Raw genomic sequence first — 72,089 nt, 5'->3', positions numbered from 1 at the left:
TGCTGTCATTCACTTTACTTGTACCTAGGTGTGCACGTACACAGGCACACATTTAAAAATTTAGTGGTATAGACATATATACTTAATTTATCAGCTCACATAATTGAATACAATGTTCCTATTATTTGAACAAACTTTTCTGTATGTCAATTAAGAATAAGACACATGAAAATTTTTATTTTACTTTCACTATCTTTCTCATATATATGTAAATCAAATTTTGAATCTACATAATTGTTTTTCTCTTTAAAGAACTTCTTTTACATTTCTTGCTAGGCAGGTCTATTGGCAACAACTTTCCTTAGTATTTGTCTGAAAAAATCTTGATTTCTGCTTCACTCTTAAAGGAAAATTTTGCACAGTGCAGAATTGGTGAGGTTTTTATTTTCTCTCAACATTTTAAATATTGTACTCCATCTTGCTTACACGACTTTTGAAAAGACAGATATAATTCTCATCTTTTTTATCTAGAGGTAAGTAATTTTCTTCTGACTTCTGTAAGTTTTTTTCTTTATCTTTACTTTTACATATTTTAAACATATTATCTGTAGGTGTATTTTTTGGCATTTATTCATCTTTTTATTCTCCGGGCTTCTTGGATATGTGGTTTTGTATCTGACATTAACTTGAAGCACTTTTTAATCATTGTTTTAAATATTACTTTTATATCTTCCTTCCTTCTTTTGTATTCCAATTATACATGTATTTTATCTTTTGTAATTGTCCTGCAGTCTTGGATATTTAATTCTGTCTTTTCATTCTTTGTTCTTATTGCTCTTCATTTTTAGAGATATTCTTAGTCTCAAAGATTCTTTCTTCAAATGTGCTCAGACTACTTATCGGCTACTGTTTTTTCAAAATCTTTAGCATTTCTTTTTTGATTAAAAAAATTTATTGTATTTTTTCCATTACCATTTAGTCTCTTTTTACTCCCCTCCCCCAACATCGCTACACTGTTGTCCATGAGTCCTTTTCCCTTTTTGTTCAATCACTCCACCCCCTCACCTCTGCTGCCCCACTAGCTGCCCTTCTGCTTTCCATCTATGAGTCTGCCCCTGTTTTCCTTGTTAGTTCAGTGGGTTCATTAGATTCCACATAGGAGTGAAATTATATGGTATTTGTCTTTCTCTCACTGGCTTATTTCACTTAGCATAGTGTTCTCCAGGTTCATCCATACTATTGCAAAGGGTAAACTTTTCTTCTTCTTTACAGCCAAGTAGTATTCCACTGTGTAGATGTCCCACAGTTGTTTTTACCTGCTCATCTACTGCAGACAATAGGGCTGCTTCCATATCTTAGGGATTGTAAATAACACTGCAGTGAAAATAGGGTGCTTATGTTTTTTCAAACTAGTGTTTTGGGTTCCTTCAGGTATATTCCCAGAGTGGAATTGCTAGGTCAAAAGGCAGATCCATTTTTAAATTTTTGTGGTATCTCTATACTGCTTTCCACAGTGGCTGCACCAATCTGCATTCACACCAACAGTCTGAAGGGTTCCTCTTTCTCCACATCCTCACTAGCACTTGTTTATTGATTTACTGATGGTCACCATTCTGACAGGTGTGAGATGGTATCTCATTATGGTTTTGACTTGCATTTCTCTGATGATTATTGACAATAAGCATCTTTTCATATTTCTGTTGGCCAGTAGTTTCCTCCTTGGGAAAGTAGCTATTTAGGTCATTTGTCTACTTTTTAATTGGGTTTTTTGGTGTTGAGTTTTGTAACTATTATATAAATTTTGGATATTAACCCCTTATCAGATATATCAGTAAATATGTTCTCTCATTCTGTGAGTTGTCTTTTTATTTTGTTGATGGTTTCTTTGTTTTGCAAAAATTTTTAGTTTGATGTGGTCTCTTGTTTATTTTTTCTTGTTCTTTCTTAGGATGTTCATGCCTCCACTTACTGTTCTTAGATATTGTCTGATTTACCCATTGAGCCTTTAGTATATTAATCATGGTTGTTTTAAATTTCTGGTCTGATAATTCCAGCATCTTGGCTGTGTATGGTTCTGATGCTTTCTTTGTCTTCAGATTGTGCTTTTTGTTTTTTGACATGCCTCTTTACTTTTTTTCTGATAGCTGCATATAATGTATCAGGTAAAAGGAACTGCTGTGGAGAGAAGAGAAGCATTCTGTAGTCCCATGACTGTGGCTTTTGGTGATCCTATGCCTCTAAACTATTAGCTTCATAAGTGTTTCTCAGTTTTGTTTGCTTGTTTTATCTCCCTCTAGCTGGGACAGAATAGCTTTTGTGGGCTAGATTTGGGTATTTCCCTTTTCCCACACTGGAGGCTAGAGATGACTAGCCTTCTAGCCTGGGAGTTGAATATTCCCCCATTTTCTGGTCAATTAGGCTGTAATAACACCTCACACACCTTGTTAAGCTCCAGTTAACTGGTTTCTCATGTGGACAGGCCTTGTTAAGAATGGAGTGCTCTAGTATGTTTCAAAATATTTTCTTTTCCTTTCCCTCTGCTAGAAGCAAGGGGGACCTTTCTCTGATATTTATGGTGAAGATCTGCTCAAGCATCCAAAATTGTAGGGACTCCACTACAACTGTTTCCCCTTGGAGTTTCAACTCTCAGAATTGTTCATGCTGAGGCTTCAGCAATTTATCAATTACAGTTTAGGTGTTGCTGCTCTGACACTGGTTCCTGATGTTCCTTCCATTTGTGAATCTGCTCCGTTAAGCCGTGACCCCTTTCATTCACCTGTCTGTCCAGTGTTGGGAGTGGCGGTCTTCCTCATGCCCTTACTTCTCTTAAGTATTCTAGAAGCTGTTCATTTTTCAGTCTGGTTAGCTATTAACTTCTTTAGGGTGGAATGTCCACCTCCAACCCCTTACATGTAGAACTAGAAGTGAGGAGTTCACTTCTTTAGTTTTTAGTCTATCTTTTAAAAATTTTCCTCAAATCTTCTTTTATTTTTTACCTTTTTAATTGAATTTATTATGGTGACATTGGTTAATAAAATTATATGTTTCAAGTGTACAATTCTATAATATATCATCTGTGTATTGTATTGTGTGTTCATCACCCAAAGTGAAGTCTTCTTCCATCCCTTCCTAGTTTACTAATTTTATTAGCCTATCATGAGGTTAACCTAATAAGTAAAACTTGTAAGTCAATATATTCCTTATTTTTAATTTCTATATTTTGTATTCCAAATTTACTTATTTCAAATTCTTTTGCTTCAAAATTTGTCTATTTTTTCATGTGTGCTTATTATAGTTGTTTTTTTTATTTGATTACATAAACATATATATTTATATTTTCCATAAAATGTCCTATTTTCTGAAATTTTTGTTTCATACTTCATATTTTGCTTTGTCTGCTGGTTCTAATAGTGAATTAGTACTCATATACTTCATGGTTGAGAGATTTGTGAGCTCATCAGATAAAGTTGCATCTGCTTAGCTTTGCACAAACTTCCTATTCTCAGGAGTATTATCTGGCAGACACCCATGTTCGTCATAGACTGTGATCAATTTTATGCACATTTTCAATTCCTGAGTTTGGAAACTACATGAATAATATGGATTCTTACCTAGGAACAACTGGAGAAATGTTTTTTTCCTTCCACATCCCAGGCATATATAGCAAAGCAAAGCATTCTTTTCCTTTTTCTTTATTCCTTTTCCTTTTTCAAGAGCCAGGGGAATTCTTGTTTCTAGAACTCTGTTGATATAGCTTTTAAAGTTTCTTCCTTCATAAGGGGTTGTCTCACTTAGTCATGATGCTGGATGGAATCAAGAATATTTATGCTGTGTTTGGATGGGCATGAAATCTAACTTACAATCTCCCAAGCAGGACATATACCTATGTACACATATCAATAGACATACCCTAGGGCAGTTGGAATTTCACTATCTATATTTATGATTCTTTGTTTCTGACATTTAAGGATACATTATATCTTGTAAGTAATGTTTGATATTTTATCCAGTATTTGAGGTGTTTGAACATACAATTTTCCAGGTAATTTAGTCCTCCTGTTTTTTATATTTACAAAATACATAAAAGCAAAGTAAGCTTTAATAACTGACACATCATTTCAGGTTTAAAATTAGTCATATGAATATTAAGTATAAAAATATAAAATTTAATGCTTAATGATTTATCACATTTTTATGGTTCTTGCCAAAATTCTTTCTTCCTCTTTTTCATCAGGAATAGAGATCTGCTCTCAATATGGAAGGCGACATTATTTTCCTCTTACCTCTTAAGAAGAGAGAAGACTCTAACTTTATTTTAATATTATTGTTGATTAATGATAGACTAAAGCCCATATAATGAATTGTGTGTAATTTGAATTTGTGAAATATTTGTTATTCCAAATTATGAAATGGTGCCTTTTCATTTGTTAAATTAATTTCAAGTTCCTGCAAGAGTGGATGAATTTTGGATTGGTAAATTAAAGGGAACAATAAAATTAAGCTAGGACTACTTGATGGCTGTGTGAGTAATCTGATGCTTCTTTTAGAGTTACTTGAGATGTTGATATCATACTCCATTCAATATCTTTTCTTCATAAACTCAATCTAGACTTTTTCTCCCTTTGTTCAACTATTCCCAATAGGAATATTTTGCCTATATTTAGTGATTTTTTCTCATATTTATGATTTACATATTGTATATGTGTTCTTTGGTTGACATCCTGGACTACATTTCCATGGCTTTCGTAAATGCTCCTTCTTATATTTAAAAATTTCTTTTAAAAATGGTATTTTGCAGCATATCTCCTTTTGCAATTATACTACAAAATTATATTTATAAAATGCCCTTAGGCATCATGGTGCAATAAAGCAGATTATTAGTTAATGACATCTCAGATTGACTAATGAGACTAATAGAAACTTAACTGCTAGGTTTTGCTCAATGTTATTTCAAGGATGAAACATTCAGAGAGATAAATAGCAGAGACAGAATTTTGTTATTTAACAGATACATTCATTCATAGTATGCCTAGTCAATTTTATTGAGAATAAATAACATTTATTTATCTATACACCTCATGTATTATTTGTATGCATACACAAATACATTTACAAACACACTACTTACTGTTTATGCACTACAGTCCATAGTTACTCAAATCTCATGAAATTTTTGCTAGCATTTTTCTAGAGAAGGAAAAGAAAAAATTTCCCCAGAGATTCTATTAGTTCTTTTCCAAAAGAGTTTTTATCTACATGGACACTTTTTGCTAGTTTGCATGACTCTCATCAATGCTAGTTTTTCTCTGATATTTGCTAGTTTCAGTGATAGTTTATGTTCTGGTGGGCACACCTATACGTTATCACCTGGTAATCCTTCTAGTGAGCTTTTGAAAAATTATAAATAAATCAGTCTTCCAAGAAGTATTCTGAGTGAAATGTTTTTTCTTTAACTGGTCTTAATACTATCAACATCTCAACTGTATATATATGCCCCTATAATTTTTCTTTCTTTTTCTTTTTAATATGTTTTATTGATTATGCCATTACAGTTGTCCCATTCCCCCCCTCCTTCATTCCTCTCCACTCTGCACACACCCTCCCCCACCTTTAGTTTATGTCCATGTGTCACAAGTTCTTTAGATTCTATATTTCCCATACTATTCTTGCTCTCCCCCTGTCTATTTTCTATCTACCGTCTATGCTACTTATTTTCTGTACCTTCTTCCCACTTCTCCTCCTCCCACTCTCCTGTTGCTAACCCTCCATGTGTTCTTCATTTCTATGGTTCCACTCCTGATCTAGCTGTACTCTTAGTTTGATTTTGTTTTAGGTGTGGTTGTTAATAACTGTGAGTCTGCTGTCCTTTCACTGTTCATATTTTTCATCTTCATTTTCTTAGATAAGTTCCTTTAACATTTCATATAATAAGGGCTTGGTGATGATGAACTCCTTTAATTTGATCTTACCTGAGAAGCACTTTATCTGCCCTTACATTCTAAATCAAAGCTTTGCTGGATAGAGCAATCTTGGCTGTAGGTCTTTGGATTTCATGACTTGGAATACTTCTTTCCAGACCCTTCTTGCCTTGTAAGGTCTCTTTTGAGAAATCAGCTGACAGTCTGATGGGAACTCCTTTATAGGTGACTGTCCCTTTATCTCTTAGTGCTTCTAGGATTCTCTCCTTCATTTTAATTTTGGCTAATGTAATTATGATGTGCCTTGGTGTGTTCCTTCTTGGGTCCAACTTCTTTGGGACTCTCTGAGCTTCCTGGACTTCCTGGAAGTCTATTTCCTTTGCCAGACTGGGGAAGTTCTCCTTTACTATTTGTTCCAATAAGTTTTCCATTCGTGGCTGTTTCTTTTCCCCTTCTGGTACCCCTATAAATCAGATGTTGGAATGTTTAAAGATGTCCTGAAGGTTCCTAAGCCTCTCCTCATTTTTTAAAATTCTTGTTTCTTTATTCTTTTCTGTTTGGTCATTTTTTTTCTTTCTTCTGGTCCACTCCCTTGATTTGAGTCCCAGTTTCCTTTCCATCACTATTGGTTTTCTATATATTTCCCTTCATTTCAATTAGTTTAGCCTTCATTTGTTCCTGTAATTTGTGACTAAAATCAAGCAGTTCTGTGAGCATCCTGATCACCAGTATTTTGAACTGTGCATCTGTTAGGTTGACTATCTCTTGGTTGCTTAGCAGTATTGGCTCTGGGGCTTTGAGCTGTTCTTCTTCTTGAGCCATAATGTTTTGGTCTGTTCACGCCTGTTATTATGTTTGAGGGGTGAAGCCTTAGGTGTTCACCAGGGCCGGGTGACCCAGTTGCTGGGTTGTGACGATGTTTGTGGAGGCAGAGGCAGAGTCAGAGAGGGGCAATGGTGTTTGTTCTGCTCTCTCTTGGATTTTGGTCCTCTCTGCTGCTTCCCACAAGCAAACTGGGCCCCCTGGTGCTGGCTCCTGGGTGTGTAGGCCTGTGCAACCTCCAGGACCCTGTGGGTCTCTCTAATGTACCCTCTGTGAGCCTAGGAGCTTCTCCCGGCACCTCAACCCCAAAAGTTTCTCCAATTGGTGCTTTTAGGCTTTAATTCCCATCACTGGGGTCTGGTTTGCTTGGTCTGTCTCACTGCTCGCTCCTTCACTTGGTTTATCTGCATGCGAAAATGTGACCACAGTCAGTCAGCTGCCTTGAGCCCTCACTGGGTCTGCCCATTGCCACCCCATGCCCAGGATCTGCCAACCACCACCTGTACTCCTGGGTTGGTCCAGCAGCTTTTTTCTGCTCGACCCCTGCCCGACCCCTCTCCACCAACCGCTGACCCTGCCCCTCTTACCGGTCTGGATGAATGGTTCATTGTTGTCAGACTTCCATATAGTTCAATTTTCTGTGTTTTGGTTGCATTTTTGTTACTAAAACTTTGTTGTCTTTAGACTTGGTTGTGTGAGGAGGCACAGTGTTTCCACCTACCCCTCCATCTTGGCTGGATAGAATTTTTCTTTATATATATATTTTTCAGCTTTTATTACATTACTATTTACCACAGATCCTCAGCACTCTTGTGTAACCCTTGGCCAGGTGCTCAAAAATTTGTCTCAGTTTCTTTATTTCTAACATTGTAATATAACCTTTTTCATAGGATTGTGGTAAGAATAGTTTTAGTACATATGAGCACTTACAATGGTTTATGGTGTGTAGTAGTCACTCAGTAACTTATTATTGTTATTATTTATATCTGTTGCAAAAGCTAATATCAAATATATTGTCATAAATTATTGTTAACCTCACAGCATCCCCAGTATTAATTGCATTATATTGTTTCTTTCTACCTAAAGACTTTGGCTTCTGTCCTAGACATTTCTATCTCCAGAATCACTAATTTAACCTAGTCTCTCAGCTTTTACATAGAATACTATAATATTTTTAAAGGTGTTTATTGGTCTTTAGCCTTTCCTGAAAACCAGTATCCATGTTACCACTATAATCTATTTTTGAAACACCTATTCACATTATCACTCTTAAAAATTTCAATATACTTCTCTAATAATGAACTTCAACATTTTGATCAAGGCACACCAAAATTTTGGTTGTGTTGTTTTAAGGAAATGATTAAAATAAAATCTTCTACCACTCCTGAAATTCTTTCTACAAATATAAAAATGAAATAAAATCATTCTATTATTTCATAAGCATTAAACCAGACTTCAGTGAGCAAAAAATATCTGCAGAAAGTGTTACTACAACAGAAAGAAATCTCACATTTTTATGTAGACAGGCAGATATAATGCATTACAAATAGGTTAGTTGTTTACTTCAACAGAAAAATAATCCCATATTTGTAAAACAAGGAAAATGTTGTACCCAGCTGTTTAGAAACACAGAAACAAGCAGACAAAGGTACAGTCCATCCTGATGTTCACATTTCAAAGATTGCTCCAGGGACCCCAAGAAAGATTCCTAGTATGCAAAACCAGCAAGAGTTTTAATTAGCTCCTAAATGATTTGCATACATTTTGAAGACAGAGAAAGGATTTATAATTACAACTTTATTATTTTTTTTATTTTTACCTTTCTTCCCATCTTTTAAAAAGACATTTTATTTTATTTTTAGACAGAAGGAAAGGGAGGGAGAGAGAGAGGGAGAATAATATAAATGTGTGGTTGCCTCTCAGGTACCCCCTACCTGGGACCTGGCTTGCATCGCAGGCTTGTGCCCTGACTGGGAATCCAAATGGTGACCCTTTGGTTCTCAGGCCAGCATTCAATCCACTGAGCCACACCAGCCAGGGCTACAATTACAACTTTAAATTGCAGGGAAATGTTATAGAGAAAAAGAGAGGGAAACTGTTTTCTCTCATATTTGGCACTAGGAAAAAATATATTTAAAGATTTGTTATTATCCTTAGCTTAACTTTCACATTAGCTTAACTTTTTTCACATTAGCTTAACTTTCTGGCAATTCTTTATACCTCCTTAAAACACATTGTGATTATACTAATTCAACCATTACTTGATACTTCCATGCCTTACTAATATAATCTATTTTCTCATCCTGAGATGTTATTCCTTTCTTTGTTTTCCTGGAAAACATCTAGGCATTTTCTAACAGTCAAGCCAAATACTGTTTAATCTGTGCATTTGCAAAACTTAAATTGCTGTACTTATTAGAAAGTACTTTTTAAAATAAATAAAACACTGTTTGCCAAGCAAAGATATATCACAACATACCAATAAAATACTCTAAAAGAGCTGAGTGTGACAGATTTCTATAGAATAATATTGGATATATTATGATCAAATAAGGTGATCTAACTAAGCAGAAAGTGAGTATGTAGAACAGGCAAATAATGTATAAGTAGTTTGTTTGCCAATATATTATAAAGTCTCCATAATTTGGTGGAGGAGAGTTATGAGTCCATAACTGTGAGCACAAGACCACAAACAGGTGCTTTTGACCCACTGATGCCCTTCAATTTTCTTACTTCAAGGGCTTCATAAATGTGGTAAGATGAATAGGGCAAGGACTTAGTTTTTCAATTTCTTGTGAATTATTATAAAAATTGTCTCTACAGTATATTCATAAATCATGGCAAATGTGCTGGCAATTCACTTTGCTGTATAATCATCCACATTTTTGCTGAGAGTTGTACGTGAGCCTTATGTCCTTCACTTTTGGGGTCCATATTTGAAAGTGATTAGTTGTTCTATTGTTTAACTTTAACTAACATGACTAAAGCAGAAAATTGTGAGAAGAAGCCCTATATTTAATTTCCTAAGAATACGATTTTGTTGCTTTGCTAATATTTTTGAGTTTGCAACAATCTAGGAGAACCCTAAATGATTCATTTTTATCTCTAAGGATATTTTTAAGCATTAGTCGTCAAATATCCAATACCATATATACTGCTGTGTATTTTTTCCTGACAGGTACTTTGCCTTAAAATGCTTTTGTAGAACATTGAAACAATTGAAAATATGATAGTGGAATTTTATATTTCAATGATATTGTAATGGGGAAGGATGCATTATGCTACCTATTTTTAATCTTTGTAGATGCTGAATCCAGTTTGTTATCCTAATCTCATTATTATCCTCTCTTAAAATTAAAGCTTGTATATTAGAAGTTTTTTTGGTATACTGTTACAGGGGTCTGCAGTTTTGGTTCCCATGTGAACCTAAGAAGCAGCCTGGCCTCAAGACCTCAGGAAGTCTGAAAAAAGTCAGGCAACCAACTCAGGGATGACCATAAAACTCCTTATCAAGGCCTATGGCAAAAAGCCCTGCATGTTGTCCCTGAATTAGGGAGCAGAACGTATGCCTCAGCACAGAGGCCCGGTTAGTCATATCCACCATAAATCACTAACAACACTTCGAGCACATTGCAGGATTCTGCCATTCCAAATCCTACCTGGACCTGGGAATTCCCTAAAATAGAGATAGTTATTGAAGCTGACCAGAATGCTGACTGCACGAGACTACCCCCTTTCCTTGCAGGACAACAACTCTGCCCCCTGATTTCTTTGTACTACTTTCCCTCTCCCTCGTGCTAAAAATCCTCATCTGCACTGAAATATTAAGATGGGTTTTGAGGATAGGAATCCACCATTGTCTCAGGTCACCAGCACTTGAATAAACCACTTTCCTTCTCATCGACACTATGAGTTTGGGTTTCATTGCAGCAGGAAGCCAGACCTGCGTTCGTTACAATATCTAAGAGACTGCCCACATTGGAAGGGATTACAGAAATACATGAACAATTTTTAGTGGTTTGAGACTGGGACCCAATAGGGACACAAAATAAAGAAATACATATTGTGAAACATAGACACCAAGACCTGGGTAATCTGAAGAGGTGTTATGGGACCATGGGAAGGTTATTTAGTCCTGAGTCCAAAACAGCCCCAGCACTGACTGTCTCCAGTACTCACTGTGTTAAATTTTGCTCTTGGTGTGTACACACTTCCCACTTGGGAAAACATGTCTGCAGCAGTTGTAGGGGACTGTGAGGAGACCAGGTACACTAAAAAGGATCTCGATGCTCGGCCTGTCTTCAGATCCCAAACTAACTTACTTTAATTTTCCCCTTTTCCTGAATCTTCTGCTAGAAACCTACCTAATGTTTTGTGTGCCAAGCAACAGGGCAAGACGACTATATTCAAAACAAAAACAAAAACTGTAATGTGGATGATTCATTTATTATTAATTAACAAAGCTTTAGCTTATTTATATATGATGAATCTTTTTTCAATATATAGCTGTGACATTGGCAAAGTTATATGAAATCTTCTTCAATCAGAGTAAAATATGAAAAAGAAAATACTACCTGCTTCATAGAATTATTGTGAATATCAAATGAGCTTATATATGTTTCCTTAAAAAAAAGAACAAAAGCCTAGAGCATAGTAAGTGCCCATAAGTGGTACTTTTGTTAGTCGGCTCATCTTGATTATAATAATATTGATGATGTCATGATGGTAAAGTTATTTCTCACTGTATTTTAACATTGGATATAGCATATTTTAATTTTATTTTTAATGCATTTACCTTTGTAGAGGAGAAAAACATTCAATGTTATATAAACATCTATACACTTATTAAGGTGTTTTAATATTTTCTCACTAGGTTCTGTCTTCCTTTTATATTTTCATGTGCCAATGCACAACCACTCTCTCACCTAGGAGACCAGTTTATAGTTGGTAGAGATAGTCTGAATATGGAAACTGAGGAACAAACATCTTCATTTTAATGTTAAAAGGAGAAAAAGTATGTATATCAGCACCAGTTTTATGCTGCTGACAACATCGCTAATGTTTAATCGACTGTTGGGAGAGAACAGTTACTTTTGCAATTACACTATAGTGATTCCACTGGAACTGAATGAATTCTCGTGTCAGTAACCCTTATAAATGAAACCCTGCACAGCTTAATTCCTCTCCTCTCATGTATTCTACTTTCATCATATTACAGAAAACATGTCTCCATGGGAACAAAGGCATTTCCCTTAGAAGATAAGAGGTGAATGATCTCTTCCTAATTATCATTATTCTTCAGAGACCACTTTATTTTATTACAGGTATAAAAGCTTCAACAACAGTCTATACCCTACAATTAAGAACAGGGCAGTTTAATCCTTGCAATAAGGATGAATCAAACAGCAGCTAACAACTACTTTATTAACTTCCTAGAGGATTTGTGCTGTACGATATTAAAGCATGCCTCACAATAAATGAAATTCCAGGAGGCAAACATAATATATTTCAAATATAAATGAAAGGTCAGAGAAGCCCCTGAGGAGTATATAAAAAATATGTGCTTGTTAAGTACCTATCAGCAAAATGACGCCTGTCATATCCATGTTTACCACACAGTGGCTGACTCTACACCAGTTCTTATTTGTTTAAGATTGATCTTTAAGGTTAATAAAACAGCCAATCATGATTACTGCTTCTGGCTACTTTGTGTAGAAATTTTATGTTTAGAGCCACATTCTTTTCTGAAATGTATGAAGTTTTTGTGTATTTCCATTTTCATTATTGTTCTCATGTATAGCTTTCATAAGCTTTTATAGTTTATAAGCATAATATAAAATGCTACATTGTCTCATCTGGATCCTTTCAAAAACGTCATACAAAAATCACCAATGGTCTTTTTCACACCCACTACCTAAATATTTAGGGCTTTCATTTCTTAAAATAATCATTTATATGTTTTCTGTTCTCCTTTATTGTCTCCTTAAAAATGTTTTGATAGGTGTACAGCATTTATCTTTTGCAGCACATGAGAAGTTTAAAATACTCTTTAGAAACAAATCCACAAAAATAATAAATAGAAGCACTTCAAGCAGGCAGCTATCAAAACTTTACAAATTGTTACATTAGAACTTTGAGAAGATGCTAATGCCTTTGAGGAGGAAAGTAATGTGAGTGAATGGGTATGTGTGTGTCCATGTGTATGTATATAGTATGCATATATATGTATACAGGTATATATATGTATGTATACAGATACATATATATGGTGTGTACATGTATTTGTTATAGCTGATTAAAATTTTTTCTGGAATTATTGAACATGATTAATTACAATCAAAATTAGAAGAAAATATAAAAGAAAAGCCTTTAGTTTCCTCTAATATAATTGTTAACAATTATATCATTAACCTCTTATATAAAATGTAACAATCTGTTAACAATTGTTCATCTTTTATATTTTCTTATTCGGTAAAATATGTTGATTGTGTTGCACTTTATTTTTGTAAGAGTCTTTATAGTGTGGGTAATTTGGTTTTTGAATCAAAGGCTTAAAATAAAAAATATATAAAAAATAATAAATGGCAAGACAGAAGCTGCTACAACCTCCCCTTCTAACTTTAGTAATGAATTGTTAAATTTTTATTTTATTTTTAAACATATTTTATTGATTATGCTAGTACAGTTCTTATTATATGCAATGTTAGAGGGACTTATCTATGAACCCTTAATTTTTAATAGGACACTGGCTGACCTAGAATAAAGATTAGATAGACTTTCTTGCAGCAGGTCCAGGACATGTGTCTAAATATACCTAATGCAGTGCTAATCAGAATAATGAACGTGTAACCTTGGAATGAAAGAGTGTGCCCTCCCAAAGACCTCTCTTGTCCCTGGCTTGAACACAGCGGTGGTTGTGATACCCTACAGACCATGTCGGTCTGAGCATTGCCGTAAAGTATCAGAGCAGTGAGTTAGAAGGGACTTGAATTCCTGATGAATTCATGTTCACTGTATCTCAGGTCACTGTTACTCTTATTCTTTGCTGCAGCAGCTGAATTGTATTCTCATTAATGCAGAGCATAGTCTTATATGTGACTGCAAATATGAATTCATTCACTCAATTAACCAATACCTATTGAGAGTCAGCTATATGCCAACAACAGATTCTTTCATGGTAATTACATCCTTGCATGATATGTAGATTATAAACACAATATAAATAAGTAGTGAATTAAAATTAGGTTCTTCTTTATGCAAACAGCTTCACAAATTGAAAAAAAACAGAACACTGAAGTTTTAAGAAGGGGTAAATGCCTTTAAGAGTAGAAAATTATAATGGTAAATAAGAACATGTAAGATACATAATAAGAAATACCATTTGAAGGAAATAAAGTATTGAAAATATGATACTGTCAGAAAAGAATAGTCAAAGTGCCTGAAGAACATTCAAAAGCCACAAATTGGTGATAATAACTTTCTTGTGGTATGGGTGATATTTAGAAATTGGCATGCATATGTGTAAATGTATATGAATAATAAAAAGTTGCATTAGGAGGCAACTAATACATATTGAGACAATATAAATAGATTATATTAAAACATAATATAATAATTAAAATTACAAAACCATTAGAAAACAAAATACACTCTTTAATGAGAAATGGGAAATATAAGCTAAGTAGACAAAAGTGAACACATATAACTGTTATGTTTTTCAATCAAATGTGAAATTTAATACCTAAAGAAAAAGTAGAGTCATACACACATTTTTTGATATGCTATTCCAGGAAAATATTTCTATGTGTTACTTCTAAAGTAATATGCATTTATTTAATATTGAATTTTAACTCAGGTCAATATTTCTGTTATTTTTATGAAAATTGTTCTTTGATGATATAGCTTAAAATTTATTTTCTACCTGTACATATCTCTTTTAATCCTTTCCAAACATAAATTTTGAAAAGATGCCTAAATATTTAATGAATTAATTTATAGCATGCATTGTACAAAATTAAAATGAAGTATTGATCTTAGTTCAAGAAACAAAACTTACCTTGAAGAATAATCCTGACTCATTAAAAAAGCACATTAAAAATCATGTCATGATTGTCTCCAAGGCAAGTGCCTTAAAACCCAAATCTTTTAAATTCATGCTTTGAAAGTTTTAATTTAGAGACACTTTTTTTTCAAATTCTGCTTATTCTTGATATTACAAATTAAATTGTTTATTTCTTTGGTATAGTCTAGTCAAAAATTTAAAGCATTTATAAACATGTGTGGAATCCAGTGACCCCTAGTTAGTCCTATTTTAGTCCCTGGTCTTGAAAAGGAGCAACACCTACTCAGGAATGAATTAAAAAATGCAGCAAATACTCATTTAACGTTTGTTGAATGGGTCACTGTAATGCACGTGTCCCAAACACTGAACACGGTTTAATTACATTCAGCCAAATGCTACATTGTGGTGATGGATCTTGTTTCTATCTTTATAGGGATTATGACAATGTTATAAATAGTTATTAATTTGTATTTGATTATAAATATATTTGAACATATAGAAACTAAATTTAAGAATTCTATGTGCATCTTTAAATATAGAATATTTAATTAAACACATATTAATTTGATATTATTTAAAGCCAGTCCCTACACTTGTTCACTACATCCCATCCTCTCTTCCCTACTCACGAATTTTGGTTCTAGAATTATCCTCTCTCTTATGTCAAAAATTTCCCCTTCTCTACTAGATCACACCCAATGATATATAAATACGATTATTTATTTCATCTTTTAACAATAAGCAAATATAAGCTTTTGTTGTATTTTGTTTCTTCTTGTGTCAAAGCTCCTCAAAATAATTCTCTACATATTCAGTGTCTAATAGCTCTTCTCCCGTGTCCCTCTTCAACTATCTCAGATTATGTTCTTCTCTTTCACTCCCAATGAAACTCCTCTTGCCAGTGGTGGTTCGTCTGCACTCACTTAGTTTACGGGGTGCTCTATCTTGTAATTTCTTCACTTGGCTACTAGAAAACCACATTTCATTGCTTTTCCTTCTACTTCTCTAGGAGTTGCTTTTCTTTTTTTTTCAATTCTGTTTTACTGACTCATATGGGAAAACTCCTATGAGTCACATGTGGGAAAACTCTATGATCTCTAGAAAAGCACTTTAGAGTGCACATCTGTCACTTTCTAAGTAGAGAAAATACTTGCCCTGCAATAGGATGGCTGGAAATATCAGATGTTATGTGAAAGAAAAAAATTACCAATGAAATAAGTATTCTATGGTACAATAAATTATTCTAATTGCATAAATTACATAGACATTTCAATGTTTACATTACATTATGATATATCTATTAATGGGCTTCTCTAGATTCAGATGTGTCCTATAGTATAAAACAGCCATAATTATGTAAAATTTAATGATTATAAAATCATTAAAGACATTTTCAATTATAATATATATATATTTGAATAAATTATTTTAGTTCAATTACAATTGTCTGGGAGAAAATGCAGATAATATATATTGTTTAATTCCACTGTAATTTTCTTAATAACAATTTAATTAGAAAATTCTACTGTCAACGAAGTACTCAAAACTGCAAAAGAGATGAAGTAAATGTATCTTGAAATTCATTCCAAATTTGTTTATAACATGAACTAATACAAGTTTCTTTTACTGATATCAGAGTAATGAAAAAAACAAACTTCAATGCAAACCAGTTCCTAGTAGATTATTAAATATTCATATTTTCAAGTTAAAATGTCAAGGTTTCTAATATACTGTTATATGTGATAGATTTATAGTAATAGTAATTTGTAGTTCTATAATTTAGAGTATATATATTTACATTTGTTTAATTATTTTATAAGCATAAATAATTCACCCTCTATTCAAATTAAAGATTTAATTCTAATATAATTTTCTTTAACATATATAGATGATCTTACAGTTTATAGAACATTTTCATATATGTTATCTTCTTACCATCTCACAGTAGTTCATTTTAAAATGTATGTTAATCCAGTTTTATGGAAGAATATTTTAGTGACATCTCCAGTAGTCATGTTTACTAACTCTCTATTTTTATGTTTTATATCTACACTATGGTTCCCTATTCTCTGCATCCTTTCTTATTGTATACAATTTAGATATGTGTTTTTGCATGTATATCTCCAACCTATATAGTTTAGAAAACTGATGTATGCATAGAGAACACACTAAGAAAATTGATATTTACCATGAGTAAAATTATTAACCTAACATAATAAATTACCAAAAGTTTGTAGTACTTATTTTTAAAGATTATAATGAGTAAGCCACTAGTGGAATATTATAATAAAATCAGAAAAATCATTCAATGAAAAGAGATGACATTTTAAAAAGTCAAAGCAACATAATATAGTGGAAAGAGTACATATTTCCAACCAGATCAGTTTGAAATTTAATGATGACTGTGACATGAGCAAAGTACATTACTCCTCTAAGCCCTGATTCCCTCATGTGCAAAATGGAAAAAATAGTATTTCACATCAAATGCCCTTATATTTTTTGAAAGGATACCTGGAAACTTTAATTAAATAAATATGTGTAAATTGTATGCAAAAATGTTGTACCAAAATATTATTGTAGTAATATATTGATAACAAATAAGCTAGTTATATATGTATATAAAGATATATGAAGTCTGTCTGGAAAAATTCCACCCATTATTAATATAATGAGAATGGTTTGCATGACACCTGCAAAGCCTGGCAGCCAAAAAGAGTGGACTGGAATGCACATTGTGAACAATGACAGCTTCGCTGTACCAGTCAGTGGGGTGGTACACATTGAGTGAGCGTGTGTATGTTCTATGGAGCCATGGCATTCAAAATGACTGAGCAACTACAGCAGTGAACCTGCATCAAATTTTGCATTAAGCTTGAACATTCCTCCTTGGAAGCTATTCAGATGATTCATAAATTCACAGCTACGGGCGACTGGTGATTGGCAGCTTCATCACAACAGCATGCCTGCTCAGGCATTATGTCTTATGCAGAGTCACCCAATCAAATAACCCAGGTGACTCAGTCCCCTACAACCCAGATTTTGCTCCCTGCAACTTCTGATGTTTTCCAAAACTAAAATCACCTTTGGAAGAGAAGAGATTCAGACCATCAATGAGATTTAGGAAAATACAACCAGGCAGCTAAAGGTGATTGGGAGGATTGTATGAGGTCCCAACACGCTTACTTTGAAGGGGACTGAGGCGTCATTATCCTATGTACAATGTTTCTTGTATCTTCTTCAATAAATGTCTCTATTTTTTATATTACATGGCTGGATACCTTCCGGACAGACTTCATATATACTACATATTATAGATGATATATCTGCATGAATGCATAGAAGCATATGCACATTTCTAAATACTATGTGTCCATGCTGTTTGAATAATGATTAAATTATTCAAATTCTGAAATGTATGTATATCATCAAAAATAGATTTAGTGTATTATACCAAATACACTTATTTCTTCAAATATTAAAGTTTTACATGTATAACTTTAAACAAACTCATTTACCATAGCAATTCCCAAAAGTTTTAAATAATAGATAATGTATATTTTACTTTTAGAATAAAAGAAGTACATTCACATCTGCACTTTCATTTTATCCCCAGGAAAATTCTGTGAGCAACGTATTACAAGTATCACTGTTACATGTCACCCAACAGGTTGAAAATACAGGGGCATTGGGGATAGAGAGTTTTTAAAATAAACACTGTGTTTTACATACCACGTTAGAATAAAAAGAGTTTGAAAAAGCAAATGAAAAATGAACACAGCATAACATAGCATAGTGATTTCTCTTCTCATCATTTGATAAATCTAAAACTTCAGTTAATCACTATTCCCTTTTGGAAATAGTAATTTTCTTTACTCTTATTAGTAAGAGTAAAAATCATCAGTATTGGCATAAAAATCAGAATTTTATGTCAAGGGGCTTGACACCAGACATTCATCTTTCATTCACTTAACACTATTCTATTGGTCTTTACAGGCTGTGCTGAGAAAGTTAATATGGAAGTACTGTGAGATTTTTAGTCATTAAAAATCCTCCTGGTATGTAGTGCAGCTTATCCAGTAAAGAACAGAAGTGGGTTGAGATGTTTAAAAAGATTATCTTCCTTTGAAATAAACATGTTTTTAAAGAAATTAAAGCATTTCAATCATTTTTAGCATCCATTTAAAGTGCAATTAGGTTCCATTGTAAAAGGAAGATTCTGGAATACTATAATAATTTAAATAGCAATATCTTATCAGTAAATTTTGGTGCATGTGCCTAATGATTTTAAAATAAAATTTTTAGATGTTGAATTTATTCTATAGCTATAGACTGAGATGTTAGCAGTTGATCTCTGCAAATAAAAATCTACATACATGATGTAGAACTAACTAAATGTGGATTTATAGGGCAAGGATTTATTAGTAGAATCTAATAAAAGTTTAAGAGGCTATTCCATGTCTTATTTGTTAACTTCTCTCACTCTCATTGAGAAATAATTGGCATACATCACCATTTAAGTTTAAGGTATACAGCATGGTGGCATGATTTACATATATTGTGAAATGATTACAATAGATTAGCATCCATCATCTTATATAGATACAATAAAAAGAAAATAAAAAAGAACTCTCCTATTGTAAATTATGTTGCTATGAACATTGGGGTGCACATGTTCTTTGGGATTGGTGTTTTAGAGTTCTTAGGATACAATCCTAGCAGTGGAATTGCTGGGTCAAAAGGCAGGTCCAATTTTAGTTTTCTGAGAAAATTCCATACTGTTTTCCATAATGGATGAATAGCCAAGAGTTGGAAGCAACCTAGGTGCCCGTCAGTAAATGAGTGGATCAAAAAACTATGGTACATATACACAATGGAATTCTATGCAGCAGAAAGAAAGAAGGAGCTCCTACCTTTTGCAACAGCATGGATGGAACTGGAAAGCATTATGCTGAGTGAAATAAGCCAGGTGTTGAAGGACAAATACCATATGATCTCACCTTTAACAGGAAGCTAAACAACAAAACAAACAAGCAAGCACAATATAGCCAAAGACACTGAAATACAGAACAGGCCGACAGTGACCAGAGAGAAGAGGGGAGGGAATTTCAGGGGAAATAGGGGAGGGATTTAGAGGAACATATATAAAGGATACATGGACAACAAATGAGAAGGGTGGAAATGGGAGGGAGGGGGAGGAGCACGGGGATGGGATGGGATGGGAGTAATAGACAGAAAACTGTACTTGAAAAATAATTAAATAAAAAATTAATTAATTAATTAAAAAAAACTCTCCTTGTGATGAAAACTCCTAGGATAACTTTCTTAATAACTACTAATAGTTTTTAAAGATTGTCCCAGAAATTACCAAAAGAGACTGATCCACCCATGGGGTGGCATTACCCTGCAGCTACCTCATCTTCAACGTATTTCTAAACACCATTATGACACTATGACATTTCTTGTATGCATTGTCTATGCTATTCTCTATTCATAAAAGAATGAGGCAATTATTGTACATTTATTATATATTTGAAAAAGAGGGAAAAGGCAAAAAGTTAGTGCTTTGATTTTTATAAAATTTAGCAAAGTCAGAAGAAATATTAGGATCTCTTTCTCTAACCTATGATATCTAAAATTATTTCTAAAATAAAAATATATGTGAAATTGTTTTTAAGTGACTTCATTATAATTCAGATATTTTGTTTGCTTGGAAAATTTGCTGCATGTGATGTATTGTTAGACCATAATAAAAATTGTACTCATTTCAAGCACTATTATTCTCTGCTTTCATTAATGTGAAGGACACATTTTAATCTTTTTGTAAAACCAATGAGGAATTAATAGATATAGCCTAGATGATCTTTGTACACATTTAAAAATAATATACCGTGAGGAAATAGTTAAAATGCAGAGTATGAAGGTTTTATTCTTTTTTCTCCATTTATTAGTTGTTTTTGAGCAAATTTCTTATTCCCTCTACTATATGGTTTTATCACATGTAAAATCATCTCAATAATACTACCTGCCTCATATGAAAAATCTATTCCTGATATTTGACAAAGAACAGCCTTTTAATTCACCCTTCTTACCCTGCTTATTCCTTCCTTCCTTCCCTCATTTGTAAAATGAGAATTTTGATACCTACACACAAAGTTATTCTCCAGGAGAAAAGTATACAGTAACGTGACAATACTTATAAGCTGTAAAATAGTACATGCTTTCTATGAATTATTATTATTTGGAATATTGAAAGCTTAAAATGTTTAATTTGTGAAAACTAGCATTTATTGATTATTTAGGATGGCCAAGCACTTTTGAATACTTTGCAAGTATTATCTTTTTTAAATGTTACAAGAACCTACTGGAATAGGTACTATTATTAGCTGACTTTTACAGAGACAGAATCTATGGTCTAAAATGCTATTTAACTTTCCCAAAGTCACGTACCTAATAAGTGGTAGGGTGGGCATTAACATTGGAGCACTATGGCCGTAGCACTTGTCCTTCTAATAAGTGTACCATGCTACCTAAGTAACCATTTCATTTGTCCTCATGTCTTTTTTGGTAAGATTTAATTTAATTGTTTTTAGATAGGGGAAAGGAGGGAGAAAGAGAGGAAGAGAAACATCAATGTGTGGTTGCCCCTCGCGTGGCCCCCCACTGAGGACCCGGCCAGCAACCCAGGCCTGTGTCCTGACTGGAAATCGAGCTGGCGACCCTAGTTCACAGCCCATACTCAGTCTGCTGAGCTACACCAGCCAGGAATGTCCTCATGTTTTTTAACGACTACTATGGTGATGCCACCGTGGTAGCACATAGACATGTGTATACACAGTAGCACATAGACAAGGTAATATTTAATAAAATTTTTGATGAAATTATTATCTAAAAAACCAAAATGACAATATATTTAATTTCATATATTGAAAATACCTACATAATTAGAATTGATGGATTATAATCTTAAGGAAGATTCTCATTTCATTTTTAAAGTAATTTGACATAGAATGAGTAAAATACATATGGTTAGCCGAGGCTAAAAAAGCATGTGAATGAACTTAATTTTACTCTAGATAATGTTGGTTAAGATATATTTTTGTAAATTGTATTTTGCTACTGGAAATTTCACATTTTACTGAATTAGAAACATTTATTACTCTTAAAACACCACTTCAACAAATATTCAGTGATTAATAATAGACATGCTTTGCACGGAAGTATCAAGCTTTGTATTTTGAAATGCAATTAAATCAAATTGCTAAAGAAACATGAACTACAAAGGAAAAAAAGATACACCAATTAATTTTCACAATCATCAAAAATCTAAATGAACAGCTTCCAAAATATATTTAATTTTAATATAATGTGTTTTGAAAGTCCTTTATTTCTTCATTCCACACAACTTTTCTGCTTCAATAAATCTCTATTTCTCTTTTATTTTTGGAAAGGTACATTCTGTACACTTCCATATTTTATTCCTGTTCACTTTATTTCATTTTAAAAAACCAAATTTACATTCTTTCCAAAACCTTAATTATGCTGCTTCAGTAAGGGCCCTTAACAGTCATTTCCACCGAGTCAGAATCAGGAAAATAGGAAGAAAGCAGGTTTGATATAGATTAGTATACATTTGAAGACATGCATAACTTATATACCTGTATGGAGTAAACATATTTGGAAATGTCAGCAAGCATTTTTTGTGTTTTTCAGATGGTTATGTTGTTATTATTTTCCTGATTACTACCCATTGGGTAAGTGACTTTAAACAAATGATTCTCTTCCTTGGAATTTTGGGGCTTGTGACCATAAGTGATTATAGCCATCTGTCTCTAATGCCTGAAAGTTTTAAGCTCAAGGGCTTTTTGGGGGGACCATGTTTACTGCCATTTCATCTAGAACAGAGGTGGCAAACACAAGGCCCAGAGGGCCGAATCCAGCCCTCCACCTTGTTTTATCCATCCTGGCCTTGTTTCTACCCTGTGGCAGCGTGGAGCTCCATGCCCCTAGTTAAGGAGTAGTTACACTTATGCAGTCCAAAAATCACATTTGGCCCTCTGAAGGCAACCACGAGCCTGATGTAGCCCCCAGTGAAAATGAGTTTGACACCCCTGACTAGAAAGTCAGAAAAAAGCTGTGTTTCTGAGTAAGAGAAAAGCAGGAATCAGTTGCACACAACCGGATACTGGTGAAAGAAAAGGGTCCTGGAGACCAGGCTGTACTTGTCTCTAAAGCCTAGCAACATTCATTTTGAATTTGTGAAGATTCCCAGTGTTTTAGTAATTCTTCTTCATGCTTAATTGGTTTACATTATGATGCTGGCAAGCACATCTCAAAAAGAGCACAAATATATTGTGGGCCGCCATGTTTGTGTGGGTTAGGTGGTTTAAATATTCAAGAAATACATGTCATCAGGTTACTTCAGTTGATGGGGAGTTATTTGAAGGAGATACCAGCTAATAAGAAAAATAAGAAACATTCTCTGCCATCCAAAGCCAGACACGGAGAAGTGGTGCCCCGCTCCTTCATATTCAGGTTATGATTCAGATAATGGTGTTGGGGATCCATCCATAGCACCAGTACCAAGTTCAGGTCTACGACTTCTGCTTCTCTAAACGTCTTTTCTTCTTCTGATTTCTCCCAATAATAAGAAAGTAAAAACTAGCAATATATTTATAGAACTTCAGTGGCTTGTGGTTATAATGTACAACTAAGTGGAATATTGTTTTTTAGTGTTAATAAGAAACTACGTATTAACTACAGAAAGAAACTACTATGGTACATATACACAATGGAATTTTATGCTGCAGAAAGAAAGGAGGAGCTCCTACCTTTTGCAACATCATGGATGGAACTGGAAAGCATCATGCTGAGTGAAATAAGCCAGGTATTGAAGGACAAATACCATATTATCTCACCTTTAACAGGAAGCTAAACAACAAAACAAACAAGCAAGCAAAATATAACCAAAGACACTGAAATAGAGAACAGGCTGACAGTGACCAGAGGGGAGAGGGGAGGGAATTTCAGGGGAAGTAGGGGAGGGATTTAGAGGAACATATATAAAGGATACATGGACAACAACTGAGAAGGGTAGAAATGGGAGGGAGGGGGAGCACGGGGGTGGGGTGGGTTGGGAGTAATAGACAGAAAACTGTACTTGAAAAATAATTAAATAAAAAAAAGTGAAAAAAAAAAGTAAAAAAAAAAAAGGAAACTACTGATGCTGGGATGTGAGTAGGCCAGGCATTTTGAGTCCTGCTATAAAGAGATGTGGAAGGTGAGGAAGAGATGGCATAATTAGTAGATTCTTAGAGGATCTGTATAATGCTCTCGTTCTATAACTACTCCTTATATCCTGACGTTCTCTTGGCTTCTACCCTTGATCTGATCAGTTTATTCACTTTATCTGGATGATCACAAGCAGTGACAGATCTTATATTACCACCTCTGGCAATTCTGGCAATTCTGATATATGTATGCAAAGATCAGACTTAGAGCTATTGAACTAGATAGTGAATATGGCAAAAATAGGTTTACAGTTTTTCATATGGAAAACAATACAATAGCCAATAAATAATACAAGAATAAACTCTTTCACATACTACTGTAAACCTACTTTTGCTCCACCCTGCATGCATATACATTAATTACAAAATATTCTATTGCTAAAAAAAAATGCTAACCCTCATCGGAGCCTTCAGCAAGTCAAATCATTTTCCTGGTCTGATATCAATACTGATGATCAGAGTGGTGGTTGCTGAAGGTTGAGGTGGTTGTGGCAATTAAAAATCAGACAACAGTGAAGTTTAATGCATTGATTAATCCTTTGTTTGATGAACAATTTCTCTGTAGCATGTAATGCTGTTTGCTACCTTATTACCCACAATAGAACTTCTTTCAAAACTGGAGTCAATAATCCTCCCAAACTCTGCTGCTGTTTGCCAACTAAGTTTCTGAGTCATATTCTAAATCCTATGTTGCCATTTCAACAGTCTTCACAATATTTTCAGCAGGAGTAAATTCTAACTGAAAAGCCTTTTTCTTTGCTCATCCCAAAGAAGTAACTCCCCATCAGTTAAAATTTATCATGAAATTACAGGGATTCACTCACATCTTTAGGCTTCACTTCTAGTTGTCTTGCTATCTCCACCACATCTGCAGTCATTCAAAGTTTTGAACCTCTCAACATTATCCATGAGGGTTGGAGTCAACCTTTTCCAAACCCCTGTTAAGGCTGATGTTTTTATCTCTTCCTATGCATCACAGGTGTTCTTAATGGCACTTAGAAAGGCGAATCCTTCCCGCAATGTTTTTTTTTATTTTAATTTTTTATTTTTCCACAATGTTTTTAATTTACTTTCTTTAGATCCATTAGAGGAATCCTTATTTATGACAGCTATTGCCTTACGAAAGATGTTTCTTAAATAATAAGACTTGAAAGTTGAAATGACTCTCTGATTCATTGGTTACAGAGTGAATGTTGTGTTGGCAGGCAGAAAGGCAACAGTAATCTCATTGTACATCTCCATCAAAACTCTTGTGTAACTACATGGAAGGTTATCAGTGGGGGAGTGGGTGGAGAGAGAGGGGGAAAAGGTATAGAAAATAAGTAGCATAAATGGATAAATGGTAGGTGGAGGATAGACAGGGGAAGGTAAAGAATAGTATAGGAAATGTAGAAGCCAAAGAACTTATATGTATGACCAATGGATATGAACTAAAGGGGGGGAATGGGGTGGGAGGGGGTGCACAGGGCAGAGAAGAATAAAAGAGAGGAATGGAATAGCTGTAATAGCATAATCAATAAAATATATTTTAAAAAAACCTTTGTGTAACTAGGTGCATTGTCAATAAGCAGTGATATTTTAAAAGGAATCTTATTTTCTGAGTAACAGGTTTCAACAAGAAGCTTAAAATAATTGTAAACCATATTGTAAACAGATGTGCTATGGTTCAGTTTTTGTTGTTCCATTTATAGAGCACAGGCAGAGAATGTATAGCATAATTCTTAAGGGCCCTAGGATCTTTTTATAATGGTAAGTGAACATTGGTTTCAATTTAAAATCACCAACCTCTACTATTAGCCTCAAATCATTAGGCTCTACCAAGAGAGTCAGACTGTGAAACCAGGCATTGACTTCTGTCTAGCTTTGAAAGTCGTAGATGGCATCTCTCACAACATAAGGCTGATTTGTCTTGAAATCTGCTGTTTGCTGTAGCTACCTTCGTTAATTACATTAACTGGATTTTCTGGACCACTTGCTGAAGCTTCTGTGTCAGCGCTCGGTGCTCCTGTTACAGAGATGGCTTCTTTCCTTAGGCCTCATTAACCTACCTCTGCTACCTTCGAACTTTTCTTCTGCAGCTTTCTTTCCTCTCTCAGCCTTCACAGCATTGAAGAAAATCAGGGCCTTCCTCTGGATTAGGCGTTGGCTTAAACGAATGCTGTGGCTGGTTTGATCTATCCAGACCTCTATATCAGCAATAAGCCTGTTGCACTTTCACGTGTTCACTGGAGTAGCACTTTTAATTTCCCTCAAGCACTTTCCCTTTGCATTCACAATTTGATGAACTGTTTGCCACAAGCACCTAGCTTTTGGCTTGTCTCAACTTTTGCCATGCAACTTTTCCTCATTAAACCTAATCATTTCTACCTTTTGATTTAAAGCAAGAGGCACGGGATTTTTCCTTTCATTCAAATGCATAAAGGCCATTGTAGGTTTATTAAAATTTAATATTGTTGTGTCTCAGAGAATAGGGAGGTCCAAGGAGATGGAGAAAGATGGGGAAATGGCTGGTTGGTGGAGCAGTCAGAACACACTCTTATTTGTTGTTCACTGTCTTTATATGAGCATTTTCATGGTGCACCAAAACCATTAGAACGGTAATATCAGTGATCAGTGATCACAGATCACCATAACAAATGTAATAGTAACAAAAAAGCTTGAAATATTTCCAGAATTACCAAAATGTGAAACAGGGACCCGAAGTGAGCAAATGCTCTTGGAAAATGATGCCAGTATTCTTGCTTGACACAGGGTTGCCACAAATCTTCAGTTTGTACAAAACACAGTATCTAAGAAGCACAATAAACCAAAGTGCAATAAATGAGTATGCCTATAGTGGTACCATCGAAGAGGGAGGTTATGAGGACTTCATGAGCTATTGTGTAAGAGGTACTCAACACATTGTTTCAAACAATGGCCAGGAGTCATAATGTAAGGAAAAGTCAATCCAACATGTACACACTTTGTGAAAACAAATGAAAAGAGCAAAATTATAGTTTCTAAATTATAAATCTTTCAACTTTACATTTTAGGCTAGTTTTCTGTTGTCCATGATTACAAGAAAGAAATCCCACTTATTTAAGAACATAATCACATAGTTTTTCTGCACTTAATTTATTTCTGTATCATTTAAATCTTCAATATATAATGGAGTGTGACAATTAAAAAGTACACCATGTTAAGTTTGGAAAATTGTGGCACAAAAGCAGTTGGTTTGCTTTATATCTATCTATCTATCTATTTATGAAAAATACCAGGAACTTTTTGCTTACTATCTTACTTTGTTTGCATACTTTGAATGCAATTTAAGAATTGATATTGTGTTCATAGCAAATAAATAACACATATTGAAATTCAAAGTGAATGCATTATAGGCAATAAATGCTACTTATTTTATATAAAATGCATTACATTACTTTATGTATAATTAGAACATTTTAAAAAAACTGCCCACCTCATCAAGAAGAATAAAATAGTTAGTACCACCTAATAGGTATTGAAATACTACTCAATGTTTTCATTAAAAAATTGTCTAATGAGAATATTGTTGTGGGGTTAAAATGATTTAGCACAAAGCATAAATTAGAAAAACATTTTTTCTGACATACTTTAATTTTGTGAACACCCACCTCAATATTTCAGGCCCTCTAGTTCTTTTTAAAACAAAAAACGAAGTCCTTTGCCCATTTATTTATTGGGTTGCTTGTCTTCTTAGAGTGGAGTTGAGTAAGTTCTTTATGTATTTTGGAGATTACACCCTTGTCTGAGGTATCATTGGCAAATATGTTTTTCCATACAGTTGGTTCTCTTTTTATTTTAATACTGTTTTCTTTAGCCATGCAGAAGCTTTTTATTTTGATGAGATCCAATTTGTTTACTCTTTCCTTTATGACCTTTGCTCTAGGGGACATATCAGTAAAAATGTTGCTGCATGAAATATCTGAGATTTTCCTGCCTATGTTCTCCTCTAGGACTTTAATGGTGTCACGGCTTATATTTAAGTCTTTAATCCACTTGGAATTTTTTTGTGTGTATGGTTTAAGTTGGTGCTTGAGTTTCATTTTTTTGCACGTAGCTGTTGTGACAGCATGGATGGAACTGGAAAGCATTATGCTAAGAGAAATAAGCCAGGCCGTGAAAGACAAATACCATATGATCTCACCTTTAATAGGAACCTAAAAAACAAAACAAACAAATAAGCAAAATATAACCAAAGACACTGAGATGGGCTGACAGTGTCCAGAGGAGAGAGGAGAGGTAATTTCAGGGGAAAAGGAAAAGGGTTTACAGAAACAAGTATAAAAGACACATGGACAAAAACTAGGGAGGCTGAAAATGGGAGGGAGTTGGGGAGGGCTGGGTGGGTGAGCTGGGATGGGAGTAGAAGACAGAAAACTTTACTTGTCAACAATTAAAATAAAAGCATTAAAAATAAATGAAACAAAAGTGAAAATGTACTTGATTGTCTTTCCTTCTCTAATATTTTTCTTTCTTTTGGTTACCAGGTAAAATTTGCATTTGTTACATCTGGAAATAAAAAATATTGTTTCCAAACTACCTTAATTTCAGATTCGATGACAGCAAACCATGTAAAGAGATCCTCTTAAAAATGTGCTGACACTGAATAAGAAGGTGATTTCATCTCAGTAGGTGAAATTAGACCCATTACCTTCAACTGGAATTGAACAACCACCCTGGGAAATCTTGTCCAGGTGAAAATGAGTGCAGTCAAATCTAAGGCAAGGTGCATGAGGACATCTAAAAGTATAATGTGATGCAAAGTATTTCAGCATGGCCTATTAGTCACACCTAGAAGACTGTTTTAAAAGTCTAGACAGACAATAAAAATAGCTACTAGAGAAAATAAAGATTCTAGATGCCCATGGGATTTTCCTTTGCTGGGAAAGTGATTTAAACTATAAACCACTATCAAATAACTTTAAAATGAGTTCATCTTACTAGAGAAGTCACATTTAAACATTTTCTCAAAATGTGCCCAGATTAGTCCTCAGAACCCTATGGCTTTATCCAGCTCTAGACTGAAACATTAAAAAACGAAAGCAAAAAGAAAACAAACCCCTCCATGACCTTCTACTGTAAATACTCTAGGAGGGACTTGCTATTTAGTTTAGGAAACCGATTATCTCTCCTTGTAACTTATGCAGATCTAGAACTTCATGTGTGTACTTTATGGTTTCTTTTACTTCGGGGAAAGGTGTTACATCCAGGTTATATATCTACTTATCTCTGTATCTGTTAATCTGCCCATCTATCTACATATACATCTGGAAGCCAATCCTTGGAAAAGATTATATTAGAAAGTAAACTGAGCCCCTTAAAACTTTCAGCTTATTTGAGCACATGTTCATTGGACTCTGGCTGTGCCAAACCACAGGTGGTTAGGAACCTGCACTGACAAGAGGTATGGGAGAGGGAGAGTTTATGCAGATGATGGGGCGGCAAATCATTGGCTATAACTTAAGCAGGTGCCCTAACTGGGAAAGCTGGCCATTTGTGATTGATTGTTTCTGTTGATTTTTCTCAGATCACATTGACTCTGACTTAGGTTTTGATTTGCTTACATAGGATACCAAGGCATTAGAGTAACCTGAGGCTAATGGAGTCCTTGTTTATCACTTCTTGGCCTTTTGGCTAAGATCAAGTCTAATGAAGTCAATGTTTAAATACTTTAAGAATTAAAAAATGGGAGCAATTCTTTGGTGCCTTTACACTCTCCATTTCCTGGGGATTAAGGCACACTTGGTTCCCTACCCTTTGCACTGTTTATTTAGTTTCCTAATTTCTACTAAACATGGTCACCCCCAAGATCGATGGAACAGTTAATTCAAACATTAGCAAAGCATGAAATCAAGCTGCATATGCTGTAATGCTGGGGAGTGGAGCAAATCAGAATATATAGAGATAACCTAGTCAAATCTAGCCTCAGCATCACTACTTAACTTGTTATGTTCTGTACTTGTGTTTGAAAAAAATTATCATTTCATGAAGATGAAACTCCAGGGAAAACTGAAAGAGATTAATTTGTGAGGGCAGAATAGGAACATAATGCCTGTGAAACTTGATAGAAAAATGACTCAAGAAAAATGCAAGAAATTGTTTCTAGCTAAGAACTTGAGATTTAGAAAGTGTATAACAATTCAACTACAAAAGTCAAGAGTATAATTTAGAATCAGGGGCTCAGTCTGAAGAATCAAAGAAAGGCTTGCTTATGGCAATATTTATAGTAGAATCAGAGTTCGACCAGAGAGGCTCCCTGTGATTTGAAGAACATTCCATGAGGAAAACATCCATCACTTTATGTCAGCACTTGACAAGACCTCTCAGTAAATTTTTGAACTGTTGGGTGACTTTGGAACCTAGTAAGAATATATAAAAATATAATATGTATTAGTTCATGCACTGACATTCACCAATATCTCTAAAATTTTATATTAATAATACAAACAGAGGAAAGAAAACAATTCATCTCAAAGGTGTTTATATCTATATTTGGAGGAGGGAGTGAAAGCAAAATAATTACTTAAGGAAATTATTTTTATGACATACCTGTTTTTTCCCTACCATATCTAGCCATAGAGAACTCAACTAAAAGGACAGTTTATTTTATAAAAGCTGGATATGTTAATCATAAAGTGAATTTGTATCAAGATTAAATGTTTCTTTTTAGAACACTTTTAAATTATTAAATTAATAAATAAACATATTTTTAAATTACAATTACATAGTCTAGGTGACTAATGGTAAAAAATCATTTGTCATTCCTATCGCTCCTTATCTGGTCTCCTGAGTCAACTGCATTGGCCATCGAACTCTTCCACTCACCTTCACACTTTTAAATAATACCTTTATACTGACATTCTGTGATTTTATTCAAAATTAGATTTATCCATGATCTCCTACTACAAAAGATGAGGGTTCTGTCCCTTGTCTTTATTCTCCATAAATGCTTCTCATATGCATCTACTCCAAATATGGCTATTTCACATGTTCTGGGAAAGCTATATTAGTGTTAAAATGATTTGTAATGAAGGTGTCACATTGCATTTGATGATCACATTTCTTCTTTTGTGTAATGTATTTTTCCTTGAGTTATTATTTATTTTCCTCTTTGGCTTAATTTGTACTAATGAATTTCAAATATTTTTCATAAAACTCCTGTAAATATAGTAAAACATGGTAAGCTATAATTTTTGTTTTTTATAAATTTTATTACTTCTCATACAATAATCTCCCATAACATTTTCTACTATTTTATTATTTTGCCCCAATGTAGACAATCTCTCTCTCTCAGACCTGTTGTATACCTAGGGCTTTATTTCTTTTAAATCTTCTTGCCTCATTTAGTAATAACCATCTGCTTCAGGTTCCATTAGAACCTGTGAGGCTTCACAGAGACTACTGTTTTGTGGGCTCCCTTTTATAAAACAATTCCAGTAAAAATATATGACAGAATTCATGCATGCCTTTGATTTAAAGTTGCTTATTAATGAAAATTTTAAACCATTAATAGATAAATTATGACTCATTACTAATGATGTGACATCATCCATTTTGTTGCTTATGAATATTGGTTTTCAAAGTCTCTCTCCTAGGTTGTTATTGTGCTTCATTGTTGATGACAACAAAAGTACATCTCATTTGGGGAATCTATGAAAACAGGAATGATGGTTTGTTGTCTTATCATGTTGAATTTATCATTCAACATATCGAGAGTAGTAAACACAAAATAATACATTATCCAACTGTATCTCTTCTTGAAGTCTGTGGGCCAGAGCTATTTCATCTCTGGAATGTCAGCTCCTTCAGTGTTGACCATACCCTTATTTTTCATTACAACTAGTGAGATGCCTATGGGAGATAAGATGAGGAAAATCCATCGTTCTTTCAGTATGATTTAAAATCCAACTGGAAGAGTACATCATGAACACATTGGTTGAGGCAAGTGCAGACAACAGTTAGCAGGACCTGTCAACACTTCAGAGCAATGGCTTTGCACCCTTAGAGGAAACAGCATTCAAACACTCATGCCGAACACTTGACGAATCACAAAGCATGCGGGGAGGGTGAGGTTAGTGAGCTACATGTTAGTAGCAGAAGATCTACAGGTAAAGGACACCTGATCCCACCTCTGCTGCATGTAGGTGCCTTGACAAGGTGGCATGACAATCAGCACACAGAAAGAACAGATGAGAGCCATCATACTGACACAATTTTAGTCCAAAGGCCAACAGTGGATAACTTGTAGTAAGGAGTCCTGTACTTATCTTGTACCTGGTGTGAGAGTCCTGCAAAGTCAGCCTGTCTGCAAGAAGCCAACAACCCAGTGTAATGTGGTTTTATGAAATTTGAGTAGGGAATGTACTATCCCTCCAAATAGAAGGGTCATACTTGTTAAACAACCCTCCTAGAACTTGATTCTGAAAGCACATTCTCATGGTAATCTCAATGGCATGGGTCTCAGAACTACTCACAGTGTTTGGCAAAACCCATCCACAGGAAAAAATGGTTACTGGGGTCCATGTGGACCTGTATTCAAGCTCAAGGTAGCCTACCCAGGTAGTAATGAAGCCAGTGGCAGACAAGTCTGTTTATCTGTCATTTTCAGGCTTAGCAACCTTGCCTTTAAACTCAACATGTTCAAAACTGAACTCATGAATAAACTTTGCCTCATCATAAAGACAGCATTCCTCATCTCAGCAAGTGACATGTATGGAATGTGTTAAACAATTTAGAAACTTAGGCATTATTCCTAATACCTCCATCCATCTACATTTCAATGGCAAATTCTTCAATATTTTAATCTATTTCAACTCCTCAAGAGATCTAATCATCTTCACCACCATATGTTAAGAAAATAAAGCTACCATTATATTGCATAAACTATTGTAATGGGTCCCTAACTAGTTTGCCTCTAACTATCCATCCAAGTAAAAGTGATCTTTTTAAAATGGAAATTTCATCAAGTCATTCATATCCTTTTCATACTCTTAAGCCTCATTGACTAACCAATGGTATAAGATAAAAATAGAGGTGTTAAGTTTACTGGTGCATTGATTGATTTTTCTACATTCATTAAAGCACATAAATATGCTAATAAGAATGAGTTATTACTAGAGAGAAATGAAAATGCTGAAGAAACATGGTAGATAATGGCTGTATGAAATCATGTAGTAAATTAGTGGATGTGATCAAGGTCAAAAGTGGTGGGTTAGACTTTGGTACAAGCAGAACTTCTCTCACTGGAACACAAAGGGAAGCAAAGAATGGAGGAATAAATTCTTGAATATATTAGGACCATGAGGTTTCTAATTTTGGTAACAATAAACTGTGTCCCAGCAGATTTCAAAGATAAATCTTCCATTACAAGAGTAAGTGGCTTACAAGTAAAGTCATAGAAAAGGAAGGATGAAACTTTTAGAGGAAGGTGAATGAACCAATAGTTAATAAGAGGTTTACCATCAGCAAACTCATAGTTCCAAGGCATGGTAAATTTATAATAAACCTTTTATTAGTCTTATAATTATTTGGCATAATGGCATAGAGTTAAAGCTAAAAATCTTTAAAATGATCCCTTCTTTGCAATAATTTTTTGGTGTGACACTGTGAACAGTGGCTAAAATACGAACATCTTAGGTATAGGGCTGTGAACATATCTTGCACTCAAGATATGTATAGTTCTCTTAATCTTTGAATGCTGAAATCAAGAATATACCTGGTATAATACAAATTTAAATAACCACAAGACTTGTTGGCCCTCTCTCTCTGTAAGAATATTTCAAATCACAGTAATGTTCATTCATATGACATTTATCTATACAACCCCACAACTTTGCAAACTTTAAAATTAGTGCATATTTGCATAGGTCTCTTGTTTGCCTAGAGTCAGACTTTTCAGATTTTTTCTTTCCAGAAAACATGGAGCCGTAATATATCCAGCATTCAGCCCAAGAAGCGGTACCCAATGTCCCATTGTGGTAGAATGTATCTTTTTTAAAAACAAAGATAAATTTATTTTATTAAGAAAATTACTCACTTGTCCCAAGTCCTCTGTAATATAAGTGAAAAATATAAATAACATAAGTATATATCAAGCTTCATAGAACAAGTAATATTTATAGCACAATAAATTAATAAAATATCATTTTACTATTAGCAACTGAAATGTTAATATAGTGGCTAATACTGTAATAGTTTTATATTCTTTTTCATCTATAATAAAATATTATCTGCCAGATGTATTACTTTAATGTTGTTTAACATGTTATTTCACATTAGTCTCATATGAAATTATTTTTGGTATTGGATGACATAAACTTATGCATACAACCTCTTATATGCAGATATATTTCAAATACAGTGCATATTTTACATATTTTATAAGTAAAGAAAAGGGCAGAAACGTTATTTATTTTTAGAATTCATATGCTTGGAACTTGCAAGAAATATTGCTTGAGAAAGACATGGGTGATGATGTAGTAGTTAATTTTGATAGCATTGTACCATGCACTGATTCATACATGTGTAGAAACTAGTATAGGATTTTAAATGGGAATTTTAAATTCCTGACTATAGAAGACTGATGCACTTCAGGACAGATAATGTCCTAACAGGAAATACTATGTTCTTATTTAGGAAACAGTATCAGGGAAACAGCCAAAGCAGCCAGCTGTGAAAGCCTTCTTCAGAAAAGCAAATGTGAAATTTTCCTTTCAAATTTATTTAAAAAGAAGTTACATTCTGAATATTTATACAGCAAAGAGACAAAAACTCTAGAAATGTCTAAAATATGCATGTTTTATAAAAATATCCTCAAATATTATATGTGAAAAACCAAAAGCACATGTAGAGATTTTTTCAGTTTATCTTCTATACATCTCTTTTTTGTATATAAGCTGATTTGAAAAAAAAATATGGAGGTGTTCCTTAATATAAGCCCTGTAATTTGCCTTGGAATATATCTGAATTTTTAAATACGAATACTTTCTTAAAGGCAATGACTATATTAAATATATTTAGGCATTATCTAGCTTTCAAATTTGTTTTTCTCTCATAAAGTATAAGACATAAATTTGAGAGTATTTATCATAACAGCTGAATAATTTCACCACAGATAAATTTTTACTTTTCCCTCTTATTTAAAATAGAAGATAATGTTTCTTTAAGATAATGTTTCTTTCTAAACTAAGAGTAAAATTATTTTATAAAGTTATTTTTACCAGATTATAAATATATTTATACATATATATGCAAATAGAAAAACACACAATATTCCACTTTATAACATTGACAATATCTCAATTTTTAATATTAAAACTCCTTTATTGAATTGTAACTTACATATATGAGAGGTTCATATCTGGAATATGAAATCAATTTTTAGAAATTTGTTTCAAATGTACACTTTTATGTAACCTACACTCTATCTACATGCATAAATTTTCATCTACCCAGGAAGTTCTCTTGTGCTTCTGTCAATCCCTCTCCAGTATGCTTATTTGAATAATGTCAAGGCTAAAATGGAATTCAGTTCCATCTTACATCGTATTGCCATAGGATGGTATTACTAATAGTGATCTACAGGATGAAACTAAGTAACTGATCCTTTAAAACAAGTATAATACAAGCAATGATAACAGCATGAGACAAACTACAAAATTTGCCGAATGAATTATCTTGTTCAAACTCATAATTAACTGTTGTATGGAAATAAATTATTCTTGTTAAACTTAGAACTACGTTAGTTGAGATGATCGTACTGGGTCAAAGTCTTTTTTCACATATTTTTAATTTGTCTTGAGCTGTGTTTTTTTCTGCTGAATGAATAATGGTGAGTTCCTAAACAACAGATGGATTAAATCAGATAATTTTCCAGTCCAATCAAAGCCAGACTCAATGCATTAACAGGTGGAGATCCATTAAACTGATCAATTTGTGTTGATCTACTTTGCCATTGAGTCCCCTAAAAAACCCAAGAGCACTTTTTGTCTTGTTAATTTGTGAAAAATGGTCATTACAGTCTCATGAATGATGGCCTCTTTTCTTTGTTTAACAAGGGTCTTTCGATGTCAAATCCTCAAATTCATCCTGGAAGAATCCCCACTTCCTATAAAAGCCATATATTATAGGTACACCTTGCACTTTCTTTCTAAATAACAATATTTTTGACTTTGTTTAACAATGAACATTTTAGGAAACCTCTGACATGACAAAATTGAACAAGTATGTAAGTGTAAAAAGGACTCAAAAACAATAGAAAAAAGTAACAAATACCCCAAAGGGAGCTTGTTTTAATTCATGTGGTGTGCATTCAAAACAGATTTTAACCCAATGATGTTCTCTCTCAGAACTCTAAATCCTCCTTGGAAACTGTATCTGTGTGTACTCAGCTTTAATTGTTCAACCTACTTATAGTCTGATCCTTCCATTAGTTTCTTGTCTCTTTTTTGATTTTTTTAATTTAAATTATCTTATTGTTGTTCAATTATAGTTGTCTGTATTTTCTCCCCACCCCTCCCCCCAGCCCCTCCGAACCCACCTCCCTCCCTTGCTTCCACCTTCCCCCTTGATTTTGTTCATGTGTCCTTTATAGTAGTTCCTGAAAACCATTTCCTGCACTGTGCCCTCCCCACTCCCTTCTGGTTATTCTTGGATTATTCTTAATTTTATTTTATTTTTTATTTTTTCCCAATTTTTTTATTTAATTATTTTTCACGTAGTTTTCTGTCTATTACTCCCATCCCATCCCACCCCCGTATTCCCCCCTCCCTCCCATTTCCACCCTTCTCAGTTGTTGTCCATGTATCCTTTACATGTGTTCCTCTAAATCCCTCCTATTCTTAATTTTAATGAGTCGAGTTATATTTTGTTTGCTTTTTTCTTTTGTTGATTATGTTCCAGTTAAAGGTGAGGTCATACAGTATTTGTCCTTCACTGCCTGGCTTATTTCACTTAGCATAATGCTCTCAAACATTCCACACAGCAACATCTTCATGGATATGTCCCCTAAAGCAAGGGACATAAAGGAAAGAATAAACAAATGGGACCTCACCAAATTAAAAAGCTACTCATGGCTCAAGAAAACAGCATTAAAATGAAAAGAGAGCCAACTATATGGGAAAACATATTAGCCAATGGTACCTCAGACAAGGACTTGATCTCCAAAACATATAAAAAAAACCACACAATTCAATTACAGGAAGACAAAAAAATTAAAAAATGGGCAAAAGACTTGAACAGACACTTCTCCAAGGAGCTTCTTCTCTTGACTTTGGAAATATGATGCCATTTCTTTGGGGTCCATTTGTGGAAAATAATCACACTGAAAAATGGTTAGATCAAAAGTAGAACTACAGAAGCTAAATTTGTAACTTGATTTGAAGCAGAGTTAGACATTTTTAATCAAGGATTATTTCCTAAACCATAGGTAGGATAACAGAAATTTCTAAGAGAACTCTCAGTTTTGCTGATTTATATTGATTTTGACAGAAGTGAAGAAAACTAAGAAGTAAACTGCATAAAAAGTTGATTTGTTAATGATAGATACACAGACGAGCTTAAAATTATAACAAAATAAAGATAAATGAACAGGAGACTAAATTAGAATTTAGAAAATTTTCAAACACTATTTTGAAATAGAGGCAACAATTGAAATAAAAAAGAGTCTCATCTACTTGTTAAGTAAATAGATTGAAACTAGGATTAGAGGATTTGTATAGAAAAATCCTCTAGATTAGAATTAGAGGATTTTGGACAGTAAAATACACACACACACACACACACACACACACACATATATGTTTCCTATTTCCTATTTTCCTATATACACCACCATGATTTCCCAGCAATCTTTCTGTCATTCATTTCTAGTTTAATTTCACTGTTGTCTGAGAATGTATTTTTTATTATTTCTATCTTTTTAAATTTGTTAAAGTCCAGAATGTGGCCTATTTGGTGAAGGCCAGTTACATAAAATTGACTTCTTTATATAGCACGCCTGAATTTAATTTACAATATAAAATGATTTACTCAACAAAATCAAAATAATATACCTTTTTTCTGAAGCTCATATAGAAATTTCATTGACTAGACCACTTTCTCCCATCCAAGTACTAACCAGGCCTGACCCTGCTTAGCTTCCCAGATCAGACAAGATCAGGCGCATTCAGGGTGGTGTGGCCGTAGACTAGACCACTTTCTTAATAGCTGGAAAATCCTCACATGTTGAAAATTTTAAAATATACTTCTGAATGACTCATATGTCAAAGAAGAAATCTCAAGATAAATTGAGATATTTGAACTAAATAAATATGAAAATATAGCTTATTAGAATCTGTGGGATAAAGTGAAAACAAAGTTTAGATAGGATTTTGTAGCACTAAATGCATATATTAGCAAAGAAACCTCTAAAATTTAAATCTCAAGCTTATACTTTAGGAAAACAGAGAAGAAGAGCAAGTTAAACATAAAAAAAATTAGAAGAAAAAGTCAATTAGTGCAGAAGTTAATAAAATAGAAAGCAGGAAAATAATAGAAAAAATAGAATCATAATCAATATTCATGAAAAGATTGATAAAATTAATAAACCCCAAATCATGCTAAGAAAAAGAGAGAAAACACAAATTACTTATAAGAAATGAGAGAGACCACCCTATAGAAATTCCAAGGATAATAAAGGAATGCTATGCCCACTTATTTGATAACTTTGGTGAAGTGAACTCACAGGAAAGAAATGTATAATTTTGATTAGTCAATAATAAAAATGTTCCCAAAATGACACCACCAAGCTTAGATGGTTTCCCTAGTAATTCAAACAAAACAGTAAAGGAAGAAAGCAAACAGGTTTTTCATAATCTATTCCAGAGCAATGTAAACATTAAGTAATGTCCCCAGATGCACTTGTTGTTATGTAAGCTTTGTCTCAAATTAAAGTTATTTGAGCTTTCTTTTTTAATTTTTATTGAATTTATTGGAGTGGCATTGGTTAAGAAAATTATATAGGTTTCAGGTGTATATTTCTGTAATACATCATCTGTATATTGTATTGTGCATTCACCACCTGAAGTCTTCTATCCCCATTTGTGGGGGTGGCTTCACGCGAGTCCCCCCGTGTGCCACGGACGAAAGAGAATGTGGCCGAGACATGACGTGATCTGCTTGGGGAGGAGAAGTGAGCTGTGGCCACTTTCTCAGGGGAGACAAAGGCCAGCAGCGGCCAGTTACTCCAAGGAGAAAAAGGCCCTGAGACCCCTGCTCCATAGCCTTTTATTGAGTTGCAATACACAGGAATACAGGGCAGCAAGGATCAAATAGTAGATAACATTTCAAAGAAATCTGAGGGCTTACTATGAGTCAGTCTGTCAAGAAGAGAGTTTTAGGATTTCCTGCTCGAACCCTTAACATATGAATGAAAGCACTCTTAGCAGAGCACATTTCACAGGTTTATCATTAAGTCTTTGTGATGCTAGGTTTTTTCCCAGGACACCCTCTAGCAAGGCAAAGAGCTGCATCTCTCTCCAACAGGTATTCGGGCTTAAGGGGATTAGAGCCAGGAAGCACTTCTCCCAGAACACAGGGCTTCAGGCTTTGACAAAGGGGGGGGAGGGGGCAAGAGTCTATTACTATTTGTTGTAAACCGCCCCCCCTCCCCGCCACTCCTTCCATGAAGGCCTCCCAAGTGATACAGTCTGGCTTAGGTTACACCGCCGCCGCCGCCCCCCCTTTGTGAGAGATGAGGGGTGTCTTACCCAACACTGACTTTGGACCAAGCTTTGGGGGCAGGGAGAGGAAACTGAGAAACTGAGGCAGCATTTGCTACAAGAGACAAACTTTGTCTCCTGCGGCTCATATTTCAGAGGTAGTTGCTGGACCTTAGCCACAAGGGATCGAGATACAATTCCTAAATCCAGGCAGAGCAGTTTACAACAACCATTTATTGCCCCTTTATCTTCCTCTACTTCCTCCCCAACGCCCTTTTCCTCTAGAAATCCCCATACTTTTCTCCACCAGTAGATGAGTGGTACATTTACACAATGGAATACTACTCAACTATAAAAAAGAAAGAAATCTTAGTTTTTGTGACAGCAAGGATAGAGGATAGACCTAAGTGAAACAAGCCACTCAGAGAAAGACAAGCACCATATGATTCCACTTACAGGTGAAATCTAATGAAAAAAAAAGCAAATGAATAAATAAAAACAGACTCATAGATAGAGAGCCTACTGGTAACTGTCAGAGGGGAGGGGTGTTGTGGGACTGGGTAATAAAGGCTAGGGGATTAAACAAAAATAAAAACAAACAAAAAAATCTCCAGCCTTATTTATTAGTTTCACATTGCATATCTTTCTTCATCCTTGAATCAATCTGTTCTTTATATTTAAAGAAATCTTCTTGTATACAGCATATAGTGGGTCTTATGTTTATTTACTCTAACACTCTGTCTTTTTATCGGTGTACTTAGACCATGAACATCTAACTTGTTATTTACATATTTTGATTTAACACCTACTGTTACCGAACAAAGGGTCCGAGGGGGCAATACTTGGCCCACCGAGGGGTGCCAAAAACTGCTGCAGAAAACAGGGGCCCCTCCCAAGGACGATACACTAATATCTATAGGGCTCTTCTGTCCGCCGCCAATTGGAAAGACATCTCTCAATGCCAGAGATTTGTGAAAAGGAAACAAAATGTTTATTTAATGCTATTCAGGCCTAATGCCTTCCTTAAAATATTAAAGTCTTTAAGGGTATACACCTACACACACACACACAGCGCTCCCTTCTCCCACTGTCCCAACTCCGGGTACCGTAAATCAGGAAAAGAGCACACGTCCGTTTTTCTCCCAGGCCGCTGGCACGTGAGCTGTGTCGCCTGCCTGTCCAGGCAGGATCTCCAATTAATCCAAAGTCATGCGGCACCTTCCACTGGCAAGAGTTCTTTGTACCAAGTCCTAGTCAAAGTCTCTCCTGCTTTCCAGGCCACTCGGCCAAAGGGCGCACGCCAAAGCTGCATGGGCCTCTTCTACCAAAGCCGCACTCCACCGAAAGCGCGTCTTTCTTCTTCACCTGGCCGCAGGGATCTCCACTCTGGCAAAGCTGCGTGGTTTTCCCTTTCACCTGGCCAAGAGGGGGTCTGCACTCTGCTGAAACCGCATGGCTCTCCCTCCTGAAATGGCTACAGGGGTCTACATCTTTCCAAAACAGCGTGGCTCTCCCCCTCCCCTGGCCAAGGGGGGGGGGGTCCTCACTGTGCTAAAGCCACATGCCTCTCTCGCAGGCACTCTCTCCGAGAAGCAGCTTTCAATTCCAGCCTGGTTAGCCCCCACTCTGCTAAAGCCACATGGCTCTCAAGCAGGCCCTCTCTCAGAGAAGCAGCTCCCAATTCTAGCCTGGGTAGCAGCCACTCACTTCTCCCTGGCCCAAAACTTGGCCACAGCTATTTAACATATCTATGAAACCAGTTAAAGGTTATAGATATGTTAAATACCATTCCAGAGGTTAGCTGCAAAACTGTTGCTATGCAAAACAGCTCTCAATGGCCCCGCTCCATTCGTCCCTCCCCCCAACTGACCCCGGGGGGGGGGGGTGAGGACATCCTAATATTTCCTCCAATATTTCTGTACACTTTGAGTTCTGGACACCATTCCAAATCTTTTCTGGGCCCCCCCTTGGCTGCACCCTGTATCACTACTATGGTTAGATTTGTCTTCCATGCATTGTATCTATTTTTGTTTCTTTTTTCCACTTTTTCTCCCTTCTTTTGTATATGATTTCATTTTCTTTCTTCTTTTATCATAATAATTATACTCCTCCTTTTAAAAAATATGGATCCCTTAAACTTACAAAATATAATTTTAGCTAATCTAAACCCACTTTAAATAACACTACACCAATTCTTGTGTATTGAGGTAGCTCCAATTCCACTCTCTCATCACATGATGGCGCTGTCATTCACTTACCTTACCCCTGTGCTGTAGTTGCCAAATAGATTGTTACTATTACTACTTTAAACAGTTACCTTTTAGAGCAATTAAATAAGTAAAATAGAACATGTTATTTTAATTTTTTTCTCCAGCTTTGTTTTCTTTCTCTATGTAGATCTCAGTGTCTGCTCTATATCAGAAAGCCAAAAAATTATTTTAACATCTTTTTCAGAATGCTCCTTATTTTGCTTTGTTTGCTATTTTCTCCAGAGATAAGAGGCCAAGAGGCAAGAGGCCAACAGCATGGGCTATTTCCAAGTAGCCCAAATGTCAATTTAATTTTTTTGAAATGTAAACTAGATGTTTTGCTTGAACTGCCTCAAAACAGAACATTTTCTCTTTTACCAATACAGTTTTTATTAGAATTTTGTTACCTAAACAAAATATATCTTGACCAATACAACTGTATACTAAGGAGATGTTGACTTATCGAAACAGTCTTTTTCTGCAATGGGGATTAATCTACTGTTTAAGACTATCAAATGTTCTTTGCAGAAATTTATTCAGTAACTCTAGGAAATGAAGAAAGACTATATAAAAGGACTATATTCATCCTACAAATTACTGCCGAAGAATCTTGTCTTCATTGTCATGTAGCATTTTTAAGTCTAAATTTAAATGATTTATATAGACCGTTTTGATCTGCTGTGTTAATGACACTGAAAACAATTTTTTCAAACATTGAACGTAATTGAATTTCTCTAATCATCAATGTACAGATTCCAAATACCCTACTTTAATTATAAAAGTAATTTAAAATGTAATAAACATATAAAATATTTCTAATAATAAAAATCAGATAAAATAATTATTTTTTAATTTTAAATTGCTTTAATAATCTCTCAAACTCTTAGATACCCATAACCTTTTTACAAACTGTATATTCTTATAGACTATAATTATTTTCTTATTAATAATTATAATAAGACTACTGTTTTAATAGACTTCTGGTATACATGGTTACATGAGCTTGTCACATTTTACTACCTGCAAGAAAAGATGGCTCTATGATCTCTTTTCTGATAAACCTGTATTTTTCTCCTTTATTTTTCATATCTGCTCTTGGTCAGGAAATGCAAATCTTCCAGTTAATGGAGACATGGAGGTGAGCGGGAGGGAGGGATGTCAAAACAAACCCTTAAATTCAATAATTCTTGAAAGCTCCAGGGCTTAAAATATATATATATTACAGTATTGTAAGGTCATATTTTTCTCATCATTTACAAAGTTCACTCACATATTTCTCAGTGAAAGCAGCTTCAGAAAATAAACCCACTGTTGATTTTCCCTATTGACCCTGGCAGACTCTCTACTGTAAATCGATATATTCAAGCATGTCTCTTATAGATGATCCTAAAAGTCAAAGATTAATGGAAGACTGAACTATTATAAAAATTTTTTAAGACAGTTTCAAATTATAAAAATTGAAAGAAGGATGGATACATAGGAGAAAAGAAAATAATAATCAGTTTATCAGCAAATCTTTAAAACTGGTTTTGCATAGCTTAATTTTCATATCAGTATAAATATAAATTTCATATAAGTATAAATGTAACCAAAGAGAAAAGGCCTCAAAATTCTACATATAAAATAGACATTGTGAATTAGGTTCATTTCCCTAAGTTAAGAAATCCAATTAGCTATAGTTTTGTTATGCTTATGATTTAGTGGTAAAATATACATTACTTATTAACTTCATTCATTCCTCTTCTTTTTCTTCTCCATAAACAGTTGTGTATTGAACTTCTACAACATCTCAGATAAAACTTGGCAATTTAAAAAAGAATAAGCCAAAATACTTGAAGTGTATTGATAAAGGCAATTAAATAAATGCATATTTAAATTTTTTAAATTACATGAAAATGGCCATGCTAGAGTGCTAAAGTTAACAGATAACAGTAGTTCTCTCAAGTCCATATTATACCTTTAAATTCTCATAATTATCCTCTTTATTTGAATGACTGCTTGCCTGCCAGTAAAGGCCCCAACCCCACTTTGATACTTTTGAAGCAAAATTACTGAGATACACAATACTAAACTGCCTTTGCATTGTGACAACAGAAGACACAGACTTGATCTGTGCAAACCTTAGCCCTTATGATATGCTCACTATAATATAAAATATAATAAAGATGAAAGAAATTCTGATGGGGTACTCAAGAGCTGGAAAATTTTAGTTTAAGGTGATAGTTAATAAGCTAGGTGGATAATGCATGTGACAAGCTATTGTTTCACGAACTGCAGGTACAGCCCACCCTGAGTCCAGGAGACCACAGTGATTGACATTTGTGCTCCACAACAGGCCAGCAGCAATCAAGGCAGTATCTGAACCACAGTGTTCCAGGGAGAGACAGATGACCACCTGGGGCACAGCTAATGGCTCAGGGTGAGAATGCTGCAGGTTTTTTAAGGTCTGAATTCCAAACCCCTCACCACACTTTGTTCTCTGTTATAAAAAGGCGGGCTTGAAAAGAAAAGCAAGAAGGTCTGTTAGGGAACAAACCCGCCATTTTCTCAGATCACTGGCCATCTGAATAAAATGCCCGTAAAGATTCAATTCCCGTCTCTGCTTATTGGATCTGGTAGGTGAAAGGCATCATGGATGCTGGCTTTTCTGGTTTCAATTCAAGACGGAGATCATTTACTAAACAGCTCAAAAAAGCATTTTAGCTTCAGCATTAACAAAATTCATTTACTAAAAGCCATTTCTTATTCCAAGTAAGGTAGATACCTTTGTTACATCACTTTGAACATCATTTTACATGCAGGGAAGAGGAGAACAGTCCTATGTCACTGTACTCCTTGGCATCTCCCCCCTTAAAGACTGGGATGTATAATGAACATTTCTGGTCTGTGGACGATTGTTTTGTTTTTTATAATTGTTGACATATTTTCATTAGAATTTTGACACATTCAGGGTTGATGGCTTGAAATAATTCTATCAGCAGCCCATCTACCCCCCATGATTTGTGTCTTCACAGTATTGCTAGGACCACCTTTACTTGGCTTCCTAGAATTACATGGGCTAATTTTAGTTAATTTTCTTTAAAAGTGTGTCATCCTTTTGTCTCTTCTGTGCAGAATTTTCAGTATATTGTTTCCACATTCCTCTTATTTTCTCTAGGCAAATGATATACTATTAGGTAGTCACAAATCCATTAGCATATTAAAGATTTCAAGAATTTCAGTAGTATAAAAGCCTACTTGACTTGACTTGATTAATATTGATTTAGCCCAATATTAATCATCTTTTCAATAATTTGATAGAGTTAGCAGTATTAGTTTGCTGGAAAACATGCATTGAGAAATGTTGGTTCATGGACACATGAGTATGTTTATGAATAAAGAACAAATACAAAATTCTAATTCTCTTTTACATGAAGATTTTAATTCATTTGTACCTTCTAAATAAATATAAGTTTAAGAAAAGTGTGTCTGAATTTTCCATATTTTCCTCATATACACATTTGATCTCAAGAGGCCAAGAGTTCTAGTAAGAATGAGTCAGTTTTGGAATAAACAAGGGGTTAATTGGTAAATGTGCTGTGTTTTCTCCCTTGCTGAGGACAGAAGTCTGGTTTTAACAACAACTTACACACACATTGATTTATAGCCCCACACACTACCATGCCATTTTATAATAAAGTATGGTGAGTTTTATAACACATAAACTCATTCTAAAATATATATTAGTCCCTTACAAAAATTCAGAAATTCTTGATATGAATTTTGCACAGTAGACACCTTCATTTTTAGGGTTATTATTTTTATTATGAGCTCTTGTGGAAAGTTAAAAAGACATTCTTAAGAGGCACTTCAGAAAAAGTTTTATTTTCTTCTCATAGCAACTCACAAGTGAAATAATAACTCTATGTTTTAAAGTAAGTCAGTGAAAAAACCAAGACACATAAAATCATTATTCTTAGTAGTTTAAATTAAAATATGGATGACTTTAAACTGAGTATGCCTGGGTAATATGTACTTATTTTTCTCCAACTAATTAACATGCATCATAAAATTAAAGTAGAGAAGGGTGTGTTTTTCAAAACATTGATTATATAAAATCTTAGATAATTATTATTTTTTATTTCTTTTTTTTCTGTCTTTAGATATGGGAAACCCCCAATGGTTTTCCTTTTACTAGGAAAATGACTTGGCAGGATTTTCTGTGCCAAATAGTTATTCAAATGTTGCTTTGTACTATGTGAAAATTCAAATGACAGGGGCATCATTTCCTTCAAATTTTAAATATGGGGCACACAGAAAGTATTTTAGAATACAAACAAGAAGTGCTGGAGAGGTTGTGGGGAAAAAGGGACCCTAGTTCACTGTTGGTGGGATTGCAGACTGGTATAACCACTATGGAAAGCAGTATGGAATTTTCTAAGAAAACTAAAAATGAATGTGCCTTTTGACCCAGCAATTCCACTGCTAAGAGTATATCCTAAGAACCCTGAAGCACCAGTCCAAAAGAACCTATGCACCCCGATGTTCATAGCAGCACAATTCACAATAGCCAAGAGTTGGAAGCAACCTAGATGCCCATCGGTCAATGACTGGATCAAAAAGCAATGGTACATTTACACAATAGAATTCTATGCGGCAGAAAGGAAGAAGGAACTACTTCTTCCTTGCAACATCATGGATGGAACTGGAAAACATTATGCTGAGTGAAATAAGCCAGGTGGTGAAAGACAAATACCATATGATCTCACCATTAACAGGAATCTAAACAACAAAACAAACAAAGAAGCAAAATATGTCCAATGACACTCAAATACAGAACAGGCTGACAGGGTCCAGAGGGGAGAGGGGAGAGAATCATAGGGGAAAAGGGGAGTGACTCACATGAACAAGTATAAAGGACATATGGACAATAATTAAGGTGGGGGGGAAATGGGAGGGAGGTGGGGAGCACTGGGTGGGGGCCAGGGCTGGGAATATAAAACAGAAAACTGTACTTGAATAAGAATTAAATAAAAATAACAATAAAAATAAAAATAAAGAAAAGAATGTAACTATTTTTAATTACTTAATTGTGACTTAGTTACTTAAAGGGTACACATATACAGAAACAGGGGTGGCAAAAGTAGGTTTATAGTTGTGAGGACATGAAACACGGTGCATTGTTATGTTACTATAACCATAACTTGCATGTCCCTTTTTCCACATGAATAACTGTAACCTTATTGTTGCCCACCCCTGTGTATATTGAAACTTATTTTTCATTTATTCTAGAGCACCTGTTCTCAATATAGATTTTCTTAGGAACAGATTTTTCTTGGTGTTATTCAGAGCATTTCAAATTAATTTTAAGTAGATTTTTTAATTTTATATATCTGAGATTCTTGTGTTTTGAGCTACACAGGCATCCTCTGATCTTTCTGTGATCTTTTTTACAGTAGTCAAACTGAAGATAAAATTTTTTTCTTCTTTTATTACATTCTTCTGGGAAGTACAAGTTACCTTGGGAAGAAATTCCTATTATCTTTACATTTTCTGGTTTGTACAACTCTGTCTTTTCCTTTCACCTGCAGTATCTAACATAGCTTCTGATCCATCCTGGGTCTCTTGGGTACAGGTGGTGTGGTGCCACCCATTCACATCCGTAGCTTTATGGAGACACCTTATGGCTTGGATTGATTAAAGTATGTATGCGTGCACGTGTGCAGTGTGTGTGTATTTGACTATGATAGTGCTTTTTCTGATGAGGAGCCTTCAAAAACAAGTGACACCACTGCCATTTTGCTGCAACAGGCAAGATGAAGCCACCCATGCATTTTTAAACTTTCTTTTCTTAAAATACAGAGATATTTATGAAAATCAAACCCAAAGCAATAACTGTATGTATCAGTTTTTAAGACCTTCAATAGAGCAAATGTCACATAAACACTTCTAAATACCTCAACTATTGTTTGGAAAAATAAGTTAGTGGTCAATTTATATATTCAGAGACTGGTGTTTGGAGATAGGTGAACATTATTTTTACTTAAATCTTTGAGGAGTAGTTTTCACTGTGCCTATACACTGGGGTTTACTGCTAAGCATGTTCTAAAACTCAGTTAAAGAGTTTCTGCAGTGACCTTTCAGGGTGATACAAAGTAGGTAAAATAACTGATCTCACACCAAATGTTCTCCAGTAAAATGTTATTTAAAAGCAATTAAATGGCTATGAGTCACGGTATTTGATAACTTATTTTCCTTTTTATGGGTCGAGTTTTTAAGGTTGACTGACTCATGTGGTAAGATCTCAGAAATAAGACTATAACGATTACTAACAAACAAGCTAATGGTAATGAATATGGCCCTGATTTCTTTCTCAATAATGAAGGTCAGTACGGCCATATACCTATATTGTGGGTGAAATTCTGGCAAATTATTTGTCTGGGATTAAAAAGATTACCAGTGGCATGTAATATGTTATAGCTGCAGATGGATTAAGGTAAAAAACAAAGGCAAACAAATAGGGTAGTTATATGAAGCACAGAGATTAAATTGGAAATTTTACTTCCACAGTGTCTCTTAATACTGAACAAAATAGAAGCCACATCTTTCTGAAACTACGATGAATATATTTATAATTATATTTCTTTAAAGATTCCCACAGCAAACATAACTTTAAAGTATTGTAGTTACTAAGGGCCAATATACTTAAGTTTTTTAACTAAATACTTTTAATTTTTATTGTTGTTTAAGCACAGTGTTCTGCCTTTTCCCCCCACCCCTTTCCATCACCTCAGCCTTCCCAACCTCCATCCCCTGTTTCCATGCCCCCTTGTTATTGTCCATGCATCCTTTACAGTTAGAACAAATATACTCTAAATATATTTTAAAAGATTAGGTATAGATATGTTTCTCTTTCAATCTTTGAGCTTTTTGAAGTAAGATTAGGTAGGTTAGCCTCAAGTGGCATTTCTCTGTCCCTCATTTTAATAAGTAACTGTTTTCCATTTTGTTTTTCAAGTGATTGAATTAATTTTACTGTAGATGATAATAGCAGAAGGAAGATGAGAAAAATGTGAAAAATAGTAGAGACAAATTAAAGGGTTCCAGGATCAAGTGAAACAGTAAAATGAAGTAATTACAGATCACAGTGTTGTAAAATAAAAAAAGAAGCATTTACAAATGATGACCATAAAAGATTTGGAAAATTATTTCAAGAAAATGATATAAATGTCCTCTTTTATTTATTTAATTATTTCTCAAATTTTTATAGCCACCATTTATAAGTGCTTTCTAATTATTTTATTTTATAGCATTGTGATATGTAATTACTTCCTTTTACTGCTTCATTCAATCCATATACCCTTTAGGATGAATAATTACAAGAATATAAACAAATACTGAACTCTAGGTAAGTAGGCAATTCTGAAACTATGAGCATTCTGTGATTGAGAAAACAGGAAGTGATATCATGTATAGTAAGAAGCACGCTTCTCACTTCAGAGAAGAACATCACAAATGCAAAATGGGGGAAGGATAAAATGGACTCTTTATACTTGTGTATGTACCTATGGGTACCAGTATTTTCTGGCTCATTACTCTTAGAGAGTTTCAAATCAGTGACAGCACAGCAGCAAACAACAAATTTAGCACCCAGAAATCATATTTGATTTTTAAACTGACTAGAAGGCAGATTTCTTGGCCAAGTTGTTTGTTTCAGGGCTGGTGTGGGAACATACCAAAAGAGTTTGAAACATCTTACTGCTCCAGAATTAATGAAATGCTCAAAAAAAGATAAGGCATGTTAAAAGGACACAAGAACCAGCTTTAAGGGCCTTTCAATGGTCAAATTATGAGTTCATCAAACATCAAAATGTATAATGATAGTAACAGATTATAGCACCTAAAATAATTTAAGACTTCTTGAATAAATAAATGCAAAGAAGGGAAAGCTCTTTCAACAAACTGAGAATAAGTGTGTAAATAGCGAGGAAATGAGAACATCTTTTTATATTTTAATAAATCCACAAATACTGTTGGTAAATTGAGAAATTTAATAATTTGTGTTCATTTCATCTGGGGTCTAGTTAAGGCCTGGCAAAACTGGCAGCAGGTATTGTGCGATTCTCGGCTTGCTGGATTTCCTCTTACGATTATTAGTATCTATGGACATGAATAAAACGGATATGATTAGAGGAATAAACTTTAGTCACTGTAGATTATTCTGTTGTACAAAACTCTCAAGCCCAAGTATACACTACTGTTAACAACACATTGCTTGGCAAACACCGTACACTAATGCCGTCATACTGTATACGAAGTTCCATCTAGTAAGAGCTATAGTCCTCTTTCCACTTAAAATAGAAGATCTGATCAATGCTGCCATTTCTTTGCTGACAATTTTATCTCTGAAGAGTAAACAGGAGTTAAAGGAACTGCTCCTATGAACAACGATCAGAAAAAGGGAAGTGCTGGTTGGTGACATGAAAGTAATGGCAACAGAGATCCTAATCATACCACTAAACTGTCTGAAATAGCTGTGAAAGGAATATTTATCATGTCAAGCCTCACAATAAACTTGAGAAAGGAACATTGTAAGAGTATGAAAAAATTTTAAAGTTTATCTCATCATAAAAATCTGTATTCCTAAAAATATGAGTGTATGATGTTTTGCCTCAATATTTGTCAGACTTCCCCTTACTTATATAATAGTCTGAAGCTCTTAGCCAAATTCTTCAGGTGTTTAATGGTGTGGCCTTGCCTAATATTTCACTTGAATCTCGCAATTTCCCCAGTGCCCCACTCAGCCCCTGCAAACATACACATACACATCACCACCACCACCCACTATGCATTTACATACAAAAAATTCATGCAACTGTTTGTTCTGGTATGTTGTAGTGCAGTTTTCTAAACACACCCTTTTTGGTGACATCTTTGTTCCTTTAGAAATGTTCTCTGCCCGGAATGTCTTCCCACTCCAAATTATCTGTTTGGCAGTTTTTTCCTTCAAGACGTCTGATATTTTTATCTCTAGTCTTCCTTGTTTTCTAAGGTCCAATTAGCCTCCGCATCTTCCCTGTTCTGACTACACTTTCTATATGTCTTTCTCAATAATGTCTAAGAATTACAACGTAGTTTATGTCAGATACATTGTGAATTTCTTAAAATTACGAGCTGTGAGACTTGGTTCTCCTTTCACCTCTCAGTGACATTCATACTGAATGAATGAGACTCAATAAATGATTGCTGCTTGTGAGAATCAAACTCATACTCTGATCTTATATTAGTAAAATGTAAACTGCATTAAGGCATAGAAGAGTACCTGGCACTTAGTAGTTCATTGGCCAACATTATTAGAATCAATGTGGAGTATTCACAATGTCAAGAATGGAAGTAGAAATGAACCTTAGTACATACTGTCCGACTTCTACATGGTATGTTCTGATGAGCTCAGAATTTAAAAGGTCAAATTCAGGAGATGTATGATAGGAGCAGGTAACTGGAATGGAAGAAAGGTTTGGTTACATCAAATTGTACAAATTCTTTTGACAGGAATTGAAGTACTAAAGAACTAAAATATATTACAAATGTTAACAAGAGGTTGCCAGGTAAAGAACTAATGTGTTTGTTTTTTATTTGGTGTCAGAACAGACACTGAGATGGAAATATCAGTTAAATTAAACTTGAGGGCCAGAAAAGAGATGTACAGAATTAGAGACAGCCCTATGTAAACATAAAATAGTTCATATTTTTAAAAAACTGATAATAAATATTAACAAATGATATGAAGTCAAACCAAGAAGTCTAACTTCATCAATAAATGCACTTATACACTTAAGTACACCTAGAAACTTTATAGTAAAGTGGCTGAAAGCCAAAGACAGCAACTATCTTAAAAGCAGTATGACGAATGAGAGCATACGAGCTTCAAAAGAGCATTATTAATGCTGACATATTACTTCTCAAAATAAGCTATAGAAACCAAAAAATGGAATGATTACTCTAGATGGGAAAAGAAAATAACCTCCAACATGGACTTCTATATAGAGCAAAAAATCATCCTTCATAAAATAAGGCAAAATAGAAACTATTTTAGGCAAAAACTTTTTAAAAATTTTACCAGTAAGTCCAAAGATGCAGAGATACTAAAGCTCACTTACGGAAACAGTGATTACAGATGAAATCATATTCAGAGAGGAATAAAGAGAATGGAACTAAAAAGTAAAAATGTAGATAAATGCAAATAACGTAATGTCATATGCACCTTTAAATACATAAAGTGCTAAGATTTATAAAAATAGGACAAATATGGAAAAATATTAAATGAAGTTGAAGAGTTTTAATATTCTTTGTGTGTGATGGGGACAGAGTACTCATCTATATTAGACTTGAATCAAGGGTGCATGTGCCTTGAAAAAAACACTTTAGAAAAAGAGGGGAAATAAAATACTATATAAAATAACACAGAATTGTCAAGAAAGGGGAAAAACAAATAACAGATGGGAAAAATATAAAATAAATGGTAGGATATAAGAGGTGCACATAATTATATTAATAATTATGAAAATATAAATGGAAGTAATCACTTGAAGTAAAAAATACATATTCAGAAAAATTTTGACCTAAATGTTTTAATAAGAACAAAGATAATTTGAAAAAATATTAATATAGAAACGATTTATTATGCTAATCAAAAGAAAACAGTTCCAAAACCATACTTTAATGTAAGACACATTATTAGAAATAGAGAAACACGATGATGTAAGGCGCAGTTATCAGGGAGACAAAATGCTCCCATGTTGTTCCTGTGGAAGAATGCATAAACAACTGAAAATTTTTAAGAATGTTTTTATAGTAAAAGAAGTAAATGTACTGCTACATACAACAGCATGAGTGAATCTCAGAAACATTAAATTATAAAGCCTATAGTTCTATTCATATAAAAATAGAAAATGCTTTCCTACGCCACAGTATATTAAAGTTAGAAAACACATATCTATTGAGGATAATTTAGAAAATACAGAACAGCACGAAGTAATGAAATCACCATCCACCTCCAAATAGATGATCAATCTTTATATGTATATAAGCATTGACGCATTTGTCTGTCAGTCAATTTCTCTTTCTTTATTTAGTACTTTTTGTTGTAAAATTCTAATATACGTGGTCTATACAGAAGGCATTCAGCCATGTAATATGAGAAATAGAGACATTTATTGAAGAAAACACAAGATACAAGAAACACTGTCCATATGTCATGAATGTATGTTCGTGACACGGCCTTTCCTATAAGTCAGCCAGACAACTGCTCAGCTAGCTGCTTGCTGAGCAGCTCTGCACCAAGGAATAGACAAGAGTTATACCCAGTAATTGTGCTATTCACTCAGCTTTTATTGAATGTAGGTTCACTCAAAGTAGAACATCAACATACATTAATATCCTACTCACACTCTAACAATCTAAGAGAATTGTAACACACACACACAGCAATCAATGGGGGAGTCCAGGAACCTCAGTCTGCAGGTCCAGAAGACGGCATAGTGGGCAAGGCAGCTTTCAGTGTTTTGCAAGCAAGAATCTAGAATCAGCTGAGCAGTAGAGCAGATGAAGCAGGGCAGGGCAGAGCCTCCAGCAGCCGATGCCAGGGAAATCAGCATGGCACAGAGCAGCACTTTGGTGTGTGGAGCTTGGCTGTCTCAGCAGTTACCTTATCTGCCTCAGTTATACCTTGCAAGTAGTGTATTCCACCCTTCTGGGTCTTTTCAATAAATATTTTGCCCCCCTGAAGCCAAGTGTGGAATTTGCCCAACAGCCTACGGATGGTACATGGCTATTCTGCTCGACACCCCTGCTAGCAAGAGTGGAATTTCCCCGGGAGCCTACCTATGGGTGGTCCCACTCTACAGACAAGCTGCTTTGTCCTCATGTGCAGGTATCTTAAGTGTGTCTCTTTAGGTATGTCTCCCTGCCAGATATGTCTGCTCTGACTTAGGTAGTTTCTCTCTTGAACCAAAGTGTCATGGTGACTGACAGCCATCTTGGTTGACATAAGTGATTCTACTTTGTTCTATATACTTTAGGCTATCTTGATCAGACCAATGCTATTGTATTGGTCCTGCTCTCCACAATGTAGGACAATGGCACCTCAGTCTCCTTCAAAGCTGGTGCCTTGGAACCTCACACTGTTCTAATCACCATCAGCTGCCCTGAATCTCACCAAAGGCCTGGAATCTCTTCGTTTTCAGAGGTGGTTTTAGTTTGGGGGGAAGCCAGAAGTTGCAAGGCACCAAATCTGGGCTGTAGGGGGACTGGGTGATTTGATATTTCACACACAAAAAAACTGTACATGAGATGTGATGCATGAGTGAGCATGTTGTGATGAAGCTGCCAAATGTCAGTTGCCCACGGCTGCAGCCTTTTGAATCATCTGAATAGTTTCTATGGAGGAATATTCAAGCTCAATGCACAATGTGATGCAGATTCATTGCTCTACTCACTCAGTCATTTTGAATGCCATGGCCACACAATACACATGCTCATTCAGTGGTGTCCATCACCCCACTGACGAGTGACTTTGTCATTGTTTACGCATGTGCATTCTAGTCCACTCTCCTTGGCTGCCAGGCTTCATGGGTGTTACCCAAACAATTCTCATTACATTAACAATGGCTGGATGTTTTTCAGACAGATCTCATAAATCAGGATTTAACCCCAATATAATAGGTTTTGAAAACCCAGTTACATCTGAAGTGAAGGCAGCACTCTATTATCATCTCCCCCTAGATTTGAAGATAACTGGGCTTGCTCAGAGGCCACACTGATTATGTTCTAGTTATGGTCAGAAAAGCTGAAGGTTCATGGGTCTGCTGAATCATACCTGTGCAAATTAGTTATTTGCACCTGGTTAACAATTCTTTCTTTCCTTTAGTAATAATACCTTTTGGTGATAACACTCTTTCGAAATGATTTCAGTGGTAGTTTCTAACAGAAAGCTTTGCTTACCTACTTCAGCAAACTAAGGGGATTGGCACAAGAATGCAGGTAAGCTCATCAGCCTTTGAAACTGAACACTAAGCTGAGTGACTCAAGCAGCACTCTAATGAAAACTGCAAAAAACACACCAGTTCCTACTGCCTTGTTTTCTGGAGCCACCCATGTTCTTTAGTCACTTTGTATCCCTACAGCTGATCTTCTTTTTCCTTAAATAATCCAGAGTTGACTAAATCCAGGAGACGTTGTATCAATCGCACCATTCATATTGCATTTACTTCTGTAACTACATTTTTAAAGGGATATTGTCAACAACAGTGATTTCTGAAAGTTAACAATCATTAAATGACAAAGTATTTTTTAAAAGTATGAGAACTTCACTGTTGGTGGGATTGCAGACTGGTACAACCACTATGGAAAATAGTATGGAATTTTCTAAGAAAACTAAAAATGAACGTGCCTTTTGACCCAGCAATTCCACTCTTGGGAGTATATCCTAAGAACCCTGAAACACCAATCCAAAAGAACCTATGCACCCCAATGTTCATAGCAGCACAATTTACGATAGCCAAGAGTTGGAAGCAACCTAGATGCCCATCGGTAAATGACTGGATCAAAAAACTATGGTACATTTACACAATGGAATTCTATGCTGCAGAAAGGAAGAAGGAACTACTACCCTTTGCAACATCATGGATGGAACTGGAAAGCATTATGCTGAGCGAAATAAGACAGGCGGTGAAAGACAAATATCATATGATCTCACCATTAACAGGAATCTAAACAACAAAACAAACAAAGAAGCAAAATACGACCAATGACACTCAAATATGGAACAGGCTGTCAGGGTCCAGAGGGGAGAGGGGAGAGAATCATAGGGGAAAAGGTAATGGACTCATATGAACAAGTATAAAGGACACATGGACAATAACTAAGGGTGGGGGATGGAAAGGGGAGGGAGGCGGGGAGCATGGGGTAGGGGGTGGGCAGGGTTGGGAATATAAGGCAGAAACCTGTACTTGAACAAGAATTAAATAAAAATTATATTAAAATAAAATAAAATAAAATAAAAAATAAAAAGGAAAAAAGTATGAGAACTTGAATATTATTATTCTTGTTTGTAGGATAATATAATACAAAGAAGGCTTATCCGATCTCTATCACCAAAACATTTGAAACTTAACTGTGTAATTGTTTGAGGTAGTGAATTCCTTTCAGTGATGGTATTCAGTGTACATACAATCATCTTTAAAGATTGTTTCATTATTTTATAAAAACAAAAATATTATGTCAATAGCTATGACCATCTTCCATGTATCTAACATGTGAAGTTCTCCATACTCTTTCAAAAGAGAAGTGTTCACCAGAATGTCTATTTTTATGTAGTTGCAATCTTCTTTTTTTAACATTTTTTATTCTTCTTTAAGTAAAGTTTCTTTCCCCCATTTCTTTCCCCCATTCCCTTTGCCTCTCCCATCCCCACCTCCCACCCTCAATCCTACCCGCCTTTGTCTTCGTCCATAGGTTCATTATACATGTTCTTTGGTGATTCTTCCCCTTTTTCCTTCCTTTATCCTCTAGCCCCTCCCCTTTGGTTACTGTCAGTTTGTTCTTTTTTTAATGTCTCTGGTTATATTTTGTTTGCTTGTTCGTTTTGTTGATTAGGTTCCACTTATAGGTGAGATCATATGGTATTCGTCTTTCACTGCCTGGCTTATTTCACGTAGCATAATGCTCTCCAGTTCCATCCATGCTGCTGCAAAGGGTAGGAGCTCCTTCCTTCTTTCTGATGTGTAGTATTCCATTGTGTAAATGTACCACAGTTTTTTATCCACTCATTTATTGATGGACACTTAGGTTACTTCCAGCACTTGGCTATTGTAAATTGTGTTGCTATGAACATTGGGGTACATAGGTTCTTTTGAATTAATGTTTCAGGATTCTTAGGGTATAGTGCCAGTAATGGAATTGCCAGGTCAAAAGGCAGTTCCATTTTTAGTTTTTTGAGGAAATTTCATACTGTTTTCCACAGTTGCTGCACCAGTCTGTATTGCCACTGACAATATACTAGGGCTTCCTTTTCTCCACAATCTTGCCAACACTTGTTTGTTGATGTGTTTATGATAGTCATTCTGACCAGTGTGAAGTGGTATCTCATTGTGGTTTTAATTTGCATCTCTCTGATAGCTAGTGATGCTGAATATCCTTCCATATATTGCTGGGCCCTCTGTGCGTCCTCCTTGAAGAAGCATCTTTTCAGGTCCTCTGTCCATTTTTTCAATTGGGTTGTTTTTTTCCTGAAGTAGAGTCATGTGAGTTCTTTATATATTTTGAAGATCAAACCCTTGCCTGAGATATCATTTGGAAATATATTTTCCCGTGTAGTTCCAATCTTCTATTTGTATAATTTTTACATTGGAAATTAGAAAAGGCTAAATTATAAAGTCTATCTCAGAGCACTAAGAAGGGGAAAAGAAAGAGTCCCTCATTTCGTGTGAGTTGAAATGGGCATAAAATATCTTATTGGAGGACAGGAACATGTGCTGCTTGCATTTGCAAAGCTTGAGCATCAGTAACAGCACTTGCCATCACATGTGAGCTGCAAAATTCCAACCAGTAGAGACTATCTCTTTTGATCTTAGGGCAATTAAGAAAAAATTATTATGAGAGAACATTTAAATTGGTACAAAGATTAATATTTACAAAAATGAGAGAGACATAGAAGAAAGTAGTAAATTATCTGGCATTTTCAAAAATAGCTATGATAACAAACACATTTACAAGGAACTCCCACATCAGTTTATCTTAATCAATTAAAATGTCTATGCAAACAAAATGTCTTCAGCAAGTATTATCCCATTTAAAAAGGCTTTTTTCAAGGGTGCACAAGAGGAGGGAGACAGAACATAAAATACTGTTTCTTTCGGTTTCCCCTTGTTCCCCAATACATGCCCTCCTTAATTTTTGGCCCTAACATTGCACGGTATTACCTAGGCATTTTGTAGCAGAGACTATGCCTGTGAAACTGAGTATTTTATTAAAGTACTTCACAATTCAGAAGTAATAATAGAAACACATTTAGAAACTGCATATGTCCAGCAGCAATGATTAATTTATAGCAACGGGAGAAAGATTGCTCAGCCATGAATACCTGAGTCATGACCTTCAGCCTGTTGGGACCCCATCAGTTCTGTTTGGCTTGCTGTGAAGTGAACAGGACTAGGCAACCTTCTATGGTGTGCCTAGGTATGCCTTCTAAGGAGACACCAGATGAAGCAGAGAAGAAGAAAGAAGAGCTCTTCTTGTAAACATTGGAAATCCAAAGAAGTTCCTCAAATAAAGGAGCACTGGTATTAAAGACACAATGTTTTGGACTGTTAAATGAGCACCCTCAAACTTTATTCAGTCAATTTTAGTTAATGAGGGATAATTAACAGAGGTTATTAGCCAATATTTTATTAACTTAAAAGAGGAGACTCTAAAACCTTTATACTTACAGGCAGCATTCTCATCAAGAAGAAGAAGGTGAAATGAATCACACAAATACCTGGAGGAAAAGGATTTCAAACAGCAGGAAGAGCCAGTGCCAAATCTCTGGCGCAGGAACTCACCAGGGGTGTTTGAAGAGGACATTCACCATAGCTTAAACAAAGTGAGCAGAAAGGAGTAGTGGGAAATTAGTGAATAAGATTAGAAAGGGACCACATTGTGTAGGGCCTTGTCAGATATTTTAAATGTTTGAGCTTATACTCTTAAAGAAATGTGGAATCATTGCATATTTTTTGCGAAGGAATGACCTGACCTAATGAACTTTCGAGGATCATTTTAGCTGCTGTGCGAAGACCAGACTGTAGGGCAGCAATAGTGAAATCAGAGGGAAGACTGGAAGAGGCTACTGTAAGTACACAATCTGAAAAGGAAACAATAGTGACTGAGAATTCGCTGGCTGTATTGGAAGTATGTTTGTGGCATTAATCATACCACTTATAGTGATGATTTCACAAGTGTATATTTGCTGAAATTCATTAAATTAAATACATTAAATATATACAGCTTTTGTGTGTCAATTATACTTCAATAAAGTGGTTTAAAAGAAAGAGGAGACTCTAAAAAAATGTAAGTTAACATTTTTTATCAGAAATTGGTCCCAATGAAACATTAGATCTGCCTACATGCTGAGAAATGGGGAGCCCTAGGGTTCCCTACTTGCTTATCTCACTGCACTTCTGAGAAGACCCAGGGTGCATCCAGAAACACAGGGACACAATTGAGCTGTGTTGCAAGCGTATTCTCAGTCTGAGGAAAAAGAAGGGTAAAATCTGTTTCAGTTTGTTCAACTCACTTCAGTAAAGCAAGTACCTGATGGTACTAATGTTATTCTCTTCCCATGCTCTAACTCTAAATAGCTCAACCATCTTTACACACATTCCTTTTGTCATTTATGATTCTAATAAACATGTGCCCCTGTGAATATTACCAAAACAGTCTCTCATAGTATATGAAAGGTAGCTTCTTAGTACTTAGACTTCCAATCCCTGGATACCAGAAGAGGTAATACATAAATGTTGAACATGCAAGTCAAGGGCATAAATGGTAGCCTGGTTGTACTTTTCTCCAAGGAATCAGAAAACAGAAATAAGTGATATATGTAAATAACCCCTATAACATTTAAATAAAGAGAAGATAATAAATCATAACATGTCCTGGAAAGGCATATGGAATATTCAGCCCATAGTGATTGGGAACCTATGAGACTTCAGACACTGGGAAAATCACTAAGAATAAGGCAAACCATTCTAATGAATATTATTGTAAAACAGGTACCGTGTAAGGAAAGATATTTTAGGTAGGGTTTACTATCAAGTGGTAAATACTAATTTCAGGTAAAGAAAGGAGCATAAAGAAAAAATTAATGGAAGCGAAGAAGAGCAGAAGGACTGCCAGAGCCTAGAGGGCAGGGAGGAATGGCTAGTTGCTAATAGATGGACATAAAGTTTCAGTTATGTAAGATGAGTAAGTTCTAGAGGTTCAGTAGGTTCTAGTAGGTTCAGTTATGCAAGATGAGTAGGTTCTGCTGTGCAACACTGTATCTATACTCTATTGTACACTTAATATTCTGTAAAGAGAGTAGGTCTCATGATGTGTTCTTACCACAAAAAGAAAGGGAGAAAAGGAAGGAAGGAAAGAAGGAAGGAAGGAAGGAAGGAAGGAAGGGAGGGAGGGAGGCCTAAGAGAAAGACAAGAAAATGAAGAAAATGACTGCTATAAACCAAAGAATTGAAGAGAAGATCTAAGTAATAGGTAGCAAGTAACTGATGTGAGATTTCTCAAATACTAAAACCTTCTGTTAATTGTGTTAACAGAAAATGTGCTCATCAATTAACAGAGAAAATGCCATCTGGGGAAAAATAGATTAGCTCATTTGATGCAAATCTATCAGTGGAGCCTAGAGCAGCCAGCTCATACTGAAAAATGATAGAACACGGCTTAGATACATCTTGTTGTTCTGTGCTTTACATATAAAGCAGAATTCCAACTTGATCATGAAGATAATTTAGAGAACTATGTTATAAAAAATAAGAAATGATGAATTGATGTTGGATGGAGTAGAGGTGGAATGGGAAGGGAAGATAATTGGAGATTGTAAAGCTTATGAATTAAGATGGTAAAAATTAATAGGATTGAAATAATGGAATACCTGTAGGGACTATTAAAGGGAGAATCTGAACACTATCCATTAGAATTTTTGAAATAGTTCATGGGCAACATGGGAGATGAACCAGGTAACATTTTAGATGAACAAACATAAAGTGAGCAATGGCAAGAATGCATATACTACTCATTAGGAACAAGACAAAAATAAATTCAACAGGAGCAGAAACAATGGTTTGTAAACGAAATATCTCTTACTTTCTTTAGAAAACTTCTAATAAGTGAATCCTTACAGGAAATTCAATGTTTTCATAATAGGCTGATGTGTTTATTACACATTGATGGTTTCTCTCTCTTATTCATGAAGTACTTAATATGCTCCAGGATATGTTCTGTACTGTGTAATAATTCTCTATAGATATTCTCCTATTCGTGACATGCTAAAGAGGTATATTATCCAGTTGTTAGCATTTTACAGATAAGAATACTTAGTCTCAGAGAAATTAAACAACCTGTCAATGATTGTAGGATAGAGAGTCAGGTCTGAAAAATCCAGAATACATGATAGTGGTCAAAATAAGCAACCCAATTGAAAAAGAATTCAATTCGCAAACAGGTAAGGAACATGATGGTAATTATACAGGAACAGAAAATATTTCAAAAAGTAAAACTTCATAATAGTCAAACAAATGTATATTAAATACCAGTAAGATTGCTTTTCAACTCTCAGATTGGCAGACATGCCGAGGATTGATTGCTTCCAGTTTGACATATGTCTGCTGCAGACAGTTTGGAGACAATCATATATATAATATGCAGCTTATTTGACTTAATACTTATCCCAAGGAATCGATATATGATGTACGTATGAAAATTTCAATGACTGTATCAATCATAATAAACATAATAAAACAGATACCAGAAATGGCCTGAAATCAGCTTCTGATTAAAGGGAGTTTAGTTCAAATAACTAAGTTAACTAAATTATTAAAATTACTTGTACAATTTTTATAAAAATTTGAAAAGACAGGACCTGAGTGTCTGACATTTTAATAGGAGGGTTTTCACCTATCTTAAAATACATAGCCGTATGAACATATAAGTGTTTGATCACAAACAGACAAGATTATTGAGAGATAATTAAGGCCAATGATATCAGGTTGAAATCAAAACCCAATCTAACCCAAAAACTTCTAGAAATTAAATTCAATGGTTTACTGAAATTCATATTTTTATTCATTAATGGTGAATTATAAAGAAGTAAATGAATAATAAAGACGTTAATTGACAAAAAATCAGTGGGTAAGTGCAATGAAAGAATGTGAAAGTAAATATAAAACAGTGAAAGAGACAATGAAAGTTAAAATTTTTGCTTTATATTGACATATGCACATTATTCAGTGTAGACAAGAAATAAAATTAAATAATTGTAAGGCTCAAAAATATATAAACACTTCTGACTGGGCTTTCACTGTTAACAAAAATTAAGCTACATTTTAACACTTTCTAATTTTTTCCCTCTTTTCTATGAAGAGATCTTATTTAAAAAACCATGAAGTAAATTATTAAAAAGTGGTGCTGTTTTTACCATATTGTTCTCAAGATTGCTAAAATATATACTGTTTAAGTTATTTTTTTACCTTTTTATTTTCATATAATTTCAACAGAAAAAATAAGGGATAATAGAAAGAACTCCCATGAGCACTTATTATGTTTATAATTCATTAACATTTTGCACCATTTACTTATATGCATAGAGATAGAGAGATACAGAGATAGCTTGAATTTTTTCCAAACAATTGAGAAAAATGGGAGATACTTCTTTGCCACTAAATATTATGGACAGAAGAAATTCTGTGACATGACTTTAGTAAATTGGTGAAAATTAGGAAATTTTTGCATCGGTATATTGCCATAATATAATCCACATTCCCTATTCCAATGGCATCAATTGTTTCATTGACATCTTGTATAAGTATTTTTTCCTAATTAAAGAATCTAGCTGATGGATATGAGCTACAGTCCAAGACTCTGTTTAAAATTTAGACATTTAATAGTGACAAATAAAAAGGCTTATCTGTGATTTAAAATAAAAAGAGTCAAGCTCTTACTGCAGAATTTATACGGTTGTCATACTTGTTTAGTCTTCTTTAATATGGAATTGTATTTCAGATTTTTCTAATCTTCTCGACCTTAACAATTTGAAAACAGTGGAAGGCAGATATTTTGTAGTATTTTTACTCAGTTTTGAGTTATTCTATTGATATAATTAGAATCGAGTTAAATATTTTCGGAAGGACTGTCACTGGCCACTGGGGTGTTGTGGTGTTCTCAGAGCATCATATCAGAGGCAAATGGTGTCGGTATGTCCCATTATTGGTGATGTAGCACTTTACTCTTAAAATCTCTTCCTTTTCAGCATTGGAGTTGGGTAGAGAGCTGGCGATCAGGCAGCCACTCTCTTATGGTATGTTTCCCAGCATTCCAGGTCCCAAATAAAATGCTTAGGGTAAAAAGATGTGAAATGGTTTATACAAGTAGTAAAATAGTTTTGTGAGTTCTGGTTATCCAGCACTGACAGGAAGCATAACCATACCAGCCTTGGTGGTCTGAATCCTTTCAACTAGGCTTCTAATGACTGATAATTTTGCTAAACACAGTGGAATATACATGACATTTTATAACACCTGTTCCTTCTGCAAATTTTCATTGTCATAGTACCTTGCCTCTTAGTTGTATTTTTGAAAGTGTATTAGTTTCATGCAAAATCAGTTCATGGGTTACTGTTACTCTTTTATACTACTCAACAATTAGTGATTATTTATATCATTACTTCAGCAGGACACTCAAGCTTAACAGCATAACTGCTAATGCTCTTTCCCTGCTTGAGAACCAGCTTCAGAGCATTTTACTCAATCCTGAACCTGTCCTTCTTCCTTTACTACTAACTGCAGCTTCACATTCTCCCACTAAACTCTACACCATCATTTCACTGCCCTCTGGTTTCAGCCATAGCATCTGAGTTAGCAGCTTTTGCTCCTGTTGACCTAACATATTTTCTTCTCTTTTGCCCACATTATTTGAAATATATAATATTTCCATGTTGAAAAGTGTGAAGAAACCAAAATTTAATCAAAATGTGGTGATGCATGACTTCTCCAGGAAACTTGGATCCTTTCCTAAATGTACTCTCTTTTCTATTGTTTTGCACAAATAAACAATGAAATCTAGATACCAAACTCATTCTTGTTTCTGGACAAGGGAATGGTTTCATGTCTTCTTTAGATATTTAGTAGAATCGACCAGTGAAATCATTTAGGCCTGTCGTTTCCTTTCTTGGAAAGTTATTAATAGAACAATTTCTTTAATACATGTAGTTCTATGTAGATTACCTCCTTACCTTTTTATGAGTGTTTTGCAGTTTGTGTCTTTCAAAGAATTGGTCCCTTTCTTCTAAACTATCAAATTTGTGGCTATGGAGTTGCTCATACATTTTTTTATTATTCTTTAATGTTATGGGATCAGTAGTGATGACCCCTCTTTAATTTCTGATATTAGCAAGTTGTGTTTTCTCCCTTTTTGCCCTTATTAACATGGCTGAAAGTCTTTCAAATTTATTGATTTTTCAAAGAACCAGGTTTGGTTTCACTGATGCTTTCTTTTTTTTTCCATTTTTTTATTTAATTATTTTTCAAGTACAGTTTTCTATTACTCCCATCCCATCCCATCCTCCCACCCTCCCCCCTCCCTCCCATTTCCACCCTTCTCAGTTGTTGTCCATGTATCCTTTATATAGGTTCCTCTAAATCCCTCCCCTATTTCCCCTGAAATTCCCTCCCCTCTCCCCTCTGGTCACTGTCAGCCTGTTCTCTATTTCAGTGTCTTTGGTTATATTTTGCTTGCTTGTTTGTTTTGTTGTTTAGCTTCCTGTTAGAGGTGAGATCATATGGTATTTGTCCTTCAACACCTGGCTTATTTCACTCAGCATAATGCTTTCCAGTTCCATCCATGTTGTTGCAAAAGGTAGGAGCTCCTTCTTTCTTTCTGCAGCATAAAATTCCATTGTGTATATGTACCATAGTTTTTTGATCCATTCATTTACTGACGGGCACCTAGGTTGCTTCCAACTCTTGGCTATTGTAAATTGTGCTGCTATGAACATTGGGGTGCATANATCAAAATGTCCATACTACCCAAAGCAATTTACAGATTCGATGCAATACCTATTAAAGTACCAATGGCATATTTTACAGACATAGAACAAACACTTCAAAAATTTATATGGAACCATAAAAGATCCCGAATAGCAGCTGCAATGTTAAGAAAGAAGAACAAAGTAGGAGGGATCACAATACCTGATATCAAACTGTATTACAAGGCCACTGTAATCAAAACAGCCTGGTACTGGCATAAAAACAGGCACATAGACCAATAGAACAGAATAGAGAACCCAGAAATAAACCCAACTGTCTACAGTCACTGATGCTTTCTGTTGAGAGTGAGAAACTCCTGTGCAAGCCCCCCTGTAACGGGCACCTGCTTTCAGCAATTCGTCAAGATTACTACTTAAACGTTTCTTCCAAATTATGTCTGCAGAGCATTCTGCTCCATGCAAACAGACGTCAACTGTATTTTAAAATACTGACCGATGCACTGCTTATTTTTATTTTCTCAGTAATGTTATCCACTTCATTATTTACATTTCACACATAAGAAAAATGGTCTTGAAAAAGATTAATTAAATTGCCCTAAGATGAATCAGTTTACAAGGGGCAGAACCAGGATTCAAGCTCAGGCTTTGGTTATTAAAACTCACTTTCTTTCCATACCGCTGTTGTGTAAGTACATCATTTTATTCTTTTCCTTAACGAGAGTTAACAATAATGGTAAATTATTTCCAGAATGGAGACAAAACCAGTGATATTGCTATAAGGGCGTGCATAACTACAGCTGGGCAAATACCTCCTTCTTAGAAGCCATACCTCCTTCCCAGTGAGGCCTCTAAACATTGTATCAGACCAGTTCAAGGAGTGGTGGTTTAAGCTACAGAGCATTTTCGTTTATTTCCAGACTTCAAGGCTCTACTTTGCCTACAATTTCAAACAGTCTAGAAAGTAAATTTGGTTAAGTTAAAAAAAAGCCACAGACAAGAACTGTGTCTTAGTAGCCTGTACTTATTTCCAGCAGAGGAACGTGGCATTTCAGGATCTTAAGTTATTCTTAAGGTTAAAATTAAACACTGATCAAAATTCTGGTACTGTTTATTAGTTTATTATTAGAATTACCTGGAGGGCTGGTATTTGCTGTTCTTTCTATTTTTGACATGGAGCTGGGGCAGTGAGGAACTTTGTATCCTAAGAGGATTTCCCCCAAACGTGATCATGCATTTTTTTAAAACAAGAGGAATCATACTGCATTAGCTTACATAATTCCACCTCATTTAGAGTGTGAAGTGACATTACCTCTCTGCCTTCCTCTAAAGAGCTTGGAGGAAACAAGATTGCAGTCGGAACACACACAACAAAGCCCCTTTCTGTTTTGCTGTACATGAAACATTTTATTATATTTCAAAACATGTTACATCAAAATCTAAACATTCTCTTTGATAAAACTTCTACTTTGTGAAAACCAAGGAAGTTGTTCTATTTCTTTCATATGTCTAATTTTGCCCCTTTTAGTTAATTTAGCATCTACATTAACAATTATAATGTTGAAGGTGTAAATATTAAAATATTTAAAAATTTTGAGATAAAATTTAACTATTTTATTCCTTTTTATAGAGAGTATGCTCATTGGTAGCTTATATTTCTCAGCTGCTGTTAATTTTTCTGTCATTCTTTTGTCTCTCTGTTCTTATTATTGCCTGAACTTTTCTGATCTATCGTATGTTAGTCTGATTCTTTTCTTTTTTTTTGGTGACTCAAATCTGATGTTGAAGCCATATAATGAATGTTTCATCTTGGTTGCTGTACTTTTTAACTAAAGAATTTCCATTTGGTTCTTTTTAAAAATATTTTTATCTCTTTATTGATATTTTCTATCTCATAAAACATTGTCACCATATCTTCCTTCAATTCTTTAGACATGGTCTCTTTTAGTTATTTAAATATGTTTGTAGTGGCTACTTTGAAGTCTGTCTGCTAATTGCTACTTCAAAAGCACTTCCTATTGTCTACTTTTTAAAAATCATTCGGTGTGATCACAATTTCCTGAGGCTTTTTGCATCTTAGCATATTTTTCTTGAAAATGGGACATTGTAGAGATATATTGTGGTAACACAAGATTCTGACCCGTTCACTTGAGGCAGGTTGTTATTTATTGATTGGTCATTTATTTATTTGCTTGGTGACAGAGCTGAACTGATTCTGTGAAATCTGTTTCCCCTTGAGTATGACTTGTGACCTTTTATGTTCCTGCTCAGATATTTTTTGATGTTTTCATATTTTATCCTGGCTACCTAAGGGTTGCTCATGGATCAGAAGAGACCATTTATTACTCAGAGGTCATGTTTGGCTCCCTAGGGGTTGTGCCTGTATCCACATAAGCCATTTATTACTCAAAGGTAGTGTTTAAACAAAGAGATTGTACAAAAAGCAACCTTAGATCTGGATTATATATGCTAGTATACTAATGCAAGGAAAATAGACTTTAAACAAGAAATGCTCTAAATGCGTGTGTGTATATATATGTATGTGTGTGTATATATAGAGAGAGAGATTTAAAATGATGAAAACCTCTTAGCCAGTCAATTTTTTTAATACTCACCTGAGAATATGCTTAGATTTTAGAGAAAGAAGAAGAACGGTTGCAGAGAGAGAGAAACATTGATGTGAGAGAGAAACGTCAACCATTTGCCTTCCATACAATCNTGCCTGTATCCACATAAGCCATTTATTACTCAAAGGTAGTGTTTAAACAAAGAGATTGTACAAAAAGCAACCTTAGATCTGGATTACATATGCTAGTATACTAATGCAAGGAAAATAGACTTTAAACAAGAAATGCTATAAATGCGTGTGTGTATATATATGTATGTGTGTGTATATATATAGAGAGAGATTTAAAATGATGAAAACCTCTTAGCCAGTCAATTTTTTTAATACTCACCTGAGAATATGCTTAGTTTTAGAGAAAGAAGAAGAACGGTTGCGGAGAGAGAGAAACATTGATGTGAGAGAGAAACGTCAACCATTTGCCTTCCATACAATCCTTGACTAGGGATCAAACTCACAACGTAGTATGTGCTCTGACCAGGAATTGAACCTGCAGCCATCTGGTGAACAGGATGACACTCCAATATATTAAGACATCCAGCCGGGGCTAGATTTTTCATCTTTATTATTGGAGGTGTTTATGGCTGGCAGTTGCAGTCACAGGTAAAGGAGTTCCTGTTTTTGTCACATTTAGCCAAAAAGGAGCCGAGAATTTTTTTTCTCTGTAACCACCCCTGGGAAGGCATCACCTTGACCACACATACAATCTCCCAGGCTGTCAGGGGTGGGTGAAATCTTATGTTAAGCCCTATTTTGTAAGAGTTGCCTCTATGTATTTGTCTGCTCAGGCTGCTGTAACAAATTACCTAGACTGGGTAGCTTAACCAGTGGGTATTTATTTTCTTATAGTTCTAGAGGGTAGAAGCTCCAGATCAAGGTCAACTTCTGGTGAGGGCACATTTCCTGGCTTTCAGAGAGTCGCCTTCTCACTATGTCCTCACATGACAGAGAGAGGCGGTAAAATGGGGAAAAAGAGGTAGAAAGAGAAAAAGAGAGAGAGGAAGAGAGAAAACTATCTGGCATCTCTTTTAAGGTCATTGATCCTATTGGATCAGAGCCCCACCCTTATGACCTCATTTACTCTTAATTACCTCCATAAAGACCGTATCTCCCAATATAGCCACATTGGCTGTTGGAGCTTTAACATAGGGAGTTTGGGGGGATGCAAATACTCAGTTCATAGCACCCTATGTCTGAGTAGCTTATTGTTCATCCAGTTATTGGTCAGAAGTTGTGCTTAAATTCCTAATGCTATTGAGACTTCTGCCCAATGTTGCCTGATTTCTGCATGACTTGGAAATGCTTTCAGTTCTTCTCCACATCTTGGTCTAATTGCTTCTACACTGTAAGAGCTGGTTGGGGCAGGGGTGCTCTGTTCCTCTCAACCGTATCTACTTAGAATAGAATTTGTACAAGTTGAGGCTAAGGTGGGATGAGAAATTTGATAAGCCCCCTGCTCCCCTCCTTTTCTTTCCACAGTTTGAAACCAAACCATGGAGTGGGATGCAAGGGAAGAGAGAGAAGTCATGTTTTTGGTTGCACCTTCCTCTATTAGAGTGGTAAAGTCCTTTCCATCAGGTGTAGTTCAGGATGGGCAGAAGATGGGGGAGTGGGAGCAGGTTGGCTGTGGCTCAGATACCATGGGCTCTTGATATTCTCACTGAGATTTAGACAATTGTACAAATGTTCCTCCATTTGCTGTGTATGTTCTTAAGGTTATTTCCAGGTACTGTACATTATTGCTTTTCATAATTTTTTCAGTTAAATTATTCATTAGAGAGCTTCTTTTGAATCCCCTCCTCCTCCATTTTATGAGTTGTCTCTCTAGATTTTTAAAACTGAAATTTAGACATTTTTATTTAGAAATGAAATTTGAATTAAATACCTTTTTCTGAAATAGCATTATGATTTGTCTTCAGTTTCACTTAATAGTGTTTTGTTTTTTTAATAGGAAGCTCTATTGACAATTGTCATAATTATATACCTGCTTGCTGAGGTTTTCCTTTGTAAAATTCTAACCTAGCATCTTTTAATAAATCATTTTCTTTCACCTGCTACCACAATGCTAAAGCCAGAGTTGCTTTTTGTTTTTACAAAAATGTAACCAAATAAAAACACTTTAAAAATAACCTTTTCAGGTGCTAAAGTGGGATAGAGATATGGCCATAATTTATCAAATCTTATAATAAATAAACTTATAATATGATTTCTAGTATTTCAGTTAAATTTTCTCTACTACTGGATATTACTTTATTTGTTCATAATTTTAAAGGTTGAAATTAAAAGAACGTGTACTTTAGAATCCCCAGGATATAAGCCTTACATGTAAACACTTGATGTGTGACTTGGGGAAATCACTTCACATTCTTGATCCCTTTGCACTGAAAAACAAGATAATAATACATACTTTAAAAAGTTTTAATAATTAGGTTATTACAGTAATATAAAATATGTGAAGTACCCAGCCTAAGTTTGCTTATACATTTAAGTTATTAATAAATATTTATTGCATGATGGGAGATACTTTCTTATAAAAGCATTTGCATTTTTAAAGCTTAGCATTTTCAATTACTTCTACTTTGTATATCTTTTCTAAGGTTCCTTGGTTTGTATGTGCTTTCTAATACAGTGTTCACATAGCTGTCAAAACTGAAGAATGCAAAGGAAAGGTCAGACTTCACCAGATAATTCTCGTTTCCATGGAAACTGACCTGACTTAGTAAAGAGCTGTAAGTACTTATAAATAAGCATGGATTCCAAAACTTTATTGCCTTCCCTTGACAGGTGTAGTGACCTTACCTGAGAAAGGGTATCGAATATTGGTACTTACTTATCTGTCTTTATTTGGCATTCACACATACTCCACCAAATAAAAAGTCTCCCATAAAATGAATCTAATATTTTTGAGGCAAACTACGTGACTATCACACATGCCCTTTTTTTTTTTCTTTTAACCAATGGTCACATTTTTATCTTTTGTTTCCTGGAAGAAGAAGCAAGATTCTGTCTGGTTTAATTTTATACACTCTTTGAATGTTTCTTTGGTTTATTGCTAAGGGGATCTCTGTTGGGGGTGATAGTCCTCTATGTATTTTAGACGATAAAATAAAAAATACCAATCACACTAAAGCTATGTAGAGCCAAGAGAGAGCCATTTGAGTAGTATCAGTCATAAATTAGACAGTATTTTGAGGTATGTTATTTTAGAGATCTATGCATTCGATAAAAGAGTCATCAGTACCAACTAAGGTAGAATTAGGTTGGGGCCACTTTTCACATAGAATAATAAATATCTGATTAATGTTTTTGTCTGTATTTGCCTATTTCCACAGCAACATTTTAAGTATTAGATCAACATTGATAATAGCTCATTTAAAAATTTGTGGATCAAAATACTGGTTCCTCTATTACTATTTTTCATCTCATACTTTTTTTCAGATCTTTTTCCTGTTTGTTTTTCTTTATTTTTTTTTCTTCCTTAAATTTGGCAAGTTATCTTAAGAATATTATGTCAATAAATATAATTAATCAGAGAAGTCTACAAGGATAGCTTAAAAATATTTAAAAATATTCAAGTATGTGTAATGTTGCTTTCAGGTGATATCAATATAAATTTAACCTTCTCAATATATTGGAATGAATCCTAGCAAATGAGATAAAAATGACTGAATAATATAAGCTTAGTGTCAATAATTTTTAAAAAGTAAGAGTAATCTCTATTAAAAACAGTTGACTTTAAGCTCAAATGTAAATCATAATTAATTGTTTTACAACTGGAAATAGTTTAGAATAAATCTTATAATGTGGAGTGAGCAGAACAAATCTTCCCCTATGTTAACTTTTGTTTCAAAGTCTGTTTTGTACAAGCAGAAATAAAAGAGTAATTCCTTATCTTATGCCATTGTTCCACCCTTATTAGAAATTTATTTAGTATTGATTGACGGTTCCATAAGATACATGGCCTGTTACGGAAATGCTCAGTGACTTGCCCAAAAGCATTGGTGAGCAGTAGAACCTTTGTTAGAAAAACTCTGTGCTCCTTCAAAGTCTGAGACTCTTTCTATGTACAACTCAAGCAATTAAATATACTAAAACTTTCAAGTACTAAAAATTGAATCCAGTCTAAATAACTAATTATGAGAATTTTAGTCTTTAGCTGGGAAAAGAAGGGAAGGAAGAGGAATGTTGTATTCAAATTATGGTCTTTGTGTAGGTGCAGAATTCAGGAGTGATAACCATCTTTCTTAGGACATCTTCTGAAAGCAAAACAAAAGGGTTGAGCTTCTTCCTTTGAAAAGACGGTATATTACCTGTTTGGAATTAATAATCAGTCAGCAATCAAGCCCTGAACAACTTATGCTGTATAACAACATAAATGAAGCAAAAGGCACACTCTCTAATGTTTTTTATAAGCCCCAACAATATACCTGGTGAAATAAACATGTATAAAATATTGCTAAAATAAAATACAAATCTGGCCTGTTATAAAAAATTACCCCTTTCTGGTAATGGCTCATTTTCAACCTTGCAGCAAGACAAATACTGAATTGGAAGTATTCAAAACCAGAGGGCTGCTTACTATTTATTATTTATTTTATTTTATTTTATTTTTATTTATTCTTGTTCAAGTATAGTTTTCTGTCTTATATTCCCAGCCCTGCCTGCCCCCTGCCCAGTGCTCCCCACCTCCCTCCCAGTTTC

The 72,089-nt window shown here is 34.7% G+C and overlaps 1 long non-coding RNA gene and 1 pseudogene across 1 annotated transcript in view; one reads left to right on the top strand and one right to left on the bottom strand.

The window, feature by feature from the left end:
* The first annotated feature begins 29,661 nt into the window (after positions 1-29,661).
* LOC118986092 (uncharacterized) lies at positions 29,662-29,794 on the top strand (annotated as a pseudogene).
* A 38,817-nt stretch (positions 29,795-68,611) lies between these two features.
* The window catches only part of LOC118985886 (uncharacterized), a 16,026-nt gene continuing 12,548 nt past the window's right edge, over positions 68,612-72,089 (bottom strand). The window contains exon 3 of the long non-coding RNA XR_005066220.1: positions 68,612-68,624. This is a non-coding gene — a long non-coding RNA (uncharacterized LOC118985886). The remainder of the gene's footprint in view (positions 68,625-72,089) is intronic.

Source organism: Sturnira hondurensis, unplaced genomic scaffold (assembly GCF_014824575.4).
Source record: "Sturnira hondurensis isolate 20B ecotype Veracruz unplaced genomic scaffold, ASM1482457v3 Scaffold0004136, whole genome shotgun sequence".
In the NCBI taxonomy this organism is placed as follows: Eukaryota; Metazoa; Chordata; class Mammalia; order Chiroptera; family Phyllostomidae; genus Sturnira; species Sturnira hondurensis.
This window is presented reverse-complemented; position numbering and strand designations above follow the sequence as displayed.